Here is a 70,515-nt window from a genome sequence, read left to right as displayed (position 1 = left end):
TGTAAGATTCAAGTTTTTTGTATATATATGTGTATATGTATACCACTCCCACCCCCCAACCCCCAACAGCCCTTTTGAATGTCTCCCTAATTCCGAGGTCTCAAGGTTGGCAAGTATGTGCTAGGCTTTGGCCCACATCAGTCTAAAATTGTATGTAACCATGAATAACGTGATGCCATGTCCACCAGGAGAGACTGGACAGTATAGATGTAAAACAAATATGCCAGCAGTTTATCTCAGCTAACGAGAGGCGAAGGCATGTGTTTGGCTGCTTCACATAGTGGACATTGAGTTGTTGTGTGGGGCACCAGTAGTTCATGTCTGTTGCTGTAACAGTAGTTCATGTTTAGAATAAGAAATCCCAGCTCACTGAGTTGATCGGGGCAATAGTGTGTCTAAAATGTTGCATAATTTTGCTGAGAGATCTTTTACTTTGTGGTAATCTTAGATGAGTAGTTTTATGGACAAAAACCAGCAGGTCATTCAGTGTTCCCTTAGTGCTAATATATAAGAGATGTTGGTGTACTATAACTGAAGTAATGTTGTTAAGTCCTTAAAGTCATATTCTTTTATTGTCATGACCGTATTTGAAGCTTTTTTTATTTTTGTATGATACCTGATTTATATGGAATATGGCTGAAGTAAACTAAAGTCTAAAATACTCAGTCATTTGTTTAATAGTAATTTAACATTATATAATTCACATATAAAACTATGAATTGTGATTTTAAATGGTTTAAAAGCATGTAGAATAGGATATGTAGGCAAGTATATTTCTCCTCTTTTTATTAAGAAGCAAAGACAGAAAGAAAAAAAAAGAAACAGGGCAGGGTTCGGTGGTTGAATCATCCGTCCCCACCAATGCCAAAATCAAATCTACGCCCTTGCCGTGATCTCTTCTCTAAGCTGTTTTTTTGTTTCTGTTATGCTCATATAGTGACATTGTAAGCCTTCTGCATGTGGTGAGTGGTTTATATTGTCACTCCGGCAGACGGATGCAATCATGAATATATTTGGGTAATCACACATGTATAGACACAGAAAATTTAGAAGCCAAAGAATCTTCCTTATCTCACTTTTGTCTTGAAAAGAGGAAGGATGTTTTTTTTTAGTAGTTTTTGGCTGTGTAATTTGGAAACACAAGAATAGCACTTTGATATGTAATCAAAAAGACTGCAGTGGATGATATCAGTGGATAGCTGCTTTCTGTAAGATGATGAAACATGTTTGTCCTTTCCTTTCAAGTTACATGATACTTATTACTTAATTGTTAACCCCTTATTCTATTGTACCTGGCAGTAAACATTTAAGATAATTTTAATTAAACCCTAATTTCCATTAGGGTTACCATTGTATTGCTTCCAGGTTAACATTTTGTTGCCAGTATATTACAACACTGTTATTAATTGGTTTTGCCTCACAGGCACGTGTTTTTTAACCACATTATTCCCACTACTAGGATTTCATTATTTATAAATTTAAAGTTACTTATACTTTCTTATTATAGTTTAAGCTACCCAGCAGTATATAATTAAAATCATTTGCAGCAGTTAATGATTTGAAGTGATGCGCACATTGACGATCCAGTACATAATGCATTGGGTTCTGTATAACAAGTACTTTCACTTTAGTTGCTAGCGATTGAGGGAGACCAGTAACAAGTCACAATAATGTGAAAAGATAAAAGCATGTACGATCATGTTCGCTTCACAAAGAGACACAGTAAGTTTAAGATAAGCAATGTTCCACAAAACAAGTTTGTGCAACACAGCGTGGCACCAAATTTATGTCAAGATCAAAACGTGAGCTGTAAATATTTAATGTGTCACAAGCGATGGTGGGGATTCAAGCGCAGAGCAGAATTCAGTTCCAAAAACAGAGTTTTATTTACACAATCACCAGGTGCAGAACATATACAGTGGGGGAATTTGGGGGTTCCTAGGGTCCAGGGGAGAAAATCTGGGAAGGAGAAGCTCTCTCACACACGGTGTCTTCTCCACACGCGTCCACACAGCGGGTAGGTTACAGGTCCGGGAAAACTATTCACAAGAAAGATCGGTTAAGCTGAATCACAGATTTATACACAAAACCTTTACTGAGGCTAGAGGCTCACTAACGTGTCTCGCACAATCATCCAGCGATGAAACTGTCTGCGTCCCAGCCTTAAATGGCAAACACATAATGGGTAACAGGTGTGTGGGCCAAGGGCGGGAGCCTGCAGTGAGCTCCGCCCAGGTAAAGAGGTGAGAGAAAGAGTAAACAAAAACACATGTAGCCTTGCGGGGCTGGCCGGGCAGACACGGGGACCATGACATAATGACCAGTCAGAAAATTCAAGTCAGAAGATAAATTAAAATGAATTCACATGTGGTCAGAAAAAACATTCTCTGAATAAAGAGACTCCATTATCAGTAGAAACAAGGTCAAATCACAACAACAGTCACCTCAAGGTGCTTTATATTGTAAAGTAGAGACCCTACAATAATACAGAGAGCTTGTGTTCTACCCACCATTGTCACAGAATGCTCTGGTTGTATTCTGTGACAATGGTGGGTAGATAACTAGTTCCTATAAACAAATCTGTGTATCTTATTATTCTTTGTGTATTCTGTATTCTCTGTGCATTTACATTTTCTAACTGTTTCCTGCTGCAGATCTATACACAGCAGAACTTCAGATGGTCTTCATACACCAGAACTCGTGTGCTGTGGATTCTGGCACTTTGTTGTCATGTGATGAGAGCTGAGTGCTGGCTGACACGTTCATTGCAGCATTGAAGCAGAAGATTCTGCATGAAAGGAACACTGGACCCTCAGGAATTTCTGTATTTGTGGGATACGGGGCAGAGATTACAGGAAATGTGAGGTACTCACTTGTTGAGGCATGCCAACCTCACTTCTGGGGAAACGAAACGAATGAAATATCGATTATCCAAAGTTTCCCATCAAGTGGAGGAGGTGCTGTCATTTGGTTTTCTCTCAAAACACCTGAAGATTATTAAGGATTTTTTTTGCTCAAATAGACGTACTGTAATCCAATTATAGTTTGAACTGTGTCCAATCTACACATATCTCTCTCACCCCCATCTGTAGGATGAAGATATGCTGAACACTCCTCATTGATAAAGAGGCGTGTTAACAGCTCCTCGATCCCCTCAAACCTGAGCCTGTCTGTCGTTTGTTTCTTCTGTGTTAAGCAAAAGAATGTTTGTGGGTTGTCCCAACAGGTTACACCATCACACACAATCCTTTCACTTTAATTTGTAGGTGTTTTTGAAAAGTTACAGAAATGCGCAGTGTGCCTGTACTTGTCCCTGAGGCACCCCACCGTTCACACCATGGTGCTGGGTGATTTGTTGTGATGTTATTTTGTGCCAGTAAATAACTAAATTTGATCAGTTCTGAATACATCTTATTTATTTAAGACAATGCATCCTAATGAGTGAATAAGAATAGTTTTTTTTTTAGCTTTTTATTTTTAAACTCAGCTCAGAAGAAGATTACAACAACAGGAATCATGTTACATGAAATAGAAAGATTTTATTGGTCAGATTAAAACCTCTATAACGCTATTTTAAAATGAGCTTACATTTTCTTATATCTTTTATTATTACTACATTACTACATATAGGTTTTATCTAAAAATCATGACATGGGCCCCGACCCATGATCTTGATCCATAGGTAACGTGCACGGTGATCAGCATCAAGTTTGAGGGCTACTGGCGTTCCCTGATCACCACCTCACGATACATCTGGCACCAGACACACGAATAACAGCAAAGTACGTTGATGACGTCATCAGTGACAGAGCCCTGCAAGATGGAGAAGAGGAAAAAGAGAGGGCTGTTCAGACAGATTTTTAATTAGTATCCGCTCTGTGAATGTGAACTACATATTTCTTCTTTGAGCTCTGCTAAAAGCTCCATGATGCTGGGCATTACATTTTACAACCAAAAGATGAATAAGGCAGTCTTCAGTAGTAAATAATATAAATTTGGGGACTTTTTTGGGGGTGTGTGGATGCAACTCACTATTGTGATTTTTAACTCCACCCTCTCGGTCACCTTTCAAATATGGTTATTTCTGGCTATAATGCTCAAAAGAAAAGCTTTAAAATGCAGAGTGGCCAAATACATCTGTTTTATGCAGTGCATAGTCCCGCTCCATCTCTAACCCAGCCTTACTTCGATGTTGTGGCGCTCTCTGATGGACTGCCGGAGTAAGCAGGACACCACACCACAAACATCCAGCAGTGGCATTGCGAAGCACCATCCATGCTTACTGGCTGTCTGACACTGCATGCAGGGGAAACACCAAAGGCTGTAGCAACCTTGAGGGAGGAAAAATGTGCAGAAATACAACATTAGAGTATCAGTGTTTACTGTAGTTTATAATCACTATATATCAAATGCCAGCGTGAGCAAGGTTCGTTTTCTAAAGAGGTAATTTGTTTTAGAACTGCAGATAATCATCAACCAAACCTGTGTCTCCTCTGCTCCTTGTGTCATGTCCTGACCTGTTTGTCCTGATTCTCTTTGGCTTCTTTACTTTTGTTTTTCCAGGAATTTTAGTTTTCTGATGCCACCAATGAAAATAAAAAAGTTGTAAAAGTTGTAGTTTGGACCTCGTCGAGTTTGATGCAGTGTTAATGCAAAGTGTTTCATGCACATTATTACATTTCTTGCTCTCATATGAAAATCTGACTGGTTCTCTTAGCGGTGTGCTAAGACGAGGTGCACATTCCTGTGAAAACCTAAGTACGCCCTCGCTGCTTCAATAGGAACCATGAGGGTGAGAAGCAGCCAGGTGTTGTTAATCAGATGTGCTCGATTAACTTATCATCAGTAAGACTTTACCAAATTGCACTCTGATGGTTATGTTTTTGTGGCCTAAATGCTGCAGTGTAGCTGCTGTGTTGCTATTCTAAAAGGCCAATTTAATGTAATGCAATGCCTGGAAAGCATCCTGTTGGTCCTCAGGCAGCCAGATTCCTTTTCAGAAACCCATGCAGTCACGGAACGAGGCCATCAGAGTCCAACAACTACTCGCTATGTGCTGCCTATGCTTTTTAAATTCCCATAGCAGCACGGAAACTTAATCTTCTATATGTATAAGTGGACAGTTTTATAATTTAGATAAATTTAGATATTTAGTCAACATTCTTGAATTTTTCTCAGCTACCTGGCTCTAAACAGAGTCTAAAACAAAGCCTGAGGACATGGTAGATTTAGAAATTACTGCTGTTTGTTTGCTTTGGTTTGCTGGGTAGACTTACAGGTTTTCATATTAGCGGTGCAATCAAAGAGCTCGGTGCTCCATGCTCCAGAGCGGGGGGATATCATCCCCTGGGTGGGCTGCTGGCGGACAGCCATAACTGGAGGAAACAAGCCAGGAATGGAGACACAGAGTGAAACTTTATAGAGGTTACAAACCAGCGCTAGAATACGATAGAAATAACAGACTGCTTTAAAACGTTACTGAATACAGTGTGGCCATCATTACACATACAACAAGATGTTTTCTGGTGCGTGCAAATTTTACAAATACCTGGAGTGACATGTACAAATGATTTGCATGCAGTACAAAAAAGTTCAATATGCAATAAATTACATGATTTACACATATATTTTTTTCTTCCTAATTTTGTCGTTTTTTTGTGCATGTGCGTCTGGAAGGCTTTAACATTTCCTTTACTTCCAGCATCTCGTGCGCAAACTGTTTCATTACTACAGGTTATACTGACATAGCAAAATCAGTTCACATAGATTGCTGTATTTAGCTCATCAGTATAGAAAGCTTCTCTTACCTTTTCTCTGGTTCTCTGAGCTTTGAAGAGATAAACAAAAAAAAAAGGGCTGAAACCCAGTATTTAACTCCAACTAAGGGAGGGGAGGGGACACATACACAAACACACCTCTAGATCAGCAGTGTCACAGCCCTTTTAGTTTAACGGTTAAATTTAATGTCAAATGGATACCGAACCAGTTAAACTAGCTAGAGCCTTCAGCTGTCAGGTCTCTCTTCTGTGGAACCAGCTCCCAGTTTGGATTCAGGAGACAGACACTCTCTCTAGTTTTAAGATTAGGCTTAAAACATTTCTTTTTGGTAAAGCTTATAGTTAGGGCTGGATCAGGTAACCCTGAATCCTCCCTCCCTGCTCAGTGTCTCGAGGCAACTGTGGATATGATTTGGTGCTATATAAATAAAATTGAATTGAGTTGAATCTGTTAAAGCAGCCCAAACATTTGAGTATAACAGGCAACCATGTATACTGGATGCTAGTTACAGACAGTTCAATGAGTTAAACAAAGTGTAACAAGGCTGCATCAGCAGAGACCAGGCCCGTGTAGATGACCAGACAGGTAGCTCACACAACACTTATCATCCATAATGAACTTCACCTCCTGTTATTTTATCCCAGCTCCAGCTTCTCAAAACCTAAGATATCCTCCTCTGACCTTTCCCCTTCGTTTTCAATTAAAAACATAATCTATAAGAAGTTTGCATTTCTTGAAGTTTTAATTTTTGCCAAAATCAAAAACTAAATAGATAACTATTAACAAAATGATGTTACATGTTTCTTTCATCCACAGTCCTTAAATTATCTAAAATATATATATATATATATATGAATATAAAAGCCTTGTTTTTTCTGGGTCTCAGAAGGTTATAAATGTGTAGTGGTTGATTAGACTGAGCAGGCAGATTTACTGTTAGAGATCTGGTGTGGGTAGCGAGAGGGCCACAAAGGAGTTTCTGTAGAACTGGAGAAATGAGGTGGGCATGTTTCAACGGGTGGAAAGGCCCTTTTCAGTAAACCCTGCCCTTCATCCCACCAAACAAAACAATTAGGCATTAAGGGATTGCTATTCTTTTTATGCAGAAACCTCTACTTGGCCAACATGACCCGTTTCAGCAAAGTGATGCACTCAGCAGAAGAGCTCTTAAAGTTCTGACACGTGGAAACATGACACAGAAAATGCACAAACTCATCTTGCCAAAAGACTTATTGAATTAAAATTTTGAACACGTTGCCATTAAAGCTGTATGTTTGTCTTGCTACTGCCGAAAGAGATACTGAGTGAATGATAATGTTTGTTGGGTGTTTAAATAAAGCCATCTTTCACAAATATGTTTATCACATCAGCCTAAAAGATGATGTGTTGAGGGAGTTTACATATACTTTCCATTCTCTCCATATGACCCTAAGGTCACCAGCAGCTGTAAGAAACAGCGTCAGTCTGCAGGTGTGATTGGAAAGACACTTTAAACCACCAAATGCTGTGCTGTTCATCACCTTAGCCCTGACAGAGTGCTAAATAAGAGCTGACATTAATGACAAAATTGTATCACCTTGTACTAAAGATTACAAACAGATATGATGGAGAAGGAAAGGAGGCTGTGCTAACATCTGTTCTGCTGTAGAAGGCAGTGTCCGGCTGTACAAGGGAGCCCGCCAGTCATTTATATTTAACTTTTAATGAATCTCTGCCCTCTGTTCATTGTTCCGCGCAGCTAAAAATATGCGTTTTTGCATTATTATGCTTCTAAATGTAAAAACAAAACAACGTCTGATGCGGAGTGAACATCAAAACATGGGATCTGGAAAGCTGCGAGTCATTGGTTATCACTGACAGTGGCATGGTGGACGGGTGGATGGTGGTTTTTCTGTATATGATGGTGACAGATGAAAATATATTAAATGTAAATATATTAAACTCACTAACACATCTTACATCTTGTCATTTCCAGTGTTTTTTCATAGTAACTCACTTCTCTCTGCTCTCTTTGGGTCACGCAGGTTTTGAAGAAAAAAACGGTTTTCAAGCTAAAGGAGGCGTGGATTCATACAGAAAAGTGTCATGAGGTAGGCCAGGTTCGAACTTGTCATGTAACAAAATACGCACACACACACACACACACACACACACACACACACACACACACACACACACACACACACACACACACACACACACACACACACACACACACCCACCTGAGTGATCCATAGCCAACAGGCCCTGATCCTGTGGCCATCAGGCACCAATGATGCTTGACCAGGTCGAGCTCTAAAAGTCAAAACCAGGGTCTTAAAGTAACAATGCAGTTGATGGAGGAGCCAGTAGCAGCTGAATCAACGACAGTTGAATTCCCAGGAGAATTAGTCAGCAGCCTCGCAGCGTCGATCAGAACAACCCACAGATGTTTTAAGGAAATCAAAAAAGAAAGTCAAAAATTGAGTAATCTAGATGTGATGAAATATAGGCGTGAATAACACCATTCTCTAGTTTAGAGGGTGTGCAAAAGAACCCAACTTGGAAATGTTCCAAGCTTCCTGATAATACAGATAATAAGTCACCTTTCACCACTGCTTCTTTCCGGAGACACGTTTTGATAACATTAAACTTTTCCTGGTAGTCCTCACAAAAACATGGTAAGACTTGGGGGGGAAAAAACATGGTAAGACTTGGGGAAAATGCATTCCAAAGTTGGCTAAGCAACCGTGGTACTTGTTGACCTTGAAAAAAAATTCAAGAATTCAGGTCCAGCACTGATGCCATTTACTAAACACAACTTAAAACTGTTCACACTTGATGAAACTGATGTAAGCCAGTTCAGAGTGCACAGCAAGCGAGGGCGAGTGGACAACAGTCACCTCTGACAATTTTCTCATACATCAGGTTTGCTTGTTGCTTGTTGTGTTTGGGTGGGCAGCTAAAAATATTAAGTGGGCAGCTTGGGTGAGACAGTGATCTCTGACAAAATTAAGCATAATAAAAAAAAAGTGGTCTAGACTAAAATGAAGACCGCTCATTTGTTACACTCGTAGCAGCATGACTTCTGAAAGGATGAAGACAGCAAACACAGCAGGATTTAAAATCTGCAGCTGTTTTTGTGCTTTTGCTTTTTTCGACATGCCAGTTAATCGAGTGCATCTGATTAATAACACCTGGCCGCTGCTCACCCTCATAATTCCTATTGAAGCAGCAAGGGCGCACTTAGGTTTTCACAGGAATGTACACCTTGTCTTAGTACACCGCTCAGAGCACCAGTCAGATTTTCATAAGAGAGAGAGTAATGTAATAATGTGCATGAAACTCGATGAGGTCTATTTTAAGCCTTGCTCCTCAGGAAGTTGACTTCTTTCTCCTTGTTTATTCTGTGACTTTGTATCTTCTCTGTCATTAAATCAAAAAGTGTGTGACCCTTTGCAGGACTAAAAGAGTGCAGAGCCTTGTTCCCTCACAACACCCCTCCCCTCACAAGTTTTAGTTTTAAGTAGCACTTCCTCTGATTTTTATCAAAGCTCAAAGAACCAGAGAACAGGTAAGAAAAACATCTTGAAGCAGTCAGCATTCTTTCTGAATTTGTGATACTGTTTGGTGTCATTTTTCTCAGCTAGTGACATGTAGAACTTCGGTTAATGAAACTCAAAACAGAAAGATGCTGTGAGCTTACATGTGCAACAACAGCATTTTATTCCATGAGTGAAACAGCAACAAAGTAGACATTAAAAAAAACTATCTTTACTGCGAGTACAGGAAGGTTATAAGCATTTAGGATAGAACTAAGATATTTTAATGACTTTGCATTAGTATGTGGTCAATTTTATGCAAATCCCTAAATTTTGTATTAGGATATTTAAAAGCAGAAGTATGTAATTAAAGACATGCACACAAAAAAGCTTTAAAATTCAAACAGCTTCTTGACCAAAGAGCAATAACACTGAAATTACCTTTACATGCCAGCATCTTAGTTATTCCATGAGCTAGTGAAAGTTTGTGTTTTCTTGTGGTTAATTAAGTAATTTAAATTAGGAAGTCAGAAAATAATAACACGTGAAATTTAAGGCTCGATACAAATACAAAGCTACTCCTGTTCTTGTTGATGTTTGGGCCGATGCTAATATTAACTCAAAGTTAGCTAAACTCTCAAACTGTGAACATTGTAAAATGTATAACAAAGGAACTGGACCGAAGGCCACCTTCACCTTTCAAACACGATTACACGGAGCTTTGTCTGCCTTGCAAGCACACCTGCAGGTGTGCTATTGGCTGTATACTGTCAATTTAAAATCAACAGTGAACCTCAAATCTGTGTCTTTGAACTATGAGAGGAAAGCTGAGCAGGCACAGTGCGACCATTAAGACTAAAAAGGCAAAGTTCTGCATTACATAGTGTTTTGGAGTTACTACATAGACAAAGGATGGTTGATTATGGAGGAAATATGAGTAAAAGCAAGTCCTCTTTGGCTGCTTTCCCACTCATCTTTAGTCCATCTCTTGTACCTGACTATTTTCAGAGGAATGCTTTTTGCTTTTAAGCCACTTCACACTGACCTATGAATCATTTAAGCATAAAAAAATACAGGTTGAACCAGTGTTATATCTACACAGCCTAATAAAACATGTCAGATCTAAACCCAAGTATGCAGAGATGCATCTGGCCCTTCAGTTGATCCATCTACGGTTCACTGAAGCCTCATCAGAAATGGTCTGAGTGGAAGTGAGGCTGTTAAGAAGCTGTTCTTAAGGAAACAAAACAGACAGAAAAGGCTGAGGTCTGCCAAGTTACACAAGAATTGCACTGAAAATCAGTGGAAACAGGTATGATGGAGAAATTACTCCAAAATAGTGGATCTTATGTTGAGGTCTGGACTCTGAACAGTATTTGGTGATATCCATAGGTTCTAGACTTTAGATAGTCAATGGCCGTCTAAAGCATGCAAAGATCCTTGTAGAGGGTTCCTTGCACCAGGAAACACCGTGCTGTGCACGTTACAGAAACAGCGCTGTAGACAGTAATATTTAACACCAGTCTGTTGACTTTTTCAGATTCTAGCTTTGGATCTCCCCATACACAGCAGCTATAACCACTATAACCCTTCATTCTGTCTCATTTCTATCTTCCAGCCATGGCCGCTGTCTACCAGCACCCCATCCAGGTAGTGACGGTCGCCACCACTAATAAAAACTCCAGGCAATGGAGCACCAACCTCTGTAATTGCTGCTCTGATATGAGCACCTGTAAGTGAAGCCAGCAAACTTTACAAACAGCAGTGATTTCTGCATCAACTCTGTGTTATTCTGAATCTCTGCTACTTTATTGCAAAAAAAAAGTAGCAGAGCATATAAAACACAAGATGCAGGTCATGAAAGGAGATGTTAATGAAAACTGTTACAAACTCAAGCATATCTTACTTCTCTGTGAGTTTTTCTTCCCTCAAGGTTGCTGTGGCCTTTGGTGTTTACCCTGCATGCAGTGTGAGACAGTCAGTAGACATGGATGGTGCTGCGCCTTGCCTCTCCTGGACGGTTGCTGTGTGGTGTCCTACTTACTCCGCAAGTCCATCAGGGAGCGCTACAACATCCCTGTAAGGCTGGATAACCAGTAAAATTGAAAGTGAAACCTATTTTATTGGAAATAAGAAAGAAAGCTAAACTTAACAAGCCCAAAGTGGATAATATCACAACCCTGTTTTTGATGTAGTATCCAACACATTTTAAACTGTTGCAACCACGACAGCTACAGAGAGACTACATTAACTCCAGCTGCTTGATCCTCTCTCCTTCTTCTCTCCTCCTCTGCAGGGTTCATCCTGTGGCGACTGTTGTCAAATATTTTGGTGTTACGAGTGTGCTTGGTGCCAGATGCATCGTGAGCTGAAAATCAGGGCCAGGCAGGCACCTGCCATCTCCACGGTGGTCACCACACAGGTCATCCATGGATAGAATATCAACCTCGTGTGTCAAGTGCATGTCACTTTTTCTTAATGAAACTTATTTGTCATAATCTTGCAATTAAAAATCATGTAAGAAACGTTTAGTTGTTTTTACAGGTTGAAATGAAAGCAAAGAAATGTAGCCCTGTTGTATCTGCTTTCTTTTTCATTGCAGAGCTCTTTGCGAGTGCTAGCATGGTGTAGGTGATACATTACAGCCACATTAGTTGCTTTACTTTACACAAGAAGAACATTTTTATTCATTCTTCTATGAAGGTGTTTGAACTTTTCATAAATGCTTTGTTAGTGCATTAAAATTGAGCATATATCATCACATAGCGTATAATATCATCACTTTCTTCCAAGCATCCCCCAACTGGGTTTAAGCTATGCTAAAATAAAGCATTCATAGTCACCTATCTAATGCATTCTTTCACCTTTTTTATACAAATGTATGAAAACACATGTCTTCAAACCTTTCACCCTTTTCTCAAACCCTAAATACAAAAGCCAAAATGACCTGCATCAAAACTGTTCTTCTGTGGCCAAAACCACACAGTAGTTTTAGATCATGGTTGCCTTAGCAACGTTTAGCCCATTTATAATTAAACAGACCATGACTGGGCTCATGTGTAACCTGCAATAATTTTACAGTCACCCACATATTGCCTTCCTTCTCTTTCTTATGGTTCTTGTTCAGCATATTGTCTGCTGTTACTGTAGTTTCTTCATGTATGTGTGGATGTTTGTATCCAGCATCCATTTCTGGATTGCCTGTTTAAATATGCTGCATCAGATATGTTTGTCTCCCCCCTTTTCATTTAGAAATATAACAACATAAAAACGTATATACTAGTGGCATTAAAAGATAAACAAATGACTGAAGACCTTCTTTGGGCAGCCCAACAGTGCCCTCTACAGTAAAGTAGATGTTAGCACAGCCTCACCTTCTTTCTTTCTCCATTATTTTGTTTCTAACCTTCAGTAGTTTGGGCTAAAATGAATGGTTAATATCAGATCTCCCCATGAGGTGATAGATAGATATTTCCTGCAGTATTTTATGGGTTAAAGTGTTTATAGTCATATCGACAGGCTGACAATCTTTGTACGAGCTGTTTTATTAAGCCAACCAATTTTTATTTGTGTTTCTCCATCAGATCAAAGGCTTTGCAGAACTGGCCAGCTGCAATTCTTCATTTTTAATAGATTTATGTTGTGCATTTCTCAACAGCTTTTTGTGTATGGAAGCCTACAAGTGCCAAAATGAATGAACCACATCAATTAAATTATTAGTTAAACGTGTCCATAATTAATTAAAATGGGAACTAAATAAATTAATAATGTATCAGATGTTTTCAATGAAATGAACTGATATTTAATTAATTACTTAATAGTGTGTTTATTTTATTCATTTTAGTATTCGTGCCTTGGTTAACACATTCATTCTTAAGTTTTTCAGTTTCATGTAGGCCAAGCTGAAGTTTCAGCAGAAACCGATCCTTCATTTAATTGAAGAGATTTTATATGAACACAGGTTACACCCAAGAAAAATTACAACAAGAGCAATCATGTTTTATTAAGCATAGAGATTTTATTAGTCAGATTAAAACCTTCCCTGAGATAACATCCTACTCACTGATAAGTCAATGAAACCTTTAAAAAAACAAATCAAATTTTAAAGCTTAAGTGTTTAAAACTGTATGAAAGAAAACTAACATGGAACACGGAACCACACTTCATGATGGTCAGAGCTAATGACTACACTGTAGTAATGAGCTGTGCAGGGCTCTGAAAATGACAGCAGATAGGACGCTATGCTACTTGATTGTCTTTGGCAAACTGAACTAATCCTTTCTTACGTGCTTTATGATTACAAAATGCAAAAAACTAAACAAAACCCCAAAGCACAACAGGTTCTGAAGATCAAAAGTGGTTGTATCTTATCCACGGACCACCTGAGTGGTGACCACTGATGAGTTAGCAGGCTGCTGGTTTTCCCTGATGTTCAGCTCACGATACATCTGGCACCAGGCGCAAGGGTGACAGAAAATTACGTTGCTGGCGTCATTAACGAACGAGCCCTGCAGGATGGAGAAAAGGAAGAAGAGAGAGAGGGAGAGGATGAAGCAATGAAGCAGCAGGAGTTACTGGGATTTAATTTAATGTAGCTGTCATGCAGTCATGTGCGGTGTGGAGTCCTGCCTGTGCCCCTAAACCAAAATGTTTAACTATTAATCACAATTTTGCTAAATAAAAGGATCTAGCTTGCATCAGTCACATGACTACCATTTAACCAATGATCGCCCTTGAAAGTAGAGCACGCTGGTTATGAGCCGGGAATTAACTCACAAAGAAAACGTGCATTTGTTTTGCCGCCTGAGCAGTGCGGAGTTGTAGGAGAAAAACAAATTAATTGGGAGACGCAGACTGATGCAAAGGAAACCAGGTGTACAGCTCACACTGTAGTCTATAGCACACAGTAGTATTAGCTTATTATGTACATAGTGGTCAGTTGTTCTTCTGTGGCAACTGATGAATTGAAACAAATGAGCTTCTCTACAGGGCTTATATTTTAATAAAAACCATCTAATATGCATATCCACATAATTATGGATTATTATAATTACAATATTATGAAAAAAACACTGTATTTTAAAAATACATTAAGAAACAGATTATATTAGATTTATATTTCAAAGCAAACTGAAGATGTTGGTTTAAGACTGTTCACACTGATTGTTAATTATTCTGAACCCAAACCAACATGACTAGAAAGAGAAACATGCAGATGAGGTTTTCCTGTCATTTACTGAAAGTAAATTTCACATCACAACATTCATATTTGTTTTATTAAGAATAAAGATTTAAACAAAAGCGGCAGCCTCTTTCTCTTTATCTGCTAAAAGCTCCACTGTATCCACACTAACTATCAGACATCTGATGCTGGTAGGAACATTTAGCTGCTACAGCTGCAAACAGGCTGATGACAGCAGTGAGAGTAACGTGAACAGAAAAGCTGTGTCCCTTTAAAATGCCGTGTAGAGCTGGGTAACCAAATATGTGAGTTTTTCAAAACAAGCAGCCGCAGGTGCAGTTTTCTTCCGTATGTAGACAAATAAGAGAATTCAAATTTGGATAACTTTCCATTTCCTCTTTCTAATTTGGATGCAAAGCTAGTCCCTAAAAAATGTCATCCCACTCAGTTTACTGATGCCACTGAATGATAAGGTGACATAACCTAACTTGTCTTCAGCTCGGCCTTCTGTTTTTCTGTCAGTAGTTTTGTCTCCAAACCATCCACCACAGCAGGTCTAACTATCATCTTGTAAATCTTCATTTTCACTCTTGCAGCAATCCTTCTGTCAACATTCATCTCCATCCACCCCACCCTGGCTGGACCCTTATTTTCACCTGTGTCTGTTGCTTTGGATGGTTGACCCCAGGTACTTAAAGAGGACATGAAACAATACAAATTTAATAGTATAATACATCAGTGAGCCCTTCCATCAAAAACTTAAGTAGACGTAAAACTTTCTGTGATGCTGGAATTAAGAAATGAGTGCTTAAACATGTGCAGCGCCATCTTCTGTCAGTATGGAACATGACGTCATGTGGTTGGTTAGTTGCTTCTAAGAGACTTAGGCACTTATTTCTTAAATTCAGTTTCACCCTTCATCATCTCTTGATTCAGTAACTCGAATATGCAAATGTGCACATTTTACCAATTAAACCCTACAGAAATCCCTATAAATTAAGGCATCGATCCCCAACCTTTTTTGCACCACGGACCGGTTTATGTCTGACAATATTTTTACGGACCGCCCTTTAAGGTGTCATGGATAAATACAACAAAATAAAACCAGTACCGGTACCAAAAAAGAACATTTATTTATAACACACGGGAAAAGACCCAGGGAAACAGAGTTAACGATAAAAACGATAAAAACCCTGAAAACCATAAATTTCACACCCGAGCATCAACTCTCGGTACCAAATGACTCACGGACCGGTACTGGTTAGTTGTCCGAGGGTTGGGGACAGCTGCATTAAGGGATGTAGTTTTGCTAATGTGAGGTTTTAACATCGAACCGTTTCTCCACCCCAAAAACAAAAGTGAAAACTTTAAAATGGTTCACAAACTAAGGCTTGATGTCCCAGTGGGGTCATCAATCTGTTACACACAATGTTTAACATACACCCCTCCATCCCTAACCCAGACTTACAACAATGTTGTAGCGCTCCCTGATGGACTGACGGAGTAAGCAGGACACCACACAGCAAATGTCCAGGAGTGGCAGTGCGAAGCACCATCCATTTTTACTGGCTGTCTCACACTTCATGCAGGGGAAACACCAATATCCATAGCAACCTTGAAAAATACACAGAGACATTTGTTTTTCATTACATATTATTACATTACACTCTGCTACCTTATTGCAAAAATAGTCTGAGGAGACGATTTATAGAGAAACTGCTGTTTGTAGGGTTTGAATGATTAACTTACAGGCCCTCATATCAGTGCAGCAATCACAGATGCCGGTGCTCCACTCCATTGCACTTATACCTGGAAGAAACAAGGCAGAAGCATAGACACAGAGTGAAGGATTTATTTTGTCATAAAGATAATCACTGCTAGAATATGAGAAAGGTAACAGACTGGTTAAAATTATTGCTCTCAACGTGCTGCTTGAGTTACGGCTGGAACTGGTTCACGTAAATCACTACAAAAACCTGGAAGCAGATGTAGAAATGATCTGTGTGCAGTACAGACAAAAAAGTTTGCCAACAAATGGCAAAGAATTTACACACAGATGTACGTACACACATGTACATGGCAAAATGGGTTGTTCATATATATCTTTTAATGTGATTGTCTGGTAATAGTCTGTGTGCTTTTAATTGATGTTGTGTTGCTGTGTCTTCAAACCCTTTTTGTAGAACTTAAAAACAAACAAACAAACGAAATGATTAAAAACAAAGTTTTGCAATAACCTGAAAAATATGTTGTTGTATTATAACTGCATGTGCAGTATCTGCTGTTCAGCTGCACTCCTATATCTAACAGATGGGTTAATGCACGTTGCTAGACTGAACCATGCGCTGCAGCCCTGCTTTCAGTGATAGTATGGAGATGTTCAGTAATAAGAAAATATTCCACAGGCTGCTCACAACTTTTCTTGTCATTCCTGTGACGTGTCCATGGTGCAGCTGTATAGTTGAAGTTTCAGTACTTCAGCGTCTAGCTAGCTACACAATAGGAGACAGCGCGAACCTTCTTAAACTGGCACCTAATTTGAACTCCATCTCACTTTACTTTAATATCACCCAACTCCCAAAAGGTCTCTGTGTAGTGTGTTACAAAATGTCTCTGTGAGCTAAATGAACAGCTGCTGTATAAATAAAACCCACTAATGTGCCACACAGAAAAATAAAGGTGTAACAAAGAGAGGACAGGAGAAGAAGATAAATCATTATTTTCAAAGAGAAACTTTATAGACTGAAGAGGTCAATTTTACATCTTCATTTTAGAGTTTCTTTATCAGATATTGGATGTATGGCAGAGACTGAGGATGATTATAACAAAGAGATGGGTGTAACAGCGTCAGTCTCATCAAGAGGGGATAATCAAAGAATGACGTAATCAGCTCCAGTATGAAAACCTTTATTCTGAGATTGTATAAATATATAAATAATTGTTAAATATGGGGGGAATTGTAATATATGGTTGTATGTATTTTTTAAGCCCTAAATCTAGCATGTGATACATTTTCTAAATAACTGGGGCAAATAATCAATCAATCAATCAATCAATCAATCAATCAATCAATCAATCAATCAATCAATCAATCAATCAATCAATCAATCAATCAATCAAAGTTTTGTTAAAGGAACAGTTAAAATGATAGCATAAAAAAACTACACTTGTAAAAATGAAGCAATAATTGTGAGCAAAATGCAATTGAAATATATAAGGTCATTTGGAGTCCAGGGAGTGCTTTTAAAGAGCTTCTATGACTCTGTGGTGGCCTCTGTCATTTTTTTACAGTGTTGTATGTTGGAGCAATAGTTTATCAGCAGCTGAGAGGAAGAGGTTGGATAAACTCATAAGGAAGGCCAGCTCTGTCCAGGGTGCACCCCAGAACAGAGCTGGCCTGCAGAGCTCCTTCAGTGTCAGACTGCTGCATCCTCGATGCATGAAGGAGCGTTCCTTCCTACCTTCCTCCCTGCAGCTGTCAGACTGTACAATCAGAACTGCTCCCAACAAACAGAGATGTTTACATCAGCACTGTAACTGATGTATCAACCGATTCACACTATAACCAGGGTTTGCCTCTTATCTGTATCTAATTTTCTTTAATTTAATTTAATAACGGTACAGTACTCTGTTTTTGATAACCATTGTCCTTGATGTAAATATGTAAAAATTGTGTATGTTTCTGTTCTGTGTCTTGTGTACTGTTTGTTTGTATATGTGTCTTTCTTGCTGCTGTTACACCCAAATTTCCCCTTGTGGGACAATCAAAGGATTATTCTGTTCTATTCTAAATTCAGAGGTTTATTTATTCAAATAATTAATCATTAAAGAAAATGTGCGTCATATTAACTGAATCAAGTAAACCAATCAAGTAAATTTCATTTGAGCAGATTAAATTAAATGTAACATTTTAAACTGTAACTATGTGACAACGTACCTGTAAAATTTTAAATCATAAATATTTATAATTACAGGCATAACTATTTGTTTGAGTGTGCTTTTATTTTTAAAGCTTTGGAGTGACTTCAGAAGCTATTTGAACTTTAAATGTTTGCATATCTTTCATTACAACCTGTCATCAGTCTCACTCTTTTAAATATCTTGCTATAAAATCGAAGGATGTGTATAACAACATTTGTTACCTAATGTTCATCCTTTCTTTTACTGACCCATGAGTAATTATAATAAGTAGACTTCAGATTTTTCTTTCTAATTCTGTGAAGATATGAAAACCTTTACAAATCCCCCTTGTTTTACTCAGCATCATTTGAGTACACTGGTTCATCAGCTCACTTGAAAATGACTGAGAAAAACAATACTGCTGTGATATAACAGTGCAGTAAGCTTCATCAACATTGCTGAATTTTTCAAGCTGTTCATTTTTATAGAAAGTCTCTCTTACCTGGTGTCTGGTTTGGTGAACTTTGAAGAAAAATGAGATGAAGCGTAGAAAACCCAACATTTAACTAATACACACACACATAGACACACCCCACCTGTCCACACAGGGAAACACAGAATTCATGATACACAGTCATCCTAGTGTAAATGTAAAATAACTAGTTTGCATGTGGTAACACAGAAACATTGTAGCAAAAGTATGTGAAATATGGATGACAAAGGTACATTTGTACACAGGTAAATTTCCCCAGGCAAATAACACCACAGTGACTAGATATTTGGTCAGACCGTCTCTTACAAAGGAAGAAAACCCCAGTGATGAAAACTGGTTTTTTTTAAATACAAAATATTTGACTGACAACTATTTTGGTCATTAAATGGTTGTGAACAGCCACTGAACCATCTATCAGCTTACAAACATTGGCATTTTCACGTTCATTCACATGTTCTCTCTCACTTGTTCAATTAGGTCATGTGATGTTATTGATTAAACCTTTAGATCAGGAGTGGTAATGTCATTTTAGTTCAAAGACTCACTTAAAGCTATTAGGTGAGCCATCAAATGACACGCTAACAGAATCTGGTAAAAAAAAATAATAAACCATCCTCATGATGAACAGGTGGAGATGTTAAGAAACATAAATGCTAGGGCTTAATTTTATTAATTTTATTAAAAGTGATAGAGTGTCAGGGTTCAGCGGCCCGTGACACCCAGATCATGACATAGAGTGTGCAACAAAGACTGTAAAAATTGTAATTTACAAGGAAGAGGATTATTAGTTTTTATTTTCTTTTGCAAAAATATATGAAAATTTGGAAAAAAAATAGCACCTTTGTTTTCACATTGGTAGAACTAGTGACTCAGTCTATGTAATGAATTATTCTTATTGAATCTTATTGAAGAAAAATGAACTTTAATACGACCAGTGAGTTTGATCATATGCGATAGCTTCTGAAAGGAGAAAACAAAAAATGCATCACAGAAACTCAGTGTGTAGGTATGAGGGGGGGCTCTTCAACTGGTGGGGGAGGTTGTCACATCTTGCAGGAGCTTTCCTCTCTTCAGGAACTCTCTCTGCGGGAGGGGGAGATACAGGAGAGGTGGAGGAAGATCTCAGCCTGGGCGTCTATTGTCTAGTGTAGTCTGGAAGATGAGTGGATGATGGGATGGGTGCAGTTTTTCTGTGGTGGGGTCGGGTGGACTGTCCGGGCTCTGTGGGGCCGGGCAGCGCTGCCGCTGCTGGGCCCCGGTCCGGATGGGCCTGGGCCCCTTTTCCTGGCGGGTTGCAGAGTATGGGGTGCCTACTGGGGTCAGCGGGGAGCTGGCCCCAGGGAGGGGTTACTGCCCCTCCTTCCTTCCCTCCCCATCTCCAGCTGCCTCCCTCTTCCCGCTCCACCACAATCACCCACACATGCAGGGCCTTGGGGTAGGGGTGTGTCACCAGGGTGCAGGGGAGGCATCCCCCCCCCCTCTGTCCCCTTCTGGCTGCCTCTGCCTCAATTTTATCCCACACCTTAGACATTCACATTACTCACACTCTCATTACACATACATATAGGATCTTGGGGTGGGCACACCACACAGAATCCAAATTACCATCAGGGTGTACACCTCACCCCGCGTCGTTGCCCACCTCTCAATTTTAAATACACGAGACATTGAGGGCTAGTAGGAGGGGCTATGCGCGCTACCTGCTGCTCTGGCAGGTAGCTCCATGCCCTCCTGGGTTTTAAATGCACCTTAGAACACACATGCATCAACACTACATATGAGCGGGTGGAGGGAGGTTTGAGTCTTCACACACCCCGTTCTCTGCGGCCTGCTGGAGCGGGGGCTGGGAGGAGGAGCTGGCCGTCCGACTGGGGTCTGGAATGTGGGGCCTCCCTGCTGCTACGGAGTCGGGGCGGTCTGCTTCTCCCCACCGCAGGGAAAAGGGTAACACCACCTGGGTCTGGGTGCAGTTTCCCCTCCAGGGCAAGGGTACCCAGACCTGGTTCTTAGAGTACGCTTGGGAGAGTGATTGTGTGTACAGCGTCTCTTTATGTCTGTCTCCACGTTGGTTGAGTGTGGAATAATTGCCTATGAGAGCATGAGGGTGGGAATGGATGTTTGTATCTGTGTGTGCCTGTATGTCTGTGTCTATATGTCAGGTTGGGTATCAGACGCCACCTCTCTGGGGACATCTCAGACCCTCCAAGGTTTGAGGCCTATCTCCCCCACCACTTCCCCTGCCGGTGGCGGACGCCCTCAGACATCGGTGCGTTGGTGGTTCTGTGTGTCCGGGGGTGGGCGCCCAGGTACCCACCGGCTCACTCCTTGGCGGCTGCTTATCGGGGCCTGGAGCCTGGGGCTTGCTCGGGCCACTTCGGAGGCGGGGTGCCCTCGGCCTCTCAGCCCGGAGCTCGGTCACTCAGGCACAGCTGGCTGCCGGCGGAGCTCACGGGCACGTCACTGCAACCCCCCCTGGCTTCTGCTCCGCGGCTGCTGGGTGACCCCTCATCTGGGACTCTCCTCAGCTCTTTCTGGGATAGTGGCGCGGCTGCCCCTCTGTTGGTCTTCCTTGGTCTCTTGTGTTCTGGGGGCCTCTGAATGTCTGGAGTTTTGATCTCCTCCATACCTGCTTCATGCCCTGGAGGACGGGGCTGTGGCCCCCCACACCCTCTAGCCGATCATTACATGAAGGAACCTTTAAAAAAAAAAAAACAAGCGCGTCCATGCTCACGGGTGTACACACGGGTGCTCACACACACAAACTACACCCTTTTTGGCTCCTACCTCAAAGCACACTGTGCGCTGTCGATCTTACGTGCTGCACAATAATGTTTAATATTTAGTATTTACTGACATATTCCCATAGATCATTGTGATGATGTTTATTACTCTCGTTTTCTTCTGCTTGCTTTCTTCTTTCTTTCTCAACAGGTGATCCAGGTGATCGATATATGTATTTTTTGTCTGCTTATTCTGTTGATTTTTGGTTTTTGCCCTTTTCCCCGTCCCTCTTCCCCGCTGTTTTTCTTTTCCTCTTTCTTTCTCCCTTTCCTTCCCCAGTCAAGTCTGTCCCGTATTCAGCAAGTGAAAATAAAATAAACAATAAAGGTGAATCAAATGGACCATTACGGCAAGGCTGGGATGGTCCATTCGGTAAAGTAACCCCCCAAAAAAAAAAAAAAAAAAAGGTATGAGGGTGTGAGGTCCGAATTCCTGTGCATCTACCTGAAAAGAAAAAGAGTCTTCTTATTATTTGGGTGAAGTATGGAAACGTCTGTGATGGAGGTAAGAGAGGCTCACAGCTCAGCTCAGCTGTAAGCCTCACTATCTAGCTGTAGGGCCTTGCGATCCGATACCATGCACTTACCATACCAGACAGTGATGCAGCTGCTCAGGATACTCTCGATAGTCCCTGGAAGGTGGTGAGAATGGGTGTCAGAGGATGGGCTTTTCTCAGATTTTGCAGGAAGAAGAGATGCTGTTGGGCCTTCTTAGTTATGAAGCTGGTGTTGAGGGACCAGGAGAGGTTCTCCACCAGGTAAACACCAAGGAATTTGGTGCTCTTGATGACCTCCACAGAGGAGTGTTAAGTGGACAGTGATCTCTCCTTGCTCTCCTGAAGTCAACAACCATCTCTTTTGTTTTGTCCACGTTCAGAGACAGGTTGTTGACTCTACACCAGTCGTTTGCACCTCTCTGTATGCTGACTCATTGGTCTTGCTGATGAGACCCACCACTGTCATGCCATCGGCGAACTTGATGATGTGATTTGAACTGTGCATTGCTGCAAAGTCGTGAGTGAACTACAGTGGGCGGAGCACACAGCCCTGAGGGGCTCCAGTGCTCAGTGTGGTGGTGTTGGAGAGGCATCTCCAACACCACCACACAACACTGAATGGAAATTCAGAGGGCTCAGCGAAGTCCTAGAGGCTCTTACACTTAAGGCATCTTGATACATGCAGTCAGGAATAGATGACTCGTCAGTAGCATCATCAGATGGAGCTTAACTTTTTGTCTGGTTGAGCTCAAGTGGGAACAGCTTGCTGCTTGGTTGCTCTGTGGGATTGTTTATATGATAAAATACACCATTTCAAACATAAGAGGATGCCTGAAAACTAAAAAGTCGGCGATGCTATTGATGATTGACGCTAGATATGGATAGTGTGTTGCACTTGCTAAGCTGGTGACTCCATAATGTGTAAACCCCACTAGAAATAGCATGGTGCAGTAGTACAGTAATTGCATTCAGAATACAGTGCAGTAAAAGCAGAAAGCAACATAACATGAACATACTTAAATAGTACATTACAACAAAGTAAAGTGCTTGAGGAAATGTACTCCATGCTGCTCCTGTCTATGTGCTCATCTAATGGCGTTAGGGACCGTGAGACTAATAGTACTCATGCACAGTGCTGTGTGGTTAGCACCATTAACTCAAAGCAAGAAGGTCCTGGTTTCAATTACTCGGGCCCTTTGGGGCCTTTCTGAGTGCAGTTTACATCTCTCCTCATGTCTGTGGAGGGGGTTCTCTGTTTACTGCATCACAGTCTATCACAGGGCTCTCTGTGTTAGCCTGTCCATGGGCTGTACCCTGCCTCTGGTCCTATAGCAGCTGAGATACACTCCAGTCATGGCTGCAAAATAGATAAGTGGAAGAAAATGAATGGGCCGTCCAATGTCAGGGGACAGTAGGAGGATAATCATATTTCATGGCAGGAGCTAGTACCCTCACCCCCCCATCCCCACGTCCTGCTTCTGGCCCCACCCTAGAAGCTAGTGTGTCCACACCCTCTTCCCTCATTTCCAGTTTGATGCCGGGATTTCTCAACTTCATCTAATTTTTTTCAACGCTCAGAGAATCAGAGAAACGGTAAGACTAACTTTTCATACTGATGAACAGCTTAGTATTTCTGTGTAGTGATTAACATGTAAAGCTTTTGAGGGGACAAGACATCCAGCCTCAATGTTTTTTTCCACCCTGGTTTAACCATAGTTTGTCATATAGTCCATCTATTCTATCAAATCTATTGATTTGTCTTGCTTGACACTAATTTTTGATGTTTGGTTTTTTTGGTGTTCCAGATCAAGCTGGGTCAGAAGCTAGTGTACACATAATGCTGGTTTCAAGTCTGGGTTGAGGGAAGGGGCATCTCATGTAAACTCTGTGTTCGTAGGAAATAAGGGAGCGGCCAGAAATGCCTTTCTTATCTTAATCAAGGACACAAAAATGAATTCTGCCCCCCGCCTTTATTTGTTAATGCGTATCTCTCACGCATGTTTTGATTGTTTGAATAAATCATAAATGTACAAAACAGTCCGTAGTGGTCATGAGCTTGGCCACTAATGAACTGTTCACATTTAATATGCAAATAAATGTATAATGCACATAAATTTGGACAGTCTGAAATCTCCTCTCATTTCAACCCTCATTTCTCGTCACACTGTGATCTTTAGTTCACATATTCTTGCCATTTGCCTCACAGACAGGCCTCCACAAGAGTGGAGGACATACTGTAGGACTGATGGTAGCCTACCTCCTGCCCCATACTGCTTTTAACCTGTCAGGTGTTGAGGCTCATCAGAAGTCAAACCAGATCGTGAAGGGACACCAATAAATGTAAATAATGTAGTTATCATGATATCTGGGAAAGTTTCGTGAAATGCACTTTGTTTCTGAAAATAATAAGTACTGGTGAACAGAAGCACATAGGGATTTGTAGGTGAGGAGGAGGATCTCACCGGAGATCAGGACTTGAGCCCGTGGAGGTGCATAAGGGTGGGGGTGATGTGTTGCTAGGACTTACTGCATATAAGAACCGATGGCTGACTTCTGAACATACTGCAGCATGTCCAGAGATTTGAGATGCAGAACAAATGGGATACTGTTACCATAGTCCAGGCGGGAGAAAATTAAGCATGAGTGAAGATTTCAGCTGCAGAATTTGAGAGTTATGTCCAGAGTCTGGAGTGCAGTCTGTGTCAAAGCTGCAGAAATGTCCAGAAGTATTAGGATGCTAATGTGGAAGTTTTCATGCTGTGATGTGCGCTGAAGTCAGATTTGCCAAAAAGTCTGTGACTGCTCTGTCCAGGATCGGGCAGAAGTTATTGAGGTCATCTGAGCCCACACTAGTTTTTTTATTTTTGAGATTGGAGGAAACAGCAGGTGTTTTGAGGACTGAGGGTAGCAGGGGCCTGTACTAGGAAGCAGTAAGGTCCATCTGGGTAACTCCAAATCTGTGTTTTGCCATTGTAATATAGAGATGAACAGGTATGACATCACTGCCTACCGACCAATGAATTCTCCAGAAAATGGTGTCACCTTTCCTGAAAAATCCCATGGACCTCTGTTGGGAGCCTGGGATGCTGTAAAGTTTCTCAGTTGCGTCAGTTGGATAGCAAGTTGATAACCAGCTTTGTGTGACAAAGCTCACCTGATCCTAATCGCCTGTGTCAGGGTAAAGGAATGCAGATAACAGAAAGATACTCTGGGTATGCCGAACTGTACTTCATAGTACAGGGCCCTGCCGGTTTCAGATGATCTCCACCATGATGGTACACAAAGTGCATAGGCATGATTTGAGGATGGTTGTTGGCATGGGGTCCAGAGGACAGAAGAGTGCACTGCACGCAAATCCTTTGCACATCTCACTCCAGCTATTTGTAGTGATTTAAATGGATCTGGAAACATCCTGATATATACGTAACAAACCAGCCTGTTACCTTTCTCAAATTCTGCCCTTGGATTTCTCCATGCGTAGCAGCAATAACCTCTGTCACACTTCACGCTGTGTCTGTTTCCTCCAGGCATGGCTGGCCACCAGCAGACCAACCAGGTGGTGACAATCACCACCAATCAGAACCCTGGGCAGTGGAGCACCGACCTCTGTGACTGCTGTGTTGATATGAACAGCTGTAAGTGAACCCTCAGCAGTCATTTCTGCATCAACTGTCTCCTCAGATTGTCCAGTCAGTAGCATTAAGGAGTTTTTGATCATATTATGCTTTTCTACAGAAATCTGAGATTCTCTAATTGGCACAGGAACTTAAATGCAGCACTCTGTTGGAGTGCTTAGCACTGTTGCATGTTCTCCTGCCTGGTTTCCTGTTGTTACTCTGGCTTCCTCCCAGAGATCCACTGGCAAGTTATTATTTGAACCAACGGCAGCTGAATATTCCGGGGTAACGAATGACCCTTGCAATGAAATGACCAAACCAAACATCACCAGATCATGAGAAGAAGAACAGAGAAACACGCTCAGGAAACAAGAAGACAGAAGTGACAATAAGCAGAAGTGTTTAAAAACCCAGAAAGCTACCTGAAACCTAGTGAAATGTATGAGGATTACATACTGGCAAGATTATTCCCTATTCCCGTCATTCCCTTTTTTTATTTTCCATTTCCTCTTTTTCTGTTCTGTTTCAAGGTTGCTGCGGCTTTTGGTGTTTCCCCTGCATGCAGTGTGAGACAGCCAGTAAACATGGATGGTGCTGTGCCATGCCACTCCTGGATGTTTGCGGCGTGGTTTCCTGCTTACTCCGTCAGTCCATCAGAGAGAGCCACGACATCCCTGTAAGGCTGCGTTAGAGATGGAGGGCAGCAGGCGTGTTGCTAGGATTCTGAAACATTTGAGGACCTATATTTTAGAGTGAAATTAATATAAAATGACAAACATTGTGCGGTACCTAATGGCTGAATTCACATAACAATACTGAAATAAAGTTTGTTCTTAACTTTTTTTAAGACCCAAACCTTTAAAAAAAAAACAAAAAAAACCCTTGATTAAATGTTTATTTGTGAGACAGCATGCTGACAGCACTTTACCAGCCCTGGTCTCATAACTTTTGCTTTTATTGTGCCACATCACCTCTTCCTCACCTTTCATCCTCTTTTGGTGTCTCATCTGTCGGCTGCCCTCCATCCAAATCTCTCATTTTTGATGTGATTATTAGATATTTAGTGCATTGTATTTCTCAACTTACTCAACCGATTATTCAACAAACATCACATAAAATGCAAATTATTAACTATAGACTGTCTTCACAGTCACATGACTTCCTGTTGATTTATGTTTTCTGTTTCTGGAACCAGGCGACTCACCCTGTGGCTGTTGCCACTGTGATGTCGCTATGATGTCACCCATTGGTTTGATGAATCAGCTTTAGCTTTATGTTCATCACCATGTTGGCTTTTTGACAGTATGTTAAAGACATGGTAGAGTAGAGTTAAAAGCTATAGTTGTGGGTTACACATTCAGCTAACAAGCACAAGCTCAATCCTGGAAGGAGACAAAAATCCCATTAGGGTTCCATCAGGAAGGGCATCTGGCATAAACTAATTTTTATTCATAAACACAGAGAGAGAGAGAGAGGGAAGCATGGAGAAGTGCCTGACAACCAAATTAGAGGAGAAGGAAATGGAAAGCTATTTAAATCTCTAACTCTGACAGATGTTTTGCCACCCAGCTTTTTTTTAATGTTCATGTTACTCTCACTGCTTTCATCAGCCCTGTTCACCAACATTTAACAGTTGACAGTTAGTGAATATAGAGGAGCTTTGAGCAGGTAGAAATAGACCAACGCAGAGCCCATTGAAATTACTCTAAATCAGACTCCATCCAGCTGCTGTATTTACTGTTATTTTCCTCTGTCTCACTGAAGGAAAGGAAACCTCTGTAAATCCTGCTTGTGTGTGGTCCTTCACTGGCATCCTGATCCTTAACAGCAAGGAAACTGGCTACAGACAGATAAAGTTTTCAGGAAATGGAGGGGTTGTTTTGAGTTGCGCAAGGATTTGATTTGGAAAAATTGCTCCTCCCTGTTTCTCTTTCTAGTCATGTTAGTTTGAGTTCAGTTCAATAAGAAGCAGCGTGAACAGGTACAATCACGACAGCTACAAATTAAATCCCGATAACTCTTGCTGCTTCCTCTTCTCCATCCTGCAGGGCTCGTTCATTGATGACTGCTGCAAGATATGCTGGTGTTACTCGTGCGTCTGGTGCCAGATGCATCGCGAGATGAAGATCAGAGAAAGCCTGCAGCCCGCCACCTCGACTGTGATCACCACACAAGCCGTGCTGTAACCATTTTTGCTGCGGATTCAAAGTCGCATGTTTCTATTCACTTCTGTTTTATCTGCATATAACACTCATCTCATAGCATTTTGACCTCAGTTGAATTTTGAGAGCTGTAAACTAACCTGTAGTATTTTATTAGCCTAGCTCACTGTCATTCATTGTTTGCAGAGCTCATTTCATGTAACAAGTAATAAGAATAGGTATGCAGGGATCCAAATAACAGTACTAGCTCAGTGTACTATTGTGAGAAGCTTTTTCTTAAGTGATGAGTTTGACCTGATCTCACCAGACATCACCACGTTTATCACTTTACATTTCCTGGGAATCTCCGGGACACACCCAGGGACCCGTATAACCTCACCTCGATGACCTGAAAACCGCTACTGTGATCAAAACAAGGAGCAACCTTTTCCTCTGTTTAATAGCCAGAAAACAGTGGAAATGTAAAAACAGTGGATGCATGAGTGATGTGAGTTATATCCTTCATTTTTAATGGTTCACATTTAAAAAACCTTACAGCCCAACACTGCCCTCTATATCAGTACAGATGTTAGCACAGCCTCCACATTTATGCAACTCTTGTTACCTTCTCTGTCCGGGCTGCATTAAACCTATCATTTTTTTAAAGTCTACTTTTAATCATAGAGACAGCGGATACAATCTATAAATCCTTGTATTATGTAAACCTTTAGGCACATATGTCCCTTTTTCTTATACTAAGATATCCAAAGGATTTGGTGTATAGGAAAAAAGAAATAGATTATTTAAACACCCAGCACTCAAATATTAGTATTCATTTAATGGCTGTCTTAAACACTTTAAAATAAATAAAAAGTCTTTTGGCAAAGAACAGATTTTTCACCCCCTGTAAACATGATGACACAAATGCAACTGAAAAATGTAAAATTAAAGGTTTATTCATTCAAAGGCTTAAACTTATGGAAACTGTGCTTACTTATAGCTGAATGTATAGCAATCAAGTAAATTTCATGTGACCAGATATTATTAAATTCAACTTTTACACTGTAATTATGTGTCGAGGCTTGCATGATTAATTTAACAAATTACTTAAATTAAGAAAATGGGACATTTTGACCTTCAGCCAGTAATTTTGAAGGAACTTCACTGGCAGTGAAATGAGGGAAGAGTTTATATGCAACGTGAGACACTCCTTACTCCTCTCACCTCTGTGTTGGAAACCCCTCACCAATTAGCAATGCTACTACACACCATGACCACCTTTCATAGCTAATCGTATTATGCTTTTTGATCTACTGAGCTGACAGGCTGTCGTACAGACATTACACAGACCTTTAATTGATATATTAAGTATTACAATAACTCCTCAACTCTCCTAAAAGGGCTCAAATGCCCTTTATATTCTGGTTCTGATGAATCCATTGTCTTCAGGGTCAAGATCAAAGAAGAAATATTTGGCATCCACTTACATGATCTAAATCAAATTACATCCAGCTGTTGTATTCAGACCTTGTTTCCGTGGTTTCATTGAGACAAAGAGGAAGCATCTCTAAATTCCGCTGTACTGTAGTCATTCATTTACATTTAACGTGTTAGTAAAATAAATTTTGAATTGGTTTGCGATGTTTACCGACCAAACTAGCCATGGGCCTGAAGAGACCAATGATGACTGAGGGATTTGAGCAAATTAAAAAGTTGCTGAACTTTCTGGCTGAGCTGTTTTAAAACATTTTAATTATTTAATCTACAGCAATGCTTCATGTTGAAAGGACATTTTGCTGTGGTTTGTTTACATGGAACTTTGCAACTTTTATCTCTTGTGTTTTTTGCAGTTTCTCTGAGTGTTGCACAGTCTGTCCTTGGGGTGAATTGTTTGGGACATCCACTCCTGGGAAAATTGTGACATTGTGTTAACAAACATCTGAATGCTCCGCTACTGCTTTTATAGAGGTGCATGACCATAAACCCTCTGTTACAGTCCAAAGCGCTTTTGCATGATGTTTTCTTTCTAGTGTGATGCTATAAAGTCAGATATACAGACAGGCTTCCTCTCATTACAACACTCAGAGCACAAGTCAAAAAGTTCACAGCAAGGTGATTTTCATAAAGTAATAATAAAGGATGCACTATAAACTGCATTAAACTCGACACAGTCGGTAACTCTCACTTTTAACTCTCGTTTTATTGGAACTGAACTTTTTTGGCCTTGAGTGTTTCATCTATTCTTATCTAACCTGGAATGGAAGCGTGTGTAAATGTTCATCTTTCTCTGTCAGAGAGGTGGTTTCTTTGAAAACAGAAAGTAAACAGAGCCTTCAACCCACACTTGACCACTCCCGTCACAATTTACGGTCATAGGTTGGACTTGCTCTCATTTTACTCATAACTCGGAGAAGCAGAGAAAAGGTAAGGAAAACTTTCTATACTGACGAACATCTTAGCAGTTAGCAGTTTTTGTGACATTATGGTACAGTTTGTTATCATTTTCTCAGTGTGATGTTGTGAGCCAGTCAGAGGAATACTTGCAGCACATGGGGTCTTCATGCACTTCATACTGCCGCAAGAAAAATAGCATGAAAAACTGGACATCTAATTATTATAATCACAGTTTTGTAGTTTATACTCATAAATTAATGAATCTTATAGGACTGTTAGACTAGTTGGCATTAGACTATAAGTAGATTAATGTTAGCTAGGGATTTTTTAGTATATTAATTAAGATATTATTTCTAAGATATCTGAAGCAGGTTTATAGTATGGCCCGTGACCAAGGGCGTAATCGCCCTAGCATTAGATACATGGAATTTCCATGTATTGTCTTGTGTTCACACAAGTTCAACATTTCTTTATTCCATTCTATTTTTGGTGTGTTGTGTTTCAGTATAAAGGGGTGAAGGTGGAGCTCAAGCAGGTGGTTGACTGATATCCTGATTGGGGCGAGTGTGTTGGGTTTGACCTCAACCAGTTAATTTAAAAGAGTCACTTCACTCTGTGTGTATTACCTCAAATTGTAGTTTATGGATCTCTGTACAGTGTAGTGTGTATTTTACATTGCAGAACTGGTGAATTTGTTATCCCCCAGGCACCTCCATTAATCTCTTAATCTCCCCATTTTAAGTTATTACGATACAATTACAGTGCAATTTTTGGTAAAACACATGGATATGTAAATTTAACTCCAGGGTAACTTATCTTATCTTATCTTATCTTATCTTGCCAAGGCTGTGTGCCATAAAGCAAGGGCAACCGGAATATCTTTCATTTACAGATTCACTTCTCATAACATCTCCAGTCAGGCTATGTGAGCACACAAAGCTGGTTGTCAGGTCGATAAATTCATATGCAGTTTATCAGTCTTGTAGCAAAGGGTGCTCACGTGAACAAGATGATGTTGGAAACATATGACAGTTGAGCTGTCCCAAACATGGACAGCTCAACGGGATCTATCAATGGATTTTACAAACACAAGGAAAACTATGACATTCGAAAAGCACAAAAAGGTTCAATATAAAATACAGGCAGAAATCTACACATCTGTTATGTATAAAGCAGATGCCTGAGTGTCTATTGCAACAAAGCTCTGCACAATAGTCCTAGGCCATGTCCACACTAATACGTTTTCGTTTGGAAACGCATCTTTTTCTCTCCGTTTTGGCCTCCCGTCCACACTGAGACGGCGTTTTCAGTCAAGCAAAACGCAGCGTTTTGAAAATGCTGTCCAAAGCGGATACATCTGAAAATGCTGTTTGGACAGTGTGGACAGTGAACCCTGAGCCTTTTCGAAAACGATGACACATTTTAGTCATGTGATTCAGTCATGTGACCAATTAAACTAAGATAGTGGAGGGCATTATACAGCAGTTGTTTTGTTTGCTCTCAATCTTGACAGCCCTATTAAAGATTAATATCAGTCTGTATATGCTCCAGATAGCTTTTCTTCAAATACTTTAATTCTCACTCGCTTTTGCAAATTTGTGCTTTTGTGTTACTCGCAGCAACAACTCCACCTCACTGTTAGGTTATTTAAAAAACTCGGTGCTTTCCTCGACATTTTGCCGCAATGTTTCAAAGAGCAGGAAAGTAAATAAACAGCAGACAGAAATGAGGCAGGTCGAATCGTCTTGCGTTTCACACATGCGCAGTTCTGGAATGTAAGCATTTTCGGCCGTTTCAATGTGGACGCACAACTCCGTGAAAACGACTGAAAATGATAGTGTGGACGCGGAGCGTTTTCAGACGAAAACGCCGTTTTCAAATCTATTCAATTCAATTCAATTTTATTTATATAGCGCCAAATCACAACAAAAGTCACCTCAAGGCACTTCATAGGTACAGAGAAAAACCCAACAATCATATGACCCCCTATGAGCAAGCACTTTGGCAACAGTGGGAAGGAAAAACTCCCTTTTAACAGGAAGAAACCTCCGACAGAACCAGACTCAGGGAGGGGCGGCCATCTGCTGCGACCGGTTGGAGTGAGAGAAGGAAAACAGGATGAAAGACATGCTGTGGAAGAGAGACAGAGATTAATAACAGATATGATTTGATGCAGAGAGGTCTATTAACACATAGTGAGTGAGAAAGGTGACTGGAAAGGAAAAACTCAATGCATCATGGGAATCCCCGGCAGCCTACATCTATTGCAGCATAACTAAGGGAGGATTCAGGGTCACCTGGTCCAGCCATAACTATATGCTTTAGCAAAAAGGAAAGTTTTAAGCCTAATCTTGAAAGTAGAGATAGTGTCTGTCTCCCGAATCCAAACTGGAAGCTGGTTCCACAGAAAAGGGGCCTGAAAACTGAAGGCTCTGCCTCCCATTCTACTTTTAAATACTCTAGGGACAGCAAGTAGGCCTGCAGTGCAAGAGCGAAGTGCTCTAATAGGGTGATATGGTACTACAAGGTCATTAAGATAAGATGGGGCCTGATTATTTAAGACCTTGTATGTGAGGAGCAGGATTTTGAATTCAATTCTGGATTTAACAGGAAGTCAATGAAGGGAAGCCAAAACAGGAGAAATATGCTCTCTCTTTCTAGTCCCTGTCAGTACTCTTGCTGCAGCATTTTGGATCAGCTGAAGGCTTATCAGTGAGTTTTTAGGACATCCTGATAATAAAGAACTAGTTTTTCAGCGTCACTCTGAGACAGGACATTTCTAATTTTAGAGATGTTGCGCAAATGGAAGAAAGCAGTCTTACATATTTGTTTAATATGTGCGTTGAAGGACATGTCCTGGTCAAAAATGACTCCAAGGTTCCTCACAGCATTACTGGAGGCCAAGGTAATGCCATCCAGAGTAAGAATCTGCTTAGATACCATATTTCTAAGACTTTCAGGGCTGAATACAATAACCTCAGTTTTATCTGAATTAAGAAGCAGAAAGTTAGCGGCCATCCAGGTCTTTATGTCTTTAAGACATTCCTGCAGTTTAACTAATTGGTGTGTGTTACCTGGCTTCATGGATAGATAGAGCTGCGTGTCATCTGCATAGCAGTGAAAATTTATGCTATGTCTTCTAATGATGCTGCCTAGGGGAAGCATGTATAATGTAAATAGAATTGGTCCTAGCACTGAACCCTGTGGAACACCATAATTGACCTTAGTGGGTAAAGAGGACTCTCCATTTACATGTACAAATTGGAGTCTATTAGATAGATATGATACAAACCACTGCAGCGCAGTACCTGTAATACCTACAGCATGTTCTAATCGCTTTAATAGGATATTATGATCAACAGTATCGAACGCAGCACTGAGGTCTAGCAGGACAAGCACAGAGATGAGTCCACCGTCAGAGGCCATAAGAAGATCATTTGTAACCTTCACTAAAGCTGTTTCTGTGCTGTGATGAGCTCTGAAACCTGACTGAAACTCTTCAAATAAGCCATTCCTCTGCAGATGATCTGTTAGCTGTTTGACAACTACTCTTTCAAGGATTTTTGATATGAAAGGAAGGTTGGAGATTGGCCTATAATTAGCTAAGACAGCTGGGTGTAGAGATGGCTTTTTAAGTAAAGGTTTAACTACAGCCACCTTGAAGGCCTGTGGTACATAGCCGATTATTAGAGATAGGTTGATCATATTTAAGATTGAAGAATTAATTAATGGCAGGACTTCTTTGAGCAGTTTTGTAGGAATGGGGTCTAAAAGACACGTTGATGGTTTGGAGGAATTAATTATTGAAGTTAACTCAGAAAGATCAATTGGAGAAAAGAGTCTAACTTAACATCAATGGTACTAAAAGTAGCTGTAGATAATATTACATCTGTGGGATGATTATTGGTAATTTTTCTCTAATGATAAAAATTTTATTTGTGAAGAAGTTCATGAAGTCATTACTAGTTAATGTTAAAGGGATTGTTGGCTCAATAGAGCTCTGACTTTTGTCAGCCTGGCTACAGTGCTGAAGAGAAACCTGGGGTTGTTCTTATTTTCTTCAATCAGTGACGAATAGTAAGATGTTCTGGCTTTATGGAGGGCTTTCTTATAAAGCAGCAAACTATTTCTCCAGGCTAAATGATGATCCTCTAAATTTGTGACACGCCATTTCCTCTCCAGCTTACGAGTCATCTGCTTTAGGCTACGTGTTTGAGAATTATACCATGGAGTCAGGTACTTCTGATTTGAGGCCTTAGTTTTCACAGGAGCTACAGTATCCAGAGTCGTACGTAGTGAGGAGGTAAAATTATTAACAAGATAATCGACCTCTGTTGGAGTAGCGTTCAGATAGCTGCTCTGCTCTGTGTTGGTACAGGGCATTGAAGATGATAACAGTGGGTGGATTATATTCTTAAACTTAGTTACAGCACTTTCAGAAAGACATCTACTTTGATAAAGTCTACTCTCCACTGCTGTGTAATCAATTATTGTAAATGTAAATGTTATCAGGAAATGATCAGACAGCAGAGGGTTTTCAGGAAACACTGTTAAATGTTCAGTTTCTATGCCATATGTTAAAACAAGATCTAGAGTGTGATTAAAGTGGTGGGTGGGTTCTTTTACATTTTGAGAGAAGCCAATTGAGTCTAATAACAGATTAAATGCCATGTTGAGGCTGTCATTTTTAGCATCTACATGGATGTTAAAATCACCCACAATAATTATTTTATCTGAGCTGAGCACTAAATCAGATAAAATTCTGAGAAATCAGAGAGAAACTCTGTGTAAGGCCCAGGTGGACGATAGATGATAACAAGTAAGACTGGTTTCTGAGTTTTACAGCTGGGGTGGACGAGGCTAAGCATCAGGCTTTCAAATGAATTAAAAGTCTGTCTTGGTCTTTCGGTAATTAATAGGCTGGTGTGAAAAATTGCTGCCACACCGCCCCCTCGGCCTGTGCTTCGAGGTTTCTGGTAGTTAGAATGACTCGGGGGTGTTGATTCATTTAAACTAACATAATCATCCTGCTGCAACCAGGTTTCTGTAAGGCAGAATAAATCGATTTGTTGATCAATTATTAAGTCATGTACTAACAGAGACTTGGAGGAGAGAGACCTAATATTTAATAATCCACATTTCACTGTTTTACTCTTTGGTTCAGATGTGGATACTGTATTGTTCTTTCTATCCGGGCTAGTGTGGCTACGTCCACACTAGCCCGGATAAATCTGCTCGAATCTGCTTTAATCTGCTCATCTAGACGTAGCATTTTCTGGACAGTAGCATTAAAAGCACTGTGTGTGCAGTTGAAGACCTTTGATCAGTAAGATTGGAAAACGCTTGTAAACATAATGTAGGTTAAGTAAAAATAATCCCATGAAAAGGAATCTTACTGGAGAGCAGACAAAGAAGGAAACACAGAATGAGGGAGAACATAACAAAGAGCAAGGGAAGACTGAGATAATATATACAAACACAGGATAACAAGGGAATGGGAAACAGGTGGATAACTAACATAACGGGAGGAAGTTAAGCTAGACACATGATACAGGGAAGAACAAACACTAAAATAAAACAGAAAGATCCTGTTAGGGGTTTGCATGCACTAGAAAACACCCTGCTGTACATGTTACATGTTTAAACCCAGTCTGTTAACTTTCACATATTATATTCTCTCCATGAAGAGGAGCTATAACCACTATAGCCCGTTAACGTCAATTTCATCTCTACATCACATTTAAAAGCAACAGCTGACCAAAACTCTTTACAAGTTAGTGAATGAACAAGAGAAAACCATAGAAGAATAAATACAATGAAATAAGGCATAAAATGGTAAATGGCCTGTATTTGTATAGCGCTTTACTTGTCCCTAAGGACCCCAAAGCACTTTACACATCCAGTCATCCACCCATTCACACACTGGTGATGGCAAGCTACATTGTAGCCACAGCCACCCTGGGGCGCACTGACAGAGGCGAGGCTGCCGGACACTGGCGCCACCGGTCCCTCTGACCACCACCAGTAGGCAACGGGTGAAGTGTCTTGCCCAAGGACACAACAACCGAGACTGTCCAAGCCGGGGCTCGAACCGGCAACCTTCCAGGAAGAAGAGGAAGCAGCAACAACAGCAAACTCTTCACTCTATGTTTCCTTTTCTACTTTGTTTGCTCCAGGAATGGCCTTCCAGCAATCAACCACCCAGGTGATAGTCACCACCACTGCAATGAGTCAACAGTCTGGGCAATGGAGCACCGGCATCTGTGACTGCTGCTCTGATATGAACACCTGTAAGTGAACCCAGAAAACTCTACAAACAGCAGGGATTTCTGCATCAACCACCTCCTCAGACTTTGTTTGCAGCCAGGTATCAGAGTGTCTGTCAGGATATAAAGCAGAGGTTACACAAGAGATTATTAAAGGAGAATTCATTAAAAACTGGGGTAATATGGCATCTCCGCACATTTTTCTTCAAGGTTGCTTTGGATATTGGTGTTTCTCCTGCATGCAGTGTGACACAGCCAGTAAACATGGATGGTGCTGCGCAATGCCACTGCTGGACTTTTGCTGTGTGGTGTCCTGCTTACTGCGCAATTCTGTCAGAGAGCGCTACAACATCCCTGTAAGTGTGAGAGTGGAGGATACGCTTATTGTATTTAGCTTAAATTAAGCTATTGTTGGATTGTATTAAGCTTAGTAGTAATTAGCAGTTAGCTTAGTAGTTAGCTTACATTAAGCTAACTAAACTGCCCCCTGAACAACGAACAATGCCCCCGTCCCTGAACTTTAAGAGAGAATAAAAATGCAAACTTGAAGCAATACTACGTATGTACAAAGCTAAAACCCACAATATATATATATATATATATATATATATGTGTGTGTGTGTGTGTATAAGAAATGTTTTTAGCATTTGTCAACACTTCCTGATGAGGTTTGATGAATATTTTATTGAAACTCAGGGTGACTGTAGATCAGCTGCATTTACTAAAAACTAACCTCAAAATCATTAAAAAATAAAGTTAACATAAGTGGATGAAACATCAAGCCCCAAGTAACCACATAGATGAAATGGGGAGTGCTGAGTGCAGCTTTTAATGGGCGCAAAGCACACATGGATATATTTGTAAATTAGTGCAAGTGAAGTAACATATGAACAAAATACTACAACTTCACGCACCCTAACTGCTGCACAGACTTCTTGGGCGGGCTGTTAGAAACTGTTAGAAACTATAACAAGCCTCATTGTTTGTATTCTACTGTTTATTGAATTCTCCAGAAAGTACAAATGGTGCAAACATGGCAGGACGAGCCTTGACATTAACAAGTCATAAAATGAGACAGCAAACAAAAAACCCACTCCTATTGCGAAAGGGGAGATGAGCCAAAGGCACTAAACCTGCTGTAAAGTGGTTGGGGGTTTTTTTTAACACGAATATCTGCAGTGACTGATTCACTTTTAGAGTCAGTCTCAAGTGGTGATTTGAGGAATAGCATTTTTTTGGGCAAAGACATACTGACATCCACCACTTTTTGGTGGATGTGTGCCAGGTTTGAACTACATTATCTTAAATATGGAGTGCAATGCAATGTTGCTTCAGTGCAGCTCATATCAATGAGTTCAGCAGCTCGCTTCACCACAGCTCACAAATGACGGCTCACTTGACCGAGGTGCTGGACTGGGGTCAGCATTCACTCAGCTTCAGCATCACTCTGGGTTCTTGGCTAGCTTAGCGTTAGCATGCTGCCTGTGCAAGTGCTTGCAAAGAGATGAAGTTGTATTAGCAGCATAATACAGTTACTTCTGTCCTGGATGCTACTTTACCATCCTGCTCTCGTCCTTTTATGCATTAAAAATAAAAGTAATGTCCAAATTCATGCCGTAAACTGCCCTGCTATTTTTGAGCTGTGGGTAGTGAGCAAAAGAAGCGGTGGAAATGAGTTTTCTCTGAAGGGTAACTGGCCTCTCCCTTAGAGATAGGTTGAGGAGTTTGGCCATCCAGGAGGAGCTCAAAGTAGAATCGATACTCCTTCACATTGACCCAGGACATGCTGGGGAGATTATATCTCTTGGCTGTCTTTGGAACGCCTTGGTGTTCCCCCAGACAAGCTTGAAGAGGTGGCTGGTTAGAGGGAGGTCTGGGCTTCTCTGGTTAGGCTGCTCCCCCACGACTCAGCCCCAGATAATAAAATAAGAGAGATGGAAAATAAACATAATTTACTTTCATCTGTATACTGAACTGTATGCTGTATGCTACTCTGATTTGTATGCTGAAATGACTGAACACCATTTCTCGATTCTTATTCCTAAGCACGACATTCAGACGTCAGCTGACTTAACAGGAAATTGTTAAAAAGTTCTCATCTTCCTCTTCAATTTTCCTGTCCTGCAGGGCTCGTGCTGCGATGACTGCTGCAAAATATTTTGGTGTTATCAGTGTGTCTGGTGCCAGATGCATCGTGAGCTGAAGATCAGGGAAAACCAGTACCCTGCCGCCTCGACGGTGGTCACCACGCAGGTCATCCGTGGATAATATGCAATCATTTTAGCTGTGTGTTGAGTGAAAATGACAAAGATATTTTTCAAAAAGATTTTACAGTGATGAAACACATACGAAAATATTACTTCTGTTTCTTCAGCATGAGGTGAAAATCTGAAAATGTAGCCTGGCATGTGATCTGCTTTCTTTTTTGCAACATTTCATATATAGCTGTTTCAAATAATCTAAAGCCAGATTTGATAGCTTTAGATTATATGTTTAAATCAGATGTTTTGAGTTTTGTTAGCATACTGCATATATCATCATCATTTTTTTCAATAAAATCTGTATCATTTAACATGCTCACGCTTATAGTAACTTTGTCCAAATTGAGTTTCACCTGTGCTAAAATAAAAAGTATTCATATTCACTACTATACGAGGCATTGTTGTACTTTTTTTTTTGCACAACTGTGGAGACATGTTTCTTAAAACCTTCCACCATTCCTCAAAGGTCTAAACACAAACACCTACTGGTCTACAGTCACAGATCCTTAAACCAGGCGGTTGTCTCAGATCACGCGCACAAGCGGAACCGGTGACGCTGACAATGTTTGACCCAAACAGGCCCCACTCCCTACAAAGGACACGAGTGACGTGCTACAAATGAATAATTAACAGGCTCATCATCTTTATTCCCTCTTTTATGATTTTTATGCAGGTTGCGGCAGTCAGTAAATACTATTTTACTTTCCAGGAAAGGCTACATGACAAATGATGGTTACCACGTCATCAGCTTTATTTTTAACAACATAATTACCTGCAATAAACTAGATTCTTTGCTTTCTGCTGAAACCTGGCTTAATGACAGCAGTAACAGAGCAGATTTCACTGAAACATGGTGTATCTGATATCCACCAGCATCATAACTGTGCTGTTCTAGGGACAAAATTGCAACTGATCAATCATGTTGTTTTGATGTCATAGCTTTGGAATGTGGAGAAATAAGAACGGAAAATATGCAATGTTGATCCTGGACCAACACTGTTATGAAGATGTAGAAACTACACCAATACGGAGATAACAGATCTCCATCCATCCATCCATTTATCTTTATCAGGGTTGTAGGTGTGCTGGAGCATATCCCAGCTACCAAAAGGTGAGAGGCGGAGTAAACCCTGGATAGGGCTAAGGATATCAGATCTTGAAGTGCTTGAAACATTTTACACTAATTAAAGTTGTGAATGCTGCAGTACTTGTTCAAGCAGGATGGGTGGTAAGATCAATGACATATATTCATTGATCACATATAATGTGTTGTTTGACAGTTATCTGAGTTTTGAATGTTTACATTTGGGAATTATATCTATATCTATCTTCTGCTGTATTAATTTACTCCACAGATCATCCCCCTAAAGTAAGACTTCTTTCCACCTTCCATTCCAAATGACAACAAAATTTATTTCAGGTGATTTCAGTGTTACACTGACAACAACAACTGCGACACAAAACAGTTCATCAGTTTATTGGAATATTTTGACGGCGCCCACCCATACACAACTCCGCAGGTTTGAGCTACATTTTTTCCAGAAGTCTCGACGTCACAGTCACAGCTGTTTTATGTTGCCATCTCTGATCGTTACTAAACATTTTCTGAAGGATTTTGTTCATTTGAGAAAACAGATACCAACTCCACAGGATCAACGCCAGAGCACCTGATACAGCTATGATTACACATTCCCTTTACTGTCATCATGTGATGAAATGATGGAAAATTTCTCTGATGCAGGTTTTTTTTTTTTTTTTTTCATTTTATTGATATATTGTTCCTGTCAGAACCGGAAATGTATGTGGTCCACCTACAGCAGCACCTTCCACCTTCGTTAACCTGATGTTTTCCAGGTTAATGAAGGTAGATGAAAAAAATTATATTGGAAAATTGGGAAAATTTTCCACTTAAACAGAAAACATGTATATGGCATATAAATCATTGAAAGACTTTATTATACAGACAAAACTGCCCTCTGCAGCAAAACAGATGTTATCACAGCCCCATGTTCTTTTCTTGATGATTTTAGGTGTGTCTAACCTGTAGTAGTTAATGCACTTCGTAGTTAATGTTAAATCTTGTCATGTTCTCTGACCAGGATGAGATGGTGATCGTTTATTATAAAGTAATTACTAATGAGATTTTGCCTTTTTCTTTCTTTTTGCCCCTCACTAGCTCTACAGATATCACAAAGAATTAAATAAAATAGAATTTTGGTTGTGATAACTTAGTAACTTGTAATGAAAATCTGACAGCGTGACTGTTGTACACAACAGCTAGGATCACCTGTTTTGGAGTTTATTCACAAACCCCTGAACTTTAGTAACTCGACCATGTTTCTGCTCATATACACAAAAACTGGGAGTTATCGTTTTGTTCTTTGACTAGAAACTAAAGACTCAAGACATGCAGCTCACAATGACATATATCTGAGTAACAAAATACCCAACAAGATGTTCTATTGGGAGGATATTTTCAGAATAACTGGGAATGTAACTGCTTTTTACATTTATTTTTAATTTTATTTCATTTTATTTTACATACAGTGTACTCATAGGTCCCACGCAAGATGCAAGAATCAATTCAAAGATTAAAAGAGACATGTCAACAAATAATTTATTTATTTTTTTTGTCAAAGAGACAGGAAATGGGGAATAAAGGCCCAGCATGCAACTCTGGAGCAGCAGGTGATAATCACCCCCAGCTTCCTCAGAGAACATAAGGAAATTTGATATTAACCATCTGTTTTCTAAACAGCTACTGGAGGTTAAACACAAGTTACAAACGATCAAGAAATAACTGATCAGAGCACTTTACATAATTTTCTTAGGGATTAATAAAGTATTCTGATTCTGAAATAAAGAATGTGCGGCTGTGCTGACATGTGTTTAACTGTAGAGGGCAGTGTTTGGCTGCGCAAAGGAGTCTTTGATCAAAGAAGACAGGATGATGCAACTCTGCCTATTACAGTTTTTTCTGAATGCTTAAACCCTAACTGTGATTCTTATAGCACAATTTCTAAAACTATTAATACTTATAGCAAAACCACTCACTGAGTTTGCAAAACTAAAAGCACAAACACTGCTTTGCACTCAGTTTGCCATTTTGTAACACACACTTTGCAAAACTGTAGGCACAATTCACTGCTTACACTCAATTACCAAATTTCCAACACACTCCTAGCAAAACTATACACATTCATGGCCATTATTTATGCTATTTTGCCAACTGTCTGGCACACTTTCACATGTGAAAACTTTTTTAGATAATTAGTTCACTTTGCAATCAGCCTAAGCACTATAATACAGGTAAGCTCTGTGTGTGGAGTACAGTGGAGGGAGCAGGAAGAGTGAGAAGTAGAGGAGGCCGAGGAACAGGACGTGGAGGTGAAGAAGTAGGATGAAGAGGACAACAAGGACAAGGAGGAGCAAGAGGAGGATGAGGAGGGGGGGAAGGAGGACGAGGAGGGGGGAGAGGAAGGGTAAGAAGAGTAAGAAATAGAATTGCTGATGACATCAGAGCTACAATAGTGGACCATGTAATCAACCATGGAGTGACCCTGAGGGAAGCTGGCCAACGGGTTCAGCCTAACTCGAGCTGCTACACTGTAGCAAGCATCATAAGGACACTTCGAAATCAGAATCGGTTAGTACAGTCACTCTGCACTAAGACTTGTAGCACTGCCATATTCTAATGAGAAACACAAAAATACCATAGATGTAAAAATACTGAAATTGTTACTTTACAGAATTGCTAGACGACCAGATGCTGGGGCAGAGGAAGAATGTTCACTGCAGACCAAGAAACCCATATAGTCAATATGGTGATTGCAAATAGTCCTATACTTGGAAATAAACACTTGTGTTTGTTTTGATGTGTGTGAATAAACACCAGTACTTGAAGTTTGGATCCCTCTATGCTTATGGATCTATGACAAAAGTATGAGCTCAAACTGACATGGCCTACCTTGTGCACACAGCAAAAGTCAGATGTGTTTTGTATTCATACCATCAGTGTGTAGTTGGCGCATTGTGTGCTTAGTAGATGATGGCTTGTGTGTACTGTTTGATACGAAAACACCATTTTTACGAAGGTGTGAAGAGTTAATCTAGCTGTGTTCGCTTTTGCAAGAGAACTACAATGTTTTGATAATTGGGTGACAGGTTTTCTTATTTGTGTGTAGAGTTTTGCAAAAATAGCCAATAGTTACAAAAAATGTGCTTAAGCAATCAGAAAAAACTGTAATGACTGTTTCATGTTACTAGTATATATATATTTTTTTAATGCTTCTAAATGTAAAAAAAGATTAAAGACATTTGAGGAGAGTTATTGCACGTCATCAAACGTCAAACCGATTTGAGCCTAAACAGTAACACATGGAAGACAGTCCTAATGGTGTATACAAAGTGATAAAAGAGGCAAAACCACATCATTTATGGATAATTTATAGCGTCGTTGACAGGAGTTATAAAGTGAGCCAGTTTTTTTGGCGAAAAAAGAGAGAAAGAGAGCTAACTTCATTGAGAGACAGATAAAGATAAGAAAGACAGGACAGGAGAGGAGAGGAAGGTAAGGATATGGCTCTGTACATGCGAAACGTCCTGCAAAACAAACTAGGTAATCAAACATTGCGCTATTTAAAGGTTGCATGAAAGTACTCTCCAGTACTGTAAAGGATTTAAAATAAACAGTAACAGTAAACACTGTAAAGTAAACAGCGTGTGACTCGTGCTCAGTGGCTGTGGTTCTCACGGTCAGAGTTAGGTTACTTAAAGCGTAGCAGAGATTGATCATTTAGTTGATGATGCTTAGATTCATTCACTGAAATCCAACTTCATATCAACTTCATAGCATAAATAACATATGCAGTATACTGTCAAGACAGTACGACACAGCTGTAAAATGATCACGCAGTAAAGATGTGAGACCCTGCTAACAGCTATTCTGCTATAGAGAGCAGTACTGGACTGTGCAAAGGAACCCTTCGGTTATTATTTGTTGTTTTTAAGTATGTTTGTGCTTGTCGTGTTATTTTCCTTCTGAATTTTTGTTTAAAACTTCACTTTCTTAAAGCTCCATTTTAGTCCTGCCCCCCTCCCGGGCAAGAGTGGGCAGCGCCCCCTTAAACAAACATCCTGCCCCATTAAGTCAAACTTTTGTTAGTTGAGAAAGGAAATAATACATTACCCACCAACTGAATATTTACCAACTGAACAAGATTTACGACAGTAGCTGAAAAATCCACTGGAAAAGGCACGAATGACATGCTTTCACCTCAAGTTTGCCCTTTTTGTGCGCAGGCTCACACAGCACTTGGCAGAGAAATCCCACTCACCCTGCCTCCAGCTAAACATCCAATCATTGTTGGTATACAAATGAGCCGACTCATTATTTCATGAGTCGCTATGATTTTGACGACAGAGACCTGCTGCTTCATTTTGCTCTGCCCTGCCTACTGAGAAACCTGACGCCGGGTCATTTGCATGATCTTCAGTTTTTTTGCTCCAGTGTCTCTTGCAGGGCTCTTTAGTACAGTCAATGAGGGACTAGTCCATTAATCTTCTCACAGTTTCAGTCTTGTAGAGACTTGTTTCCTTCTGTGAGCCTGTCTGCCGCACAGAGCCGACTGGAGGACCTGTGTCTCCCAGACCCCGACACAAAGCCCCGCCCACTTTCAACTCTGCATTCAACGGTTTTCTCGTTTCATGTACTGATGTAATCACAGCGATTTTAGTAAAGCTTATTCACTTTTCACCCCAGCTTCCAGCAGCTCAAAAAGGGAAAGTTAATGCTATGTGACAGGTCATAACCCCCTGTTATTGCACCATGTTACATAACTGATTCAACTGAAGACGCCATTGTTACAACGCTCCACACCACCATCTCTCACCTGGAGCAATATGGGCATACGCCAGGCTGCTCTTTGTTGACTTTAGCTCTGCTTTTAATACGATACTCCCGGACAGACTAATAGTAAAGCTGCTGGATATCGGACTTCCTTCTACCACCTGCCGCTGGATCAGAGACTTTCTGTCAGACCGTGTTCGAGAGTTAGAGTGGGGCCTCATCTTTCGTCAGCCCTCAGCCTTAACACCGGCTCTTCACAAGGCTGTGTACTAAGTCCCCTACTGTACACTCTGTAAACACATAACTGTGTCAGTACCCACCCAGACAACGCAGTCATTGAGTTCACAGATGATACCACCGTGGTGGGGCTCATCTCTGGGGGAGATGAGATGGCATACAGAGCTGAGGTTCAGAGGCTGTTGAATTGGTGTGCGGACAACAACCTGGACCTCAATATCACACGACAAAAGAGCTGGTAGTCGACTTTAGAAGGAGGATGTCTGAGCTCCAGCCTGTCAGCATCAATGGGGTGTGTGTGGAAAGGGTGTCCAGTTTCAAGTTCCTGGGTATGCACATAGGCACAGACCTCAAATGGAGCTCAAACACCTCAACGGTTTTAAAGAAGGCCCAACAGCATCTCCATTTTCTGAGACTCCTCAGAAAAATGGACCCGAAAAAGGAGCTACTGATCGTCTTCTACCGTCGTTCTACCGAAAGTGTGCTGACATGCTGCATGTGTTCTCCAGCTGCACCATGGCATGCAAAAAAGCACTTCAGAGGGTCATTAATATGGCCCAGAAAATCTTTGGACTTCCTCTTCCCTCCCTGAAGGACCTGTACAGCACTCGCTGTCTCAAGAAGGCACACAGCATCCTACTGAATTGCACACACCCACGACACCCGTGTTTAATCTGCTGCCTTCTGGCAGGAGATTCAGGCTGCTGAGGTCACAGACAAACAGACTCAAGGACAGCTTTTATTACAGGGCAATAAGACTAATCAATGCTAATAGCTGACCTGATTGGCTACCTCCCTGGACTTTTTTAGGGGGGCAATAACAATAATAATGATACTACTACTACTACTAATAATAATAACAATAATAATGTGCAATAAAAACATACTCCCGTTCTTTTTATTTTTTAAGTTAAGTTTCTGTGTTGTGTTGTTGTGTTATGTTGTGTTGTGCATAGTGCCGACGCGGGTTGTACTATTGTACAAAGTATGACTGTGCAATAACAATAAAAAGTTATCTCTTATCCCTTGTTATCTCTTAGAAAAGAAAGATGAATTTGGTGATCTTAAGAACTCCATAACAGATAACGTGGATATGGATGAATCTGTTATGGACTTCTTGTATAGGGAAACAGGAGTCTGTTGTTGTAGAGTGGATTAAGGAGAAACGAAAGTGGGGCAGTTCAGCTGCAAACAAAGAGTTCAGTTCCTAGCAAAAAAAACAAGACAAAAAAAGAATTAAAAAGTTACAATGTTCCATTCTAAATCTGTTGTGTTCTACAAATTAATCTGAGAATTGCAGAAAAAGACGTGGTGAATTTTAAGACCTACGGGAGCGTCTCCCAGAGGGTCATAGAACCCCTATTGATCCTAATCACACGAGCCAAGATGTGAAAATGGGTGTGGGTCGCAATCAGCCAAGGTTTTGGGTGAACCCATTGTGAAGCCTAGCCCCACATTATCATGTGATTAACTGAGGTCAACTGGCCCAGGATGTGACTTAAAGACTTAAAGGAGTCCAGACGTTTTTCTTTCCAAACTCATTAGACACGGTGAAGTGTTTTTTTGTGCTGTTCTTTTTTAAAAAAAAATTACTATTCCAACCCTTTTTAGTTTTGTTATTTATATTGGCTATTTTGAGAGGTCTTATTTTATTCTTACTTAATTTTGCACATTTATTTAAGAATTAATACATTTTACACTGTTGGTTGTAAATATCTGGATGGATACTTTATTTTATGTTCTGTTTTTCAGTTTTATTTTTCAAGAACTGGTAAATTGACTTTTTTTTTTTAAATAACTTGGCCTACTTTTTTTTTAGTTCTATTAATATTGGCAATAGTGAGAAGTGTTGTTGTTGAGTTCAAATATATTTGATATGTAAGAATAAGAATTCATTAAATTCAGTTAACAGATTTTGCCACTTATGCCTATGAATCCCATTAAAATGGTCGTCTGTGTTTTATATATTTGATAAATATATTTGATGCGAAAGTCACTCAGGTCTTAGGGTAGAAGCCTAGCAAAGTGCAATTCAATTACCTGACGAAAACAGTTATCCAGAGCGCCCCACCCCCCTTTCCCGCCTCCATTGCCATCATGTGCCCCCTTTACATTTTGTGTCTGCCCCCTCATATATGCATGTCTACGACCGGCCAGCATGACTATAATTAAACACACATCAACAATTTGATCTGCTTTCTCCAAAAACAGTATCCCATGTTACCCAGTGAGAAGACAGAAGACCACAAATTATTTGACGCACAAGTCAAATAGTTTAAGACAAGAAGATTTTTTATAAAGTAATAATAAGCATACACTATGAACTGCATTAAACGTAATTCTCACTTTTAACTCTCGTTTTATTGGAAGTGAACTTATTTGGCCTTGAGTGTTTTATTAGTGTTCATTTACACTGGACTGAAAGCATGGGGGCAGTAAATATGTGTCACCCTGTGCAGGAATGGTTTTCATTCCTCAAAAACCGGAACTGTGCAGAGCCTTCAACCCACGCTTGACCACTCCCATCACAGTTTACATTAATAGGTTGGACTTGCTCCCACTTTATTCATAACTCAGAGAACCAGGGAAAAGGTAAGGAAAACTTTCTATACTGATGAACATCTTAAAGCAGTTAGCAGTCTTTTTGAGCCTGTGAGTCAGTCAAAGGAATATTTGCAGCACATGGGGTCTACATGCACTTCATACTGCCTTAAGAAAAACAGCACCAAAAACTGGACATCTAATTATTATAATCACTGTCAGCACAAGGAGATTACAAGCGGAGTGTTGCAGTTTATCCTTTGAAATTAATGAATTTTGACGACTGTTATACTCGATCGGCATTAGACTACAAGTAGGATAATGTTAGCTAGGGAACTTTATGTTTAGTATGTTATGCAAATATTATTGCTAATATATTTAAAGCTAAAGTCTGGATCACATTTTGTAATATTAAGAGTGTAATAACTCCAGAATTAGATGAAATTTCCATATATTTTATCTGAAATAACAGCATATGTACTGCTAAGTATGTGTAGGTAAATATTATAGTGTAATTTAAGGTAAAATATGGGTAAAAATGATTGATGATACACTGTTTGATTGGATGTATGTAATGTGTGTGTGTTTTTTGTTTTTTACATTTTATTTTATTTTATTGCAAGAGCTTCCATGATGTCCCTGTATCGCATTATATAGGTGCAATAAACCATCTTATCTCGTCTTAGCAAGGCTGTTTGCTGTGGATGAAGGCCAACCGTAATATCTTTCATTTATAGCTTCTCGCAACATGTGCAAGGCCAACCTATCAGATAAAGTAGGTTATCAACTCAATAAGTAAATTTACAGTTTATCAATCCAGCAACAAGCCTGTTCACATGAAAGAATTGGTGTTGAAAGCATATGACCGACCGGCACTGTATATGTGGTCGAAGCACTTCCGTGAAGATGGATCTGTGTTAAAAGAAATGTTTTAACTGTTTATAAAACAATAGTGATTGATAAAACCTGTAAGACGCGTGCGCACACATACATACTCCTGACCAATGTTCCCTCTTATCTGCGCACGTGCGCAATTGCTCACTGCTGGCACGGTCTCTGCGCACAGAAAATCTGCGTTGCGCACACAAAAAAAAAATCTAACCTGAATTGAAATTAAAACTTTAACAATTCTGTTTTGCAGTGTTAGTCAGTAAGTGACTGGCTGCTCCCGTATGGGTTTAGAACGATGTCACCTTATCCCATAGTCCAGCCAATGATGCGATTCATATTCGTATATACGCAGCTAATCAACGTGGTTGACAGGTTATGACAGCGTCCTTATGTGCCGACACCGGAGTTTTAGCTAGCAAAGCTGCGTGGCTGATGTGGAGTGAAGCCACGTTAATGACAACGTGTCCAACCATTGGAGATGTGAGCAGGACAGACGGAACAATTGACGGGAAAGTGTGGACTTTATACCAGTTTTTAAATTGTGTTGATAGGCCACGTAAAACCAGAGTTGTGATTAAAAAAAAAGAATGCAACGTTTGGTTTTCTTCCTGAATACTGTTGTTGTTTATATTTACTGCGGGGATAAACGGTAAAAACGGCGTTTTATAAGAAAAAAAGCTCGAAAGCACTCTCCGCATGTGAGCAACCCCCCCCCCCCGCCGCCCACACACACACACACACACACACACACACCCCGCTCACCCTTTCCTATTCGTCCAAAAAAGTAACATGTCGACCAATCAAAAAATGATATGGCAACCTGGCATCTAGTTGTTAAGAAACGGGGGGAAGTTTTAGGAGTGACGGCGGTGCTTTGATATGCGAGAGATTTGAGACGTTTAGCGCAAATCTTGTGTAGTTAGTGTGTAGTGTAGTCAATATTTTTGTTGTGTGTGTCAGAACAATGAGGCGACTACTGAATGTTACAGGTGTTACAGGAGTGATACATCTCCTGTTGTCAGGCCTGCAGGTATCAGGCTGTTGTTCTCCTTTATCTCATAGTGGACAGAAATTAGTTTTTGGAGTGGCACAAATAATTTGTGTGACATCAAATTTGATGCAGAACAGCTGATTGTTCTGTAAATAGTTTGAAATGTTTATTTAAAAATGCATTGGCTGCATTTAAAAAAATAGCTGCAAAAAACGTTGTTGTTTGCTAAACTCAGTAACTTTTTTGAAGAAGTAACTATATAATTAATTGCCCAGCATTGGTCATTATATACTATATTTTGCAGACAGAGAGTTACAGGACTCTCCCAGACCACAGACTCATAATACAAGTCAGAGCTTTTTTAAAAAAGAAAGAAAGTTGTGTTTTCAAAATTGGAGTTCAAGTTATTTTTACTTCCAATAGTGTTAACATACTACACAGGTCAATGACTAGATTTTTTTTTACATTTTCATTGTAAGTGGGCTAAAGCAGTTAATTAAAAGTAGTCTAACATAAATGTAACTGCTGTAATTTGATTATTTAAATAAACCATGTAACTTGGATGGATTAGATGCCGGCGTGACCACAGTGCACACGTCTGATGTCGCTCAGAGTGGTCCAAGGGATCGCTCAGGGAGTTTGTGTGTTCGCTCAGACACACATGGAAAATTAGAGGGAACATTGCTCCAGACCAACAAACTGAGAACTTCTGCTTTTATAGAGGTGCTTATAAATGTTTTAGATTACAGGCTGTCAGGTTTGGCTGCGTGGCAGGCAGGAGTTGGACTCAAATGTTGGACTCAAGCCTCCAGCCAGTGGACAGTGTTTATGCTTTGTTTCTGTTCTGCATTTTTTAAAAAGAAAAATGGAAAACGTGTCATTAGTTTTCATGAGTAAATATAAAATACTTACTCTATAATACATATATTTGTTATTTACGTATAACTGCAAGATGGCCACGGACTGAACGGAAATTCTTGGACCTTCATGCTGTGAATGTTGTTTTCAATTTTTTACAAACATACTTTGATAACACTGTTTTATGTCATGAAAATGCAATGTGAAAAATTGGTCTTTTAAAATGTATAACTTTCGAAAAGTTTACACACAATTGTTGTGCCAAAGATCCTGTTTAAACCCTTTATAATTAATTTAATCCACTGCTGTCATATTTCTCATATTGTATCTTTTTATTCTGTGTCCTTTGACTTGTTTCCTTCAGACATGAATTTCTACAACCAGTCCAACACCCAGGTGATAGTCACCACCACTGCCATGAGTCAAAAGGCTGGGGAATGGAGTACCGACATCTGTGGCTGCTGCTCTGATATGAACACCTGTAAGTGAACCCAGAAAACCCTAAACAGCAGGGATTTCTGCATCAGCCACCTCCTCAGACTTTGTTTGCAGTCAGGTATAAGAGTGTCAAAGTCAGAATATAAAACAGAGGTTACACAACAGATTGTTAAAAGAGAATTTATTGAAAACTATACAGATATGGCATCTCCGCACATTTTTCTTCAAGGTTGCTTCGGATGTTGGTGTTTCCCCTGCATGCAATGTCAGACAGCCAGTAAACATGGATGGTGCTGCGGCATGCCACTGCTGGACTGTTGCTGTGTGGTGTCCTGCTTACTGCGCAATTCTGTCAGAGAGCGCTACAACATCCCTGTAAGTGTGAGAGTGGAGGATAAGCTTATTGTATTTAGCTTAAATTAAGCTAACTAGCAGTGTGTTCTATTTAAAATAATAAGACTTAGTATTTTAGTTATTTTACTAAAATTCTCCAAAAGGCGCAAATGGTGCAAACATGGAAGGGAGTGATAGATCAGTTGGTATTGTTGTCATACAATCTACCAAAGATGGAATGCAATGCATTATTACTTCACCCCAACAGGTTCTTACACTGCTGTTTTATGCACTTTTGAGCTGCATAAAATGAATTAAATCCTATATTCATGATAGCATTACTAAGCATTTAAACAGAACTTTAAAAACACTTGGTAGAATAATAGAGCTCATATCATGATTTAGAGGCTTTCATTCTTCAGCTGTGCATTTAGAGGACTGTTGTTAAATATTCAAAATACATAAGAACCTCTCTTCTTCCTCTTCATCTTTCGTGTCCTGCAGGGCTCTTGCTGTGATGACTGCTGCAAAATATTCTGGTGTTATCATTGTGTCTGGTGCCAGATGAATCGTGAGCTGAAGATCAGGGAAAACCAGCAGCCTGCCAATACGACAGTGGTCACCACGCAGGTCTTCAGTAGATAATATGCAATCATTTTAGCTGTGTGTTGAGTGGATATGATAGTTAATAATTTTTGTTATTAATTTTTCAAACAGTATTAATTGTTCAGCACCAAAAGGGTTTGTACTCTGCAATATGTAAATATTTTAAAAATAAAATTCAGCTTGAATTTCATAGTTTTAGATTTAATGTTAAAACAAGATGTTCCGAGTGTCGTTAGCATACTGGGTATTTATTATCAGGAAAACCTTTTTACTCTGGCCAATAAAATCTGTGTCATTTAACATGCTTGTTGTCATTGGAACTTTTCCAAGTTCAATTTAATCTGTGCTAAAAGAAAAACCAATAAAAAAAACTTTGTGCTTATGCAATACCGACTGATCCACATTCGCACAGTTGTCTCAGATCATGCACACAAGCAGCACTGGTGATGTTGGCAATGTTTGGCCCTAACAGGCCCCACTCCCTACAAAGCATACATGAGTGACCTGCTACAAATTAATAATTAACCTGCTCGCCTGTAAGTCCTGTTGACAAATGATGGTTACCACACCATCAGCTTTATTATTAACAGCATCATTACCTGCAATAAACTGGATTATTTGCTTTCTGCTAAAACCAGCCTGGTAACACAGAGCAGCGCTGACTGAATCATACACTAATTACAGTTTTTCACAGAAACAGGATGGGTGGTGTTATCGCTGTAAATAAGCTGTACTCCTCACTACAGATCATCCCCCGAAACTGAGACTCAAGAACATACCTGCATACAGACATATGTTACAATGATTGTAGTGATGTTAATGTGACATGAGGTTCGCATAGTTGTGCACAAAAATAGCTGCAAGAAAAGTTCTTCAAGGTGCTCCTCTTTTCTTTTATACTCCGACTACATTTCAAAGTTGAATCCGTGCCCCAGCTTTTACAATAGTGAAAATGTGTGTGCTTTTGCCACCTGTGATGAGAGGAATATACAAAATAAATAAATACATAGACAGATGAATCTACAGTTCACCGATTAACACCTTCCGCCCGATCATCTCTTGGCATATTCATTTAGTTTTAAATCATACAGTGCTCATACAGTACATATAGTGAAGTGAAAATAAACAGGTGAAGACATGTTATTTATATCATAGTTTTTGTAGAATAATAAAGGCAGGAGGAGCATTTACCGAACAGCAGTGATGCCCACATGAAGCTTGTATTGGAAAACGGTTCATTACTCAAAGCTTTTCAACACAGTCCTCTTTGGTGACATCTGGTGAAGAGCAGCTTGAATCTTTAACTTGTAGCGAACTGCTTCATTTTAATCACCCACTCCACCGAGCTGAATTGACAGCTTCTGTCCGATATGGTGCTTTGAACATGTATTTTTGGGGGTGAAGAAATGATGTCTATTTGATTAATAAATCATTTTGAGGAATAAAGCTTCCTCGTTTAAACCTGTGCCATGGTGGGTTCTCAGTTTGCTTGTTACTTCTTGATGTTTCGTTTTAAAAAATATGTTTAAAATTGTATAAAAATGTTTATAAAACAAAAAACTATATATAATTAAGTACAACACAATGTAATAATACGCTATAATAATAATAGTACGGGAGTATGCTTGTGCTGTGAGGTCCCTGCCTCCATGTAATTATGTATTTAACCAGTGGACAGGTACATATAATAGACTACAACTTACACAATTATAACTGTAACTACATGCGTAGTGTATTTCTTATGTAGATTTTAGACCTGGAGGCAGAATTGTTGATGATCTGGTGTTTATTTAGGATCAGGTAGCACATCTTCTCTTCCTCGCTGGATCCATGACTCTCATTATGCCGCACATACTGCGATATCACCACCAAAAGCAAAAATCCCGCCAAAATTCGATCCCTTAGAACTCCTGAATCAGGCACTGAAGCAGTAACGTGCAGAATGAAGCTTTGGGCGTCACTGATCACGTGCTTCAAACGGGCCACCACCAGTTTAAGGCTGGCGAAATTACCTACACCGATCAACGCAGACACCAGGATCGTTCTTCAGCGTCGTAGCGTCACCAGGTAAACTCCAGGTTATTTTTTCTATGAAACAAAGTATCAGCAGACTGATGTACCGTGTTAAAAAACTAAGAAGCCGCGTTTATTTCCAGTTTGTCTGTTGCGGCTCCTGAAAAGCACGTCTACTACACATCTGTTAGACCGACATGAGTTAATGTGTAACACGAGTTAATCTGTAACACGAGTTAATCTGTGACACAGGTGACACCAAGATCAGTGCTGTTTCTGTGTTTCTGTTCTTTGAAATGCTTTTGCGTGCTTTTTAACCGTGCTTGGTATTTCTGTCTGCTGGTATTTAGGCTACACCTTGGCCCAGTTGAGCGGCTGCGTTGTGGACTGTTTTAATCGTGACACTGGTCTCTGAGGTACCAGTCAGGCATCATAACAGGGACTGCGTTATGAGGATCCCGTGGATTATGATGTCCTTCTGCCGCTTTTTCATTCTGCATTAACCAGCGCATACTTATGTCCTTGTGATCAGTCTACTTTCTCCTCATATTCTTTCTCTCTCTTTTATTTATTTATTATTATTATTATTATTATTTTTTACTTGGGATTCTTTATGAGCTTTCAGCGATGACTGCTCTCATATGTCAGGCACTCTTTTTAGTCATTTGCTCCAAAAGCAAGCGAAACCTGCAGGTTTTTCTGTATTAGCATGAAAGCGGTAAAGAAGTTAAAAAAATCCCATCTTCATTGCTAAGAATGTTTTAGGAAAACCAAACTGATTCTTTTTTCTTTCAATTCAGCTGCTCTGCAGTAGCGGTTCTTGATACGGGCGACACGGTGCGGCATGGGGATGGGGGCGGCATCACGGGCATCGGCAAAAAATAAATAAATAAAAATAAATTTGCTCGTACTCATGTTGCCCCGACACCATGCGCATTTTGGGAATTTCGTATGCACCGATTGGTTTTCTATCGCCTATTTGCTGGGAGTAAGGGCGCCCTCCGCTTGCGAGGTGCGCCTGCTGCTTGCGGCACAGGGAGGAGAGGGCGGGGCGGCGGGGGATTCTCTGGCTGGAGCAGCATCTAATAACCAACTCGCAAAATAAAACAAAATAAAAACAAACCAACAAACACGAAAACACCAGACATTATGATACAGACTTATAATTTGCACCGATGTTTTTTCGAAATTCTATAGCTACACGAAAAGTGAGCGCGAGAGCTCTCGGTGCGCCTGCTCGCTGCTGAAGACAAAGTAAACTTTATTGTCATCTCCGCTACATACAGTCCATTATATAGAGAGACGAGACGACGAGGCTCCAGTTACAGCAGTGCAAGTAAACAAACAATAAATATAAGAAGAGTAAGAAAATAAATATACACTTTAGGACTCGGGGTAAAGGGATCAATAACAATTTAAAATTTATAATTTACAGTTTGATGATTTAAAGTCTCACACACAACCTGAGGACAGGGGAGGGGGCCAGCTGCTTCCAAATAGAGCACATTTCATTCATAATGTTGTAAATCCAAGCCCATTATGTATTCATGATTTGAATCTTGGGTTGTGCAAAATCCCAGAAATAAACCCCAGACAAAGCGAATTTGTGAAATAAGGTGTAGGTCTATTAGGTTATGATTCTCAGGTTGGGGGATGGGTGTTCATACTGGAGTGCAAAATTAAAACCAAGATGGACACAAGTGTTCGCCCAGGGCACCAAACAGGCTAGGACCGCCACTGTTGGGAAGTGTCGCTCCAGCTGTTTAATGTTGAAGCTTGTTTTTTGCTCTGGTTAACTGAAACTGAACTCATTTATCTACACCAGTGTTAATGAAGGAAGAAAAAATCACAGCTCCTTTATACCTGCTGTATGGATATAATATTTGTTTGCCAGTTTTCTTCCGCGAGTTTTCTTCCCACACCCACGTAGGGACCAGGCTGACAACGGGGACAAAGATGTGTGGTAACCTGTAACACACATAGCCGTTTTTCCATCTTTGCCCACTTACTCTTTGTACAGGAAAGAAACAAATACATACCAATAGTACACAGAAGTTAAATTAGTGGAAAAACACATTTTCCACTATAAAAGCATACTGTGTGTTTTTGAGAAAAGATAAAACCGTTTAAGAGGTTTTGTAAACGCAGTTTGAAAAACCTGTTCTGTTTTTTTAAAAAGGTCACACGCAATTTCTGTGCCAAAAAAATCGCCGTAGGGCTTTACATGTAGTAAACATGAACATATTACATAGGCAACACTGCAGAAAGTTACGTTCAAACCAGTCTTTTAACTTTTTCTGAAACAGGTCGAACAGGCAAGATGCGGGATGTGGGGAGTCTCTTTTGAGCGGATGTCTGCAGCAGAGGGGTGGAGGCAGCCGATTATCTTCAGTCTAGCATTGGTTTCTTCTTACAGAAGAGCTGTGACCACTTTAACCTTTCTCTCCGTGGCTCTTGTTTTTTCTGTCTAGTTTCTTCCAGGCATGTCATACCAGCAGCCCATCCAGGTGGTGACAGTCACGGGCGGTAATCAAAACCCGGGGCAATGGATCACCGGCCTCTGTGATTGCTGCGCTGATGTGGGCACCTGTAAGTTAACCCAGCAAACTCTACGAACACCAGTAATACACACACACACACACACACACACATACATATATGTGTGTGTGTGTGTGTGTGAACACATGCGTATCACTTGTGCATATTTTTCTTCAAGGTTGCTGCGGATGTTGGTGTTTCCCCTGCATGCAGTGTCAGACGGCCAGTAAACATGGATGGTGCTGCGCAATGCCACTCCTGGACGTTTTCTGTGTGGTGTCCTGCTTGCTCCGCAAGTCCGTCAGAAAGCGTTACAACATTCCTGTAAGGCTGGGATTGGGGGAGGGTTAAAGTTATTGTAGCTTGCTAAAATTAAACTAAAAATAAAAACAAAGAGTGAAACCTATATTATTTAATTTCAGTAAAATACTTTGTATTTTGTATATTTTTTGTTTCCTGTAAAAACTATACTTATTACCCTCTTCTTCCTCTTGTGAATAAAATTACATTGTAATTTAAGTAAAATTTATCTAAATTCCATTTAATTACACGAGTTACAACAGTAACTCCTGCTGATCGATCCTGTTACTCTCTCCTCTTTTTCCTCTTGGTGTTCTCCGTCCTGCAGGGCTCGTGCTGTGATGACTGCTGTAAGATACTTTGGTGTTACCCGTGTGTTTGGTGCCAGATGAATCGTGAGGTGAAGATCAGGGAAAATCAGCAGCCCGCCGCCTCGACAGTGGTCACCACGCAGGTCTTTCGTGAATAAGATGCAGCCATTTCAGCTGTGAAATATGACAAAGTTAAATTTTACAATGATGAAACGCATGAGAAAATATTACTTCTGTTTCTACAGCACGAGGTGAAAAAAAAATAGCCTTGTGTTGTTCATGCACTGCAATGTGTAATTGATTGATAGAATAAATCAATTACACACTGATTTATTTTTATATTTTAAAATCGAATGTTTTGAGTTTTATCAAGATCGTTTTTTTACCCTGGCTAATAAAATCTATATCATTTAACATGCTCACTCTTGCTCACACATTGTTTAAAGCAATCTTGTCTAAGTTGAGTTTAACCTGTGCTAAAATAAAAACTAGTCATGTTCACCCAGAATACAAAGCATTGTTGTACTTGTTTTTGCACACATTTACACATTTCTTGAAAGATTCCACCGATTTCTCAACACTCCAAACACAAAACCCATTTAACAAATTTCAAATGAAATAAACCACACTCCCTCAATATAACACAAGAGGCATATTCTTGATGACAAAAATTTGTCTCTAGTGATGCGAGATTGAGCAGACAGGGGGCAGAAGGCACTGAAGATTCTAAGGGACTATTGTGCAGATGAAGGAAAGCCTTGTATAATTAGTCTGTATATGCAACTGACTTCGATCCAAAAGTCCAGCAATAAGAGTGTGAATGGGTATGTTATACAGGCTAAGAACGCCATCATTGCCCTGAGAAATGCTGGTGAGACACTAACTGAGGGATAATTAGCAGCAATGGTTCGAAAAGACTACCAGGATCATTCAAACAGTTTCCTATTCATGTCACACAAAGAGAAGTTGCAATGACTTTTGCTGAATTCAAAAGAAAACTACTGAGCTATGAGGACACTGAGAAAATGTGCGCCACCACATCAGATGACCAGCGGCGTGTCTAGAAAATTTTTGTTGGGGGGACCAGGTAGGGGCACAGATTTGGAGAAGGGTAGCCGATGTAATTGGCAGATAATGTTAAAGAAAATTCTACCAACCGTTAAACATAATTCAATAACCCTATAAACCTAACAACCGAATGCGCTTTTAACTCTTATTAGAATGAGATTTTAACCACTACAGTGCAAAGTGCTCTCTGCTTCTGGTTGTATTTTAGGCTTCTTAAGGAAGAAATTCTCAATATTTTGAGATCTTTTCATTCTTCCTATTCTTTTATCTCTACTGGTTGGCCCTGAAGTAATAAAGCAAAAACTTATGTCACAAACAACAACTTTCCTGATGTATGACCTTGAGTAGAAGTCAGGGATGTCAAATTCTGGCCCTCATGGACCCCTATCCTGCACGTTTTAGATGTTACCTATACCAACATAGCCAATTCAAATCAGATAATCCCTAGTTGTGCACAAGTCTGTAAATGATTCTTTAAATCAGCTGTGTTGAAGTATGGAAACATCTGAAACCTGGAGGACAGGAGCCTTGAGAACCAGAACTGCACATCCCTGCATTGAACATGGCACAGCCATTTCATGGGGTGATTTACACTCTGTTCATAACATGGAGCTGGCAGATAGGATAAGTAATGAGAGAAATTAGCTAGACCGCACAGTGTAGTGTAAGTGCTGATGTATAAAGAACAACACTGGCTGATGATGAAATACAGTCAGCTGGCATGGTAACACTGCCAGTATTAACCTGCAATCAAATCTGCAGCTCCATACAGCAATGTTACGACTTGGATTATATCCTATAACTCATAACTGCTGAGCTTCACTGTGAAAACATAATCCGATATTTGATTGAATTTTATTGTTTTAGCTTCGGTATGGCACCTGGGGTGACGAGTCCACCCTGCTGGATACGCCACTGCAGATGACAACGTGCACGGTTGGGCTAAAAACCTGCTTGTGAAAATACAAATGACCGAGGAGCCAGGAACACAGACATGCGTATTCCTTTTAGTCCACATCTGTGTTTCAGATGTAAAAGACAGTACAGAAACATGAATGAATTTTAAACCTATTAAATGTATTAAAAGTCTTAAATTTAAACCAGAAAATGCAGAATAAAATATCTGAGATCGTCGTTGTTAAACAGTGGCGGTCCTAGCCTGTTTGGCGCCCTGGGCGAACACTCCCTCTGGCGCCCCGCCCTCTCCTCCCTGTGCCGCAAGCAGCAGGCGCACCTCGCAAACGGAGGGCGCCCTTACTCCCAGCAAATGGGCGATAGAAAACCGATCGGTGCCTATGACATTCCCAATATGCGCTGGCTGCCGTTGGGGCAGCATGAGTACGAGCATTTTTTTTAAATTTTTTTTTTTTTTTTTGCCGATGCCCGTGATGCCGCCCCCCATCACGATGCCACCCCGGGCAACCGCCCCTGTAGCCCATATCTAAAACCGCTACTGTTGTTAAACACTTATTACCTCCGCCTCAGAACATAAGCAGGTTGGAAACGAACCCTCATTTTTCTGAACAACTACTGATGTTTAAACATGAGCTATTAATTACAAAGAAATAAAGAATTTTGGGCTGTGCTAACATCAGTTTTACTGTAGAGGGCAGTGTTTTGCTGTACAAATGTTGACTTTATGAGGAGAAAAGATGACGTGAAATGAGTGTTTCCAGTGTCCGGTCAGCCCCAAAAGCAGACGCGGTAAAAAGAGAAATGAAAAATGTATAAGAACACAGTAAAGACATATTAATGTCTTTTAAACGTATGTGTCCAGAAACGATCTTTTAATAGTCTCTCTCTGTGTATATAAGGGAATCAAAAGCGCCAAATCACAGACCGCTATGTGATGTGTAACGATCTTAAACCCACAGAGCGCTCTCCAGTCACTTCTGCCAGCTTAGCTCACTGCGATAGAAGGTAGTGTGTGGCGATAAACTTCGCGAATTGGAATCGTCGCCTTTCTTAGCAAGTTTTGTGGAGCTTTGGACAAATGTCTCGTGTGGAGACAATTTCAGCAAGTCGGAGGAAATACAGCAAAAAGCTACCATGCTCGACAAAGACAAAACCTTAACAGACTCAAAGTGTCTTACCCAACTCCGTATTACAGGACCGCTGAGCAGCGGGGAACTCGACTCCACTTCACTTAATGAAAACACAGTAGCAGTAAAGAGTGAGGCTCAAAGCATAAAACGACGCAAAGGAATACCAGTGTGGAGCTCCAGAAGGCAGTTCTACTAACGAGGTGTCTTACGATGTCTTACCCAAACGCGTGGCTGAATGGATTCAGTGACAGCGCGGTGCGCGCTCTCATTGACATGAAGAATTCCCTCTACTGGCTGAGCCGCAGAGTTTTCTGCACCTGCGGGTAAATTCTGTATGCGGTCACGACCAGGCTTCCACCTCTGACTCTGACCATTCAGCTGCCTGGGATCACTCTCACGTTACAGAGAGATGGCCAAGTTCGAAGGATCACCGTTGACCTGCCCCCTGTGTGACGGCTGAACGCAAAGACGCATGGAGTTGGACGTCCAAGCATTATCCGTGTGCTCGGTTTAAAAGAAAATTTACCCACGAGAATTTGTCTGTTAAGTTTCAGAGTTTTCATAAAGTGATGACACAGATAAAAACATGCTCTCAACTGTAAGAAGGACATCTTGATTTATTATAGCACACACGCAGAAAACGTGTGCGTTATTGCAGAGAGTATATAACGCGAGGTGGAAATAGCGGATAAGATGCATTGTGATTGACATGTGATGCGCATGTATATGCTGGTGATCGTCAATAAAGCTTCTCTCCCTTGCGAATGAGTTCAAGTGAGAAAATGGATTTGGGCTATTGTGTGTTTATTTCCTCCACAGTTGTCCTCGGTGCAGTCTGGATATTCACGCCAGAATTCCTGCGTATTTTCACCTCTGCTAACAGGTTATGGGCCCAGAGTAGCTAAGACTGCCTAGAGAAAGTGAAGTGTTTTTGCCACCTAGGGCGCCACCGCTTCCCTGAGAAATGCTGGTGAGACATTGAGCGAGGGACAATTTGTAGCACTGGTTCGCAAGAAGTGCCAGGATCATGTCACACAAAGTGAATTTGCAAACACCGTTGTAGTTACATACGGCTGTCTTCTTGTTTGATGGCAGATACTCCCTTCACTCTGGCCAAAAAGGCTAAAATGACCAAAGAAAAAGTGGAAAACAGCTAAACATGAAAGGTTTTTGGACAAAGTTTGTGTTCTCCATTGTTTAAGCACCGGTGGGAGCACCGTTTAAGCACCGGCACCATTTCAAAAGTACCGGTTTGGCACCGGTATCGGATAAAACCTAAACGTTACCAATTCTCCCAATCTAGAACACAAGTTCCCCCGACTTGGAGCACAATTCTAACCTAGAACACAATTCTACAGTGGCTGGGAAGTGCAAATCACATTTACAACATCAACAACAAAATAAACTTTTCGAAAAAAACTTTTACATTAAAAAAAACAAATTAAAAAAATGGACAACAAAATAACATTTGATAAAACACTTTTACATAAAAAAAACAAATAAAAGATTGACAACAAAATAACATTTCAGAAAACACTTTAACAAGTCTGCAACAAATTAACAAGTGGCTCTTGAGGGAAAGAGATTGTCTGAAATACCGGAAGTGACTCAACAATAGGGCTTTGGAGTTGACGTAACGCCATAATGTTTTGTGGGAGCGCGGTGCCACGAATCAAAACAAACACACTGTGTTGGATGCACGGTTGCTAGAAACATGCTTTAAAGCAGTTTAAAAGAAAAAGGACAGTACAGAGACAGATTGGGTCCAGATGCAAAGAGACGTTACTTGCAGAAAATAGCGTGCATTGGAAATGTGGACCCGTATGTAATACAGCCGTGGAGTAGAAACTCTGAAGACCTACTGCTATTGACGTAGCCTGATATATTTTCGTACCTTGTCTGTGGAGTCAGTGCATACAAGGTGAACCAGTTTCGCAATTATAAATTTCTGGAGGGACACATCCAATTCACCAAAGATTGGGTACAAGATTTGTGAGTACGTCGTCATTCAAACAAAGGTAAGTTAGCTCGAGTACTGCGAGTAAAATGCGTTTGATTTTCCGCCCGAACATTCAAATTAGTGCAAGCATAAATTCATTCATGAGGGGGAAATTACAGTGAGAACATGTGGAGGCTCTGTTAGATGGATAACATAGTGAGTTCAGTGCATTGATGTGATATTGTCATGAAGGATTTAGTTATTCTGTATGGTTAAAGAAATTGCAATGATTTATTAATGTTTATTATAAATAATCCAAATTATGTATCTTGCTTCCATGTTTGTGTCCTGTGTCACTAAAAATACATTTTATTTTATTTTTATACATTGATTAATGACCTGCAGAATCTCCTTATCATATTACGTGTCCATAATTGTCTCTTAAAGTCGAACTTTATGCTTTCTCCATCTTGAAAGTGATCACATCCTTGCATTACATACTTTAGGTTCATTCTCTGCAGGCAGGTTTCTGAAAGAGAACAGGGAGATTTGGAATATAACATGCAGCGTTCTATAGATGGATACATAAAAAAACAAAGAAAAATTACATGTATGTGCTAACTTTCTAAACACGTTGTTACGTTTATGATAAATGGATTAAAAAGTAGATAAAACACATTTATGTCGGCCTTGGCTCATTAAAGTCCTTGTCTTTAAATTAACTTTGTCTGTGTGTGTTTCAGGTACTGCACTCTCAAACACTGAATGAACCAGCATTGCAGCCATGGGCCGTTGTGAGCGTCACAGGTTGAAGACCTGTAAGGGCGGAGTCGTGGAGATCTGCACCTATGTCGCTGCTCTTCTGTTGGAAGTAGAAGCCACAGTGCGGATCCGTGGCACCAGGACTGTTACAGATGAACCTACATACTGGGTTTTGCCTGGTAATATGACCAAGATACAGCCAGAGGATGGCCATAAGATAGACTTCTCCTCTACAGCTGCCCAAAAAATGTCTCTCGATCAAAACATAAACAGAACATCCGCAGTGACAGGTAAAAGGAGCCGTCCTCAAAAAAGAAAAATCCCACCTGCTATTGTGGAGGTGTTGTCACTGCTATTGGATACTTTGCTGGAACACAGTAAAGCTGTGGGATGTGGGAATGACCCATAATGTTTTATTTTAGGGGTCTAGATTTATGCCTGAAGTGCACTGCCATGTAAATAATTTGCATTTACTGAATATGTGCTGACTGAGTACCACTGTTCAAACGTTGAATAAAGAAACAAACTAATTTTTGCCTTTTGTTTTTTATTAAAACCACTTTATAGAACATCACATCAGTTACAATGTAGAATCAATGTCATTTATAGTTTACAAATGACAAAATGTTTACACAAAATCATGACAGCGTTTACATGATATCACCAACTACTAACATTATTTACTGTATCTTTTGAAAAATTACCGCTATTTATACAGCGCAAGACTTAAGAATATTTAACAGGCGCAAGTTTCATTTTTCAGCCCTGCGACAGACTGGCGACCTGTCCAGGGCGTACCCCGCCTCTCGCCCTATGACAGCTGGGATAGGCTCCAGCGCCCCCCGCAACCCTGAAAAGGATAAGCAGAAGCGAATGGATGGATGGATGGAAGTTTCATTTTTCCCTGGTTTTACTACCACACTGTTCACCAAAACGCAGCAAACCTTCACCACAAGGGCGTAGATTTGGTTTTGGCATTGGTGGGGACGGATGATTCAACCACCGAACCCTGCCCTGTCCCCCCCCCCCCCCCCCTTTTTGTCTTTGCTTCTTGATAAAAAGAAGGAGAAATATACTTGTCTACATATGCTATTCTACATGCTTTTAAACCTTTTAAAATTACAATTCATAGTTTTATATGTGAATTATATAATGTTAAATTACTATTAAACAAATGACTAAGTATTTTAGACTTTAGTTTACTTCAGCCATATTCCATATAAATCAGGTATCGTACAAAAATAAAAACAGCCTCAAATACAGTCATGACAATAAAAGAATATGACTTTAAGGACTTAAGAACATTACTTCAGTTATAGTACACCAACATCTCTTATACATTAGCACTAAGGGAACACTGAATGACCTGGTGGTTTTTGTCCATAAAACTACTCATCTAAGATTACCACAAAATTATTATTATGTGCTTGATGTGCCTCACCTTTGGCCCTGGCTCTTCCCCTCTGACTGCACTAGGACATATTGCCACCTGATAAAATAACACATTGATTCGTGCCATATAAAAAGTGAGACTTGTCGATTCAGATTCTTTGTCAAATGTACACTAATGAATCAATTTACATCAGCAGCCTAACAATTGTCATGATAATAAATACTAGTTAATCTATAGCACCAAATCATCAGTCAGTCACCTGTGACCTTGCCTCTTCACCTCTGTCTGAGCTACAACATGGCAGAGCTGCCTCTGTCACCTGATAAATAACAGTGAGACATTCCAAATACATGCAGTCACACATGTGCTTCAAATACAGTAATGAACCACCAAGTCATCATCCAATTTCACCTGTGATCTTGTATCGCCATTGCTCTCTGAGCTTTGTGTTGGTTCTTCTGTCACCTGACAAATAGCACATACATGACAATAAGAATAAAATAGCTGCTTCAGTGTTTCTGTCAATTTGTGCAGATCTTGACTCATCAGTAATGTTTGTAGGGTGAGTGCATTTTTAAAACAATTTGTGCAAACTGCACTACAAGGTGGAATATTTGCAAAATCATGACTACCTCATGATATATTGTCTCAAAAATCAACCCTATGAATATGTCAGTACCATTAGGATGAAATTATTGTGTCACCAACATTTTAACGTTAGACATATAATTTTAACAGCCTCTGTAAACTAATATCCTGGCTTGCTCGAGGCTGCCATTTTCTCTGACACTTTCAATCAAAATTAGAAATGCTACTCTGGGAGACTGAGATAACTAATAGTGCTGCGTGTTGTGCAGTTAGTTTCCAAAACACGTTATTCATGGTTACATACAATTTTAGACTCATGTGGGCCAAAGCCTAGCATAGCCTGTAACGTTATTATGACGGACACATTTTATGAGTGAGCTTAACTTTAAGTGACTTACAGGTTTCTTTGAAAAATACTTTCTTATATCCAGGTTCTTCCTTTTTGCTGCCATCCTCCTCTCCTCCTTGCAGGTCCTCGCAGCGCAGGCTTGCCGCTGCTAAAACTAAACAGAGCTCCCCGAAAGGCACAGCCAATCACATTGGCCATATTTGTCACATGAGGTAGGACTCCAGTAGCGAACGTAATTTAAATCTTTCTGCACCGCTGGGTGAATGAGACGTTGAAAGATCGTTTTTTTTTTTTCCTCTTTCTATCGGGTTTGTTTTTCTTTACTCGAAGAGATCAAATTATTGGTGGGGACATGTCCCTTCCGTCCATGCCAAATCTACGCCCTTGCTTCACCATCTTATCCAGAAGGGTCACATCTTCACCCTCACATGGAAGAAGTAATCTGATTGGCATGGCGGTATGTTTGAAGCAGGGATTTCGGAGTGCCCCATGTGTAGCGCTGGAACCCAGTCACGATGTGTTTCATCCATTTCATAGGCTGGTTTGCCTGCAATAATGCCAAATAATTAGCAACTGTATAAATAGAACGTAGTTCTGCAAAATCACTCATTAGGATGTTTGTTCTAATTTGCTATGACCTCAGAGTGCATCGAAAATAAAACTAATAGGCTATAAAGAGTGATATGAACATATTTAGAGCTTACCGGAATGAAAATGTCTGGAGCACCAACAGATATTTGGAGATGGAAGAGAGCTGGATATCAGCTCGTCTCACAGCTGCTATCCAGACTAGACGTCTTCTTTTGGTAACATCTGATACATGAGCTGCCTCATGTTGCTTCCAGGTGGGGAAAGAATGAAAAGATAAACCATTTCAAGCTTATTCCCTTGCCGGTCGTGCGATCTAACATTACAACCGACCGCACATAGCTGGTGTTATCCGTGTGCTTTCGCTCCTCTTCCGCTAGCGCTTTGTTTGGGCCAGAAACATTGTTGAGTTACTTCCGGTATTTCAGACAATCCCTTTCCGTCAAGAGCCACTTGTTAATTTGTTGCAGACTTGTTATTTTGTTGTCAATTTGTTATTTGCCTTTTTTTTTATGTAGAAGTGCTTTTTGAAATGTTATTTTGTTGTCTATGTTGTAAATGTGCTTTGCACTTCCCAGCCACCGTACTTATATCTTCTTTTGTGATAAATAATCCAAGTTTAATCTACAAACGGTGAGTTTGCCTATGGGAACACAAATAAAATAATACAATAAAAGTTACTCTCGCACATCAACAAAACAGCATGTCTCCTGTCCGTCTGTGTACATCAACAAGCAATTGCTGTCGGCCGGATTTAGGACGGTAAGCGCCGTCCTGTAGGTCTGTAAGCGCCGTCCTGTAGGTTTGTAAGCGCCGTCCTGTAGGTCGGTAAGCGCCGCCCTTTAGGACGGTAAGCGCAGTGTGTCAGCGCGAGCAGTGGCGGAGCGAGTGTTAAAACCAGTGCTTGCGCTGATACTTTGTGGCTATGTGTCAGCGCACGAAGACAGTAAAGAAATGTGAATGCATCTTTAACGTGTGTGTTGAGAAGGAATGTTTTAAAAGTATCCGTGCGCATCTGTGTGTATACAGGAATCAAAGTATATGCCAAATCACGGTCCGCTCACAGGTTCTTAAACCCACACAGCGCGCTCCACTCACTTCTGCCACTTTAGCTCACTGCGATAGTGCGCTGGCAAGTAGTGTGTCGAGGTGAACGCCGCGAGTTCGAGTCCTCGCCTTCCCACAGCAAGTTTTGACTGCTTGACTTGTTGTTGCTGCGTGTGGAGCAAATGGACAAATACTCGTGTATTTGACTTGCATTTCAGCAAGTCGGAGGAAATACAGCAAAAAGCGACCATGCTCGACGAAGATACAACGAAGACACAGCCGTAACAGCCTCTCAACTCCGTCTTACAGGACCGCTGAGCAGCGGTTGACTCCACTTCATGAAAAGACAGTATTAACATACCCGTAAAGAGTGAGGCTCAAAGCACAAAACAACACATAACGCACAGGAATACCAGTGTGGAGCTATAGAACGAGGTGGAGACAGGCCAGCCTGGACGCTGCTCGACAAAACCCAATATTAACATACTTCATACTTCACCTGATAGAAGAGGTGCAAGGAGGAAGTCTCAGACCTACTCGGCTGCTACAAGCATTACACCCGCGGACAAATTCCACGAGATAGAAGACCTGCGAGGAGAAAGTCTTAAAGCTCACAGCAACCCAGTACTGTACTTCAACTAAAGAGCATATTAACATCCTTCATTATTTACTAGACAGAAGTGCTGTGAGGAAGCAGTCTCAGAGCCGGCTTGAAAACAAATCCACTCAGCTCCTGCAAGTATTACACCCTCGGACAAACTGCTGGCAGCACAGCCTCACTGGTGTGAAACCACGATGTCTTACCCAAACGCGTGGCTGAATGGATTCAGTGACAGCGCGGTGCGCGCTCTCATTGACATGAAGAATTTCCTCTACTGGCTGAGCCGCAGAGTTTTCTGCACCTGCGGGCAAATTCTGTATTCGGTCACGACCAGGCTTCCACCTCTGACTCTGACCATTCAGCTGCCTGGGATCACTCTCGTTACAGAGAGATGGCCAAGTTCGAAGGATCACCGTTGACCTGCCCCTGTGTGACGGCTGAACGCAAAGACGCATGGAGTTGGACGTCCAAGCATTATCCGTGTGCTCGGTTTAAAAGAAAAGTTACCCACGAGAATTTGTCTGTTAAGTTTAAGAATTTTCATAAAGTGATGACACAGATAAAAATATGCTCTCAACTGTAAGAAGGACATCTTTATTTATTATAGCACACACGCAGAAAACGTGTGCGTTATTGCAGAGAGTATATAACGCGAGGTGGAAATAGCGGATAAGATGCATTGTGATTGACATGTGATGCGCATGTATATGCTGGTGATCGTCAATAAAGCTTCTCTCTCTTGCGAATGAGTTCAAGTGAGAAAATGGATTTAGGCTATTGTGTGTTTATTTCCTCCACAGTTGTCCTCGGTGCAGTCTCGATATTCACGCCAGAATTCCTGCGTATTTTCACCTCTGCTAACAGGTTATGGGCCCAGAGTAGCTAAGACTGCCTAGAGAAAGTGAAGTGTTTTTGCCACCTAGGGCGCCACCGCTGCCCTGAGAAATGCTGGTGAGACATTGAGCGAGGGACAATTTGTAGCACTGGTTCGCAAGAAGTGCCAGGATCATGTCACACAAAGTGAATTTGCAATGACTTTTGCCGAATTCACTGGAAAACTATGGAGCTACGAGAGCACTGAGAGAGTGGGCGCCACCACGTCAGATGACAGCGTGCACGACCGGGTTCAAAACCCGCGTGTGAAAATACAAACGAGCGAGGAGCCAGGAACACGAAGATGTGTATTCCCTTTAGTGCACAACTGTGTAGTCCAGATGCGGACTAAAGGGACACAAGGCTAGAAGGTGTCAGCGGAGCGAGTGTTAAAGCCAGTGCTTGCGCTGATACTTTGTGGCTATGTGTCAGCGCACGAAGACAGTAAAGAAATGTGAATGCATCTTTAACGTGTGTGTTGAGAAGGAATGTTTTAAAAGTATCCGTGCGCATCTGTGTGTATACAGGAATCAAAGTATATGCCAAATCACGGTCCGCTCACAGGTTCTTAAATCCACACAGCGCGCTCCACTCACTTCTGCCACTTTAGCTCACTGCGATAGTGCGCTGGCAAGTAGTGTGTCGAGGTGAACGCCGCGAGTTCGAGTCCTCGCCTTCCCACAGCAAGTTTTGACTGCTTGACTTGTTGTTGCTGCGTGTGGAGCAAATGGACAAATACTCGTGTATTTGACTTGCATTTCAGCAAGTCGGAGGAAATACAGCAAAAAGCGACCATGCTCGACGAAGACACAGCCGTAACAGCCTCTCAACTCTGTCTTACAGGACCGCTGAGCAGCGGTTGACTCCACTTCATGAAAAGACAGTATTAACATACCCGTAAAGAGTGAGGCTCAAAGCACAAAACAACACATAACGCACAGGAATACCAGTGTGGAGCTATAGAACGAGGTGGAGACAGGCCAGCCTGGACGCTGCTCGACAAAAACCCAATATTAACATACTTCATACTTCACCTGATAGAAGAGGTGCAAGGAGGAAGTCTCAGACCTACTCGGCTGCTACAAGCATTACACCCGCGGACAAATTCCACGAGATAGAAGACCTGCGAGGAGAAAGTCTTAAAGCTCACAGCAACCCAGTACTGTACTTCAACTAAAGAGCATATTAACATCCTTCATTATTTACTAGACAGAAGTGCTGTGAGGAAGCAGTCTCAGAGCCGGCTTGAAAACAAATCCACTCAGCTCCTGCAAGTATTACACCCTCGGACAAACTGCTGGCAGCACAGCCTCACTGGTGTGAAACCACGATGTCTTACCCAAACGCGTGGCTGAATGGATTCAGTGACAGCGCGGTGCGCGCTCTCATTGACATGAAGAATTTCCTCTACTGGCTGAGCCGCAGAGTTTTCTGCACCTGCGGGCAAATTCTGTATTCGGTCACGACCAGGCTTCCACCTCTGACTCTGACCATTCAGCTGCCTGGGATCACTCTCACGTTACAGAGAGATGGCCAAGTTCGAAGGATCACCGTTGACCTGCCCCTGTGTGACGGCTGAACGCAAAGACGCATGGAGTTGGACGTCCAAGCATTATCCGTGTGCTCGGTTTAAAAGAAAAGTTACCCACGAGAATTTGTCTGTTAAGTTTCAGAGTTTTCATAAAGTGATGACACAGATAAAAATTTGCTCTCAACTGTAAGAAGGACATCTTGATTTATTATAGCACACACGCAGAAAACGTGTGCGTTATTGCAGAGAGTATATAACGCGAGGTGGAAATAGCGGATAAGATGCATTGTGATTGACATGTGATGCGCATGTATATGCTGGTGATCGTCAATAAAGCTTCTCTCTCTTGCGAATGAGTTCAAGTGAGAAAATGGATTCAGGCTATTGTGTGTTTATTTCCTCCACAGTTGTCCTCGGTGCAGTCTCGATATTCACGCCAGAATTCCTGCGTAGTTTCACCTCTGCTAACAGGTTATGGGCCCAGAGTAGCTGAGACTGCCTAGAGAAAGTAAAGTGTTTTTGCCACCTAGGGCGCCACCGCTGCCCTGAGAAATGCTGGTGAGACATTGAGCGAGGGACAATTTGTAGCACTGGTTCGCAAGAAGTGCCAGGATCATGTCACACAAAGTGAATTTGCAATGACTTTTGCCGAATTCATTGGAAAACTATGGAGCTACGAGAGCACTGAGAGAGTGGGCGCCACCACATCAGATGACAGCGTGCACGACCGGGTTCAAAACCCGCGTGTGAAAATACAAACGAGCGAGGAGCCAGGAACACGAAGATGTGTATTCCCTTTCGTGCACAACTGTGTAGTCCAGATGCGGACTAAAGGGACACAAGGCTAGAAGGTGTCAGCGGAGCGAGTGTTAAAGCCAGTGCTTGCGCTGATACTTTGTGGCTATGTGTCAGCGCACGAAGACAGTAAAGAAATGTGAATGTATTTTTAAGGTGTATGTTGAGAAAGAATGTTTTAAAAGTATCCGTGCGCATCTG

At 40.7% G+C, this 70,515-nt stretch overlaps 6 protein-coding genes and 1 long non-coding RNA gene across 9 annotated transcripts; 5 read left to right on the top strand and 2 right to left on the bottom strand.

The window, feature by feature from the left end:
- Positions 1–3,480: 3,480 nt before the first annotated feature.
- LOC116325079 (cornifelin homolog B-like) lies at positions 3,481–11,299 on the bottom strand. Of its 2 annotated transcripts, none has more exons than XM_039607981.1 (4): positions 11,206–11,299; positions 5,277–5,375; positions 4,186–4,331; positions 3,481–3,813 (listed from the first exon to the last, which is right to left on the bottom strand). In XM_039607981.1, exons 2-4 carry the CDS (start codon positions 5,371–5,373, stop codon positions 3,718–3,720), a joined length of 339 nt encoding a protein of 112 aa, XP_039463915.1. In that variant the 5' UTR covers positions 5,374–5,375; positions 11,206–11,299; the 3' UTR covers positions 3,481–3,717. The 2 variants fall into 2 exon arrangements, with proteins under 2 accessions (XP_039463915.1, XP_031601749.1); XM_031745889.2 differs by lacking the exon at positions 11,206–11,299 and adding an exon at positions 8,001–8,202.
- On the top strand, positions 9,239–12,130 carry LOC120437411 (cornifelin homolog B-like). The gene is made up of 4 exons (XM_039607980.1): positions 9,239–9,331; positions 10,918–11,031; positions 11,233–11,378; positions 11,596–12,130. The coding sequence occupies exons 2-4, from the start codon at positions 10,920–10,922 to the stop codon at positions 11,734–11,736; spliced, it is 399 nt and encodes a 132-aa protein (XP_039463914.1). The 5' UTR covers positions 9,239–9,331; positions 10,918–10,919; the 3' UTR covers positions 11,737–12,130.
- Positions 12,131–13,456: 1,326 nt separating this feature from the next.
- LOC120437346 (cornifelin-like) lies at positions 13,457–16,331 on the bottom strand. The gene is made up of 3 exons (XM_039607891.1): positions 16,231–16,331; positions 15,950–16,095; positions 13,457–13,807 (listed from the first exon to the last, which is right to left on the bottom strand). Exons 1-3 carry the CDS (start codon positions 16,277–16,279, stop codon positions 13,667–13,669), a joined length of 336 nt encoding a protein of 111 aa, XP_039463825.1. The 5' UTR covers positions 16,280–16,331; the 3' UTR covers positions 13,457–13,666.
- A 7,303-nt stretch (positions 16,332–23,634) lies between these two features.
- LOC116325078 (cornifelin homolog B-like) lies at positions 23,635–28,977 on the top strand. Its single transcript, XM_031745888.2, has 4 exons — positions 23,635–23,744; positions 25,679–25,786; positions 26,299–26,444; positions 27,817–28,977. The coding sequence occupies exons 2-4, from the start codon at positions 25,681–25,683 to the stop codon at positions 27,952–27,954; spliced, it is 390 nt and encodes a 129-aa protein (XP_031601748.1). The 5' UTR covers positions 23,635–23,744; positions 25,679–25,680; the 3' UTR covers positions 27,955–28,977.
- Positions 28,978–30,165: 1,188 nt separating this feature from the next.
- Positions 30,166–39,242, top strand: LOC116325081 (cornifelin homolog B-like). Its single transcript, XM_031745890.2, has 4 exons — positions 30,166–30,333; positions 36,480–36,593; positions 36,780–36,925; positions 38,697–39,242. Exons 2-4 carry the CDS (start codon positions 36,482–36,484, stop codon positions 38,835–38,837), a joined length of 399 nt encoding a protein of 132 aa, XP_031601750.2. The 5' UTR covers positions 30,166–30,333; positions 36,480–36,481; the 3' UTR covers positions 38,838–39,242.
- An 8,177-nt stretch (positions 39,243–47,419) lies between these two features.
- LOC116325077 lies at positions 47,420–51,608 on the top strand. Of its 2 annotated transcripts, none has more exons than XR_005608603.1 (4): positions 47,420–47,507; positions 50,561–50,677; positions 50,864–51,009; positions 51,472–51,608. It is a non-coding gene; the product is annotated as an uncharacterized LOC116325077 (long non-coding RNA). The 2 variants fall into 2 exon arrangements; XR_005608600.1 differs by lacking the exon at positions 47,420–47,507 and adding an exon at positions 48,085–48,231.
- A 1,780-nt stretch (positions 51,609–53,388) lies between these two features.
- On the top strand, positions 53,389–57,236 carry LOC116325076 (placenta-specific gene 8 protein-like). Its single transcript, XM_031745886.2, has 4 exons — positions 53,389–53,640; positions 56,058–56,175; positions 56,303–56,448; positions 56,753–57,236. Exons 2-4 carry the CDS (start codon positions 56,070–56,072, stop codon positions 56,891–56,893), a joined length of 393 nt encoding a protein of 130 aa, XP_031601746.1. The 5' UTR covers positions 53,389–53,640; positions 56,058–56,069; the 3' UTR covers positions 56,894–57,236.
- Positions 57,237–70,515: the final 13,279 nt, after the last annotated feature.

The sequence above is a fragment of the Oreochromis aureus genome, linkage group 3, assembly GCF_013358895.1.
Source record: "Oreochromis aureus strain Israel breed Guangdong linkage group 3, ZZ_aureus, whole genome shotgun sequence".
Lineage (NCBI taxonomy): Eukaryota > Metazoa > Chordata > Actinopteri > Cichliformes > Cichlidae > Oreochromis > Oreochromis aureus.
This window is presented reverse-complemented; position numbering and strand designations above follow the sequence as displayed.

Bases quoted from the DNA above. Each gene is read 5' to 3' on its own strand.
- LOC116325076 (XM_031745886.2), top strand. From the start codon at position 56,070: ATGTCATACCAGCAGCCCATCCAGGTGGTGACAGTCACGGGCGGTAAT. The intron at 56,176-56,302 runs GTAAGTTAACCC...TTTTTCTTCAAG, and splicing joins CTGCGCTGATGTGGGCACCT to GTTGCTGCGGATGTTGGTGT. The intron at 56,449-56,752 runs GTAAGGCTGGGA...TCCGTCCTGCAG, and splicing joins GAAAGCGTTACAACATTCCT to GGCTCGTGCTGTGATGACTG.
- LOC120437411 (XM_039607980.1), top strand. From the start codon at position 10,920: ATGGCCGCTGTCTACCAGCACCCCATCCAGGTAGTGACGGTCGCCACC. The intron at 11,032-11,232 runs GTAAGTGAAGCC...TCTTCCCTCAAG, and splicing joins CTGCTCTGATATGAGCACCT to GTTGCTGTGGCCTTTGGTGT. The intron at 11,379-11,595 runs GTAAGGCTGGAT...CCTCCTCTGCAG, and splicing joins GGGAGCGCTACAACATCCCT to GGTTCATCCTGTGGCGACTG.
- LOC120437346 (XM_039607891.1), bottom strand. From the start codon at position 16,279: ATGGAGTGGAGCACCGGCATCTGTGATTGCTGCACTGATATGAGGGCC. The intron at 16,096-16,230 runs GTAAGTTAATCA...GTATTTTTCAAG, and splicing joins CTGCACTGATATGAGGGCCT to GTTGCTATGGATATTGGTGT. The intron at 13,808-15,949 runs GTAAGTCTGGGT...TCCATCCTGCAG, and splicing joins GGGAGCGCTACAACATTGTT to GGCTCGTTCGTTAATGACGC.
- LOC116325081 (XM_031745890.2), top strand. From the start codon at position 36,482: ATGGCCTTCCAGCAATCAACCACCCAGGTGATAGTCACCACCACTGCA. The intron at 36,594-36,779 runs GTAAGTGAACCC...TTTTTCTTCAAG, and splicing joins CTGCTCTGATATGAACACCT to GTTGCTTTGGATATTGGTGT. The intron at 36,926-38,696 runs GTAAGTGTGAGA...CCTGTCCTGCAG, and splicing joins GAGAGCGCTACAACATCCCT to GGCTCGTGCTGCGATGACTG.
- LOC116325078 (XM_031745888.2), top strand. From the start codon at position 25,681: ATGGCTGGCCACCAGCAGACCAACCAGGTGGTGACAATCACCACCAAT. The intron at 25,787-26,298 runs GTAAGTGAACCC...TTCTGTTTCAAG, and splicing joins CTGTGTTGATATGAACAGCT to GTTGCTGCGGCTTTTGGTGT. The intron at 26,445-27,816 runs GTAAGGCTGCGT...TCCATCCTGCAG, and splicing joins GAGAGAGCCACGACATCCCT to GGCTCGTTCATTGATGACTG.
- LOC116325079 (XM_031745889.2), bottom strand. The intron at 4,332-5,276 runs GTAAGTCTACCC...TCCTCCCTCAAG, and splicing joins CACCGCTAATATGAAAACCT to GTTGCTACAGCCTTTGGTGT. The intron at 3,814-4,185 runs GTAAGGCTGGGT...TCCATCTTGCAG, and splicing joins GAGAGCGCCACAACATCGAA to GGCTCTGTCACTGATGACGT.